General features: G+C 44.1%; 2 protein-coding genes and 2 pseudogenes across 5 annotated transcripts in view; 2 read left to right on the top strand and 2 right to left on the bottom strand.

The window, feature by feature from the left end:
- TRIML1 (tripartite motif family like 1) overlaps nt 1–5,805 on the bottom strand; it is a 10,387-nt gene extending 4,582 nt beyond the window's left edge. Inside the window, exons 1-5 of one of the 2 annotated variants that reach the window (XM_019025128.3) lie at nt 5,768–5,805; nt 4,591–4,701; nt 2,901–3,183; nt 2,245–2,340; nt 401–631 (exon numbers count right to left, since the gene is read on the bottom strand). In XM_019025128.3, the coding sequence (XP_018880673.2) occupies nt 401–631; nt 2,245–2,340; nt 2,901–3,017 (444 nt within the window). In that variant the 5' untranslated portion in view covers nt 3,018–3,183; nt 4,591–4,701; nt 5,768–5,805. Of the gene's footprint in view, nt 1–400; nt 632–2,244; nt 2,341–2,900; nt 3,427–4,590; nt 4,702–5,767 lie in introns of those variants that run through there. The other variant, XM_004040736.5, reaches the window with a different exon arrangement.
- A 15,634-nt stretch (nt 5,806–21,439) lies between these two features.
- On the top strand, nt 21,440–21,539 carry LOC115934406 (uncharacterized; annotated as a pseudogene).
- Nucleotides 21,540–33,814: 12,275 nt separating this feature from the next.
- On the top strand, nt 33,815–52,088 carry TRIML2 (tripartite motif family like 2). 3 transcript variants are annotated; one of them, XM_055384457.2, is made up of 9 exons: nt 33,815–34,224; nt 37,891–38,285; nt 38,533–38,628; nt 42,218–42,412; nt 44,292–44,432; nt 45,186–45,260; nt 46,119–46,141; nt 46,304–46,404; nt 51,413–52,088. In XM_055384457.2, exons 2-9 carry the CDS (start codon nt 38,100–38,102, stop codon nt 51,979–51,981), a joined length of 1,386 nt encoding a protein of 461 aa, XP_055240432.2. In that variant the 5' UTR covers nt 33,815–34,224; nt 37,891–38,099; the 3' UTR covers nt 51,982–52,088. The 3 variants fall into 3 exon arrangements, with proteins under 3 accessions (XP_055240432.2, XP_018880650.3, XP_018880649.3); XM_019025105.4 differs by lacking the exon at nt 45,186–45,260 and having other exon boundaries at nt 33,820–34,224; nt 37,894–38,285; XM_019025104.4 differs by lacking the exon at nt 45,186–45,260 and having other exon boundaries at nt 33,820–34,224.
- Nucleotides 36,501–37,120, bottom strand: LOC134758384 (ubiquitin-like FUBI-ribosomal protein eS30 fusion protein; annotated as a pseudogene).
- Nucleotides 52,089–71,346: the final 19,258 nt, after the last annotated feature.

The raw sequence follows: 71,346 nt of genomic DNA, 5'->3' as shown, positions 1-71,346 counted from the left end.
TAGATGACAGTCATCTAGACCTAGAGTTCATATCATAATGGTACTTATCTTCATCAGGTCTTTGTGAAGATTAAATTTAATGTGCCCAGCACATAGTAAATACACATTAATAAACTAGAAAAAAAAATTAACAAAGCTGAGGTTGCAGAGAGGCAGGTACAGAAGACATTGAAGCCACTCTCAGGCTTGTTTGGGATAGTTATTCCTCTGGATGTTTTTTTTTTCTCTCTCTCTCTTCTGTAAGGCTTTATTGACATATAGAATGTCAATTCTTTAGGAAAACTACTTTTGGACCAGAACTTAGTTTTTAAGATGAATAAAGAAAACATTGTTTCCTATGGCTTGAAGTACTATGAGTTACTATAATTTTTCCCATTACTCTCATGAATGTTATTCTCACCTCAAGAGATTCGAAAGCCGAGCTTTGACTTGAGGACTCAATCTGTGCAATCATTTTGCTTAGGCTTCTGATTTGCTGGGTCAGTTTGATCTCATTGTTCCGCAGCTTCCTCATGTTCTCTCTCTCTTCCTGTTCTAGTAGCTGGAGTTGCAGCTGCTCCTCTTCCTTCAGGAACTGGTGCATTTTCATGTATTCTGACACAACAACCTGCTTACAAGTCTTTGTTTCCTCCTGCCAAAACACACACACACACACGAGATAAAGTTAGTAAGAGAAATGCCCTTGTCTGTAGATTTTTAATCCTTACAAGTCCTGGAGTTTCTTTTTTTTTTTTTTTTTTTTTTTTTTGAGATGGAGTCTCACTCTGTCGCCAGGCTGGAGTGCAGTGGCGCAATCTCGGCTCACTGCAACCTCTGCCTCCTGGGTTCAAATGATTCTCCTGCCTCAGCCTCCTGAGTAGCTGGGACTATAGTCTAGGCGTGTGCCACCACGCCCAGCTAATTTTTGTATTTTTAGTATAGATGTGGTTTCACCATGTTGGTCAGGATTGTCTCAAGTCTCTTGACCAGGTGACCCACCCTCCTCAGCCTCCCAAAGTGCTGGGATTACAGGTGTGAGCCACCATGCCTGGCCAAGTCCTAGAGTTTCATGGCAACAATTCCTGAAATCCAACATATAACACATTTAATCTGTTGATGCGCTGGGTGTAGAGGTTGATGTTTTCGAGGTATGTGCGCTATAGATACAATAGTAAACAAAACCAAAATCTCCATTCCCAGGAGGCGGTCGTTCTAGTGGAGAAAACCAAAAATGAGTAAGAAATATGACAGGTAGTGATCAGGACTATGATACAAATAAAACAAAATTAAGAAAAATTATGAAAAATGTGTGTTCATTTATTCAACAAATATTTATTCAATGAAAGTAGGTGTCAGATAACCAAAAAGGAACAGAAATATACATGGCAAATACGCTCACTTAAGAATTCAAAGTGTATGGCCAAGCACGGTGGCTCACACCTACAATCCCAGCACTTTGGGAGACCGAGACAGGTGGATTACCTGAGGTCGGGAGTTCGAGATCAGCCTGGCTAACACGGTAAAACCCCATCTCCACAAATATACAAAATTAGCTGGGCATGGTGGCACACATCTGTAATCCCAGCTACTCGGAAGGCTGAGGCAGGAGAATCACTTGAACCCGGGAGGTGGAGGTTGCAGTGAGCCAGGATCACGCCACTGCACTCCAGCCTGGGCGACAGAGGGAGACTCCATCTCCAAAAAAAAAAAGAAAAAAAAACACAATTCAAAGTCTATTGGGAGAATCAGATACATGGTTTTAAAAAATATATGATTTGATATTTAGTCCTTTGCTTTGACTGCTAGAGAGCTCAAATCCAAGTCCATGACTAACCTTGAGGACTTGTCAGGTATAATTTAAACCACTATTTTGCTTTTATATCTCTGTCTCTTTATTTCTTTTTAATTTGCATTTTCCCCTCCATGTTTTTGAGATATTTCTTTTTAAAATCGCTTTCCGTCTCATGTTACATGTCTATAAGTATCACTTGTGTTTTAAATAATTCTACCAGAGCCGTCATAGAGGAAGCCACAGCGTTGTCTAGTTGCGCAAAGGAGGCTCCTAGAGGGGGCGAATTGCAGCTGAGCCTTGAGACTCCCAACGAGGACGCTCAGAAGAAGGCAGCCCAATGCAAGGAAACTGCATATTTTAGAGGTGAGACTGGAAAAATTTGTCTTTTTTTTTTTCCTGTTATTTCACTAAATTTCCCTTTAGTCCCCCTTGTGGGGTCATATACAAGCAGCAAAAGTCAGACAGACACCGACCTGGCACAGTTTCACTCTCTCCTTCTCATGGGTTAGTACAGCCTGAGCTTCCTTTCTCCTTACACGCAAAAGATTCAGGATTTCCTGGAGTTTCTCCTGCAATAGAAACAAACCCTTTCTGGCAAATGAGCAGAGTCCCAGGTCATGAAGGGGCTTTGAAGACCAGTAACTGCACAGTCCTAGGCCTCTAAAACAAAGGGCAGGCTGGGTGCGGTGCCTCACGCCTGTAATCCCAGCACTTTGGGAGGCCGAGGCAGGCGCATCGCCTGAGGTCAGGAGTTCAAGGCCAGCCTGGCCAACATGGTGAAACCCCATCTCTATTAAAAATACAAAAAATTAGCCGGGCGTGGTGGTGGGTGCCTGTAGTCCCAGCTACTTGGGAGGCTGAGGCAGGAGAATGGCATGAACCCGGGAGGCCAAGGCTGCAGTGAGCTGAGATCGCACCGCTACACTCCAGCCTGGGCAACAGAGCAAAACTCTGTCTCAAAAAAAAAAAGGGAAAAAAAAGGGTGTAAGCTGGACCCACGCCGTTTTGTGATGTGGTGCTCAGATGGGCCCTCGTGACTGTCCCCCACAGAGGACGTTAGGAAACGTCAGGAAAGCTAACGGAGTTAGCTGCGATGAGTCGTGGGGTTCATGCTGAGCAGCTGTCTTACTCTGTGATGCTCCTCAGCCTCGCTGGAGAGATGCACTCTGTTTACACCATGGCTCTGGGCTACGAAGGCGCTTCCACCCTGCTCGTCATCGGAGAGCGCCTTGGCAGTGGCGGGCATCCTCCCGTAGCTGCCCTGCTCATCCTCGCTCTGCAGCACCTGGGACCGGAGCTGCCTGGCGATGCTGGCCAGCCTCCCCAGACGCTCGTTTGGCTGGAAATGCGGGCCCTCCAAGGTCCTCCAGCACTCAGGACAAGATAAACGTGTGTTATGTTCCTCCCAGCTCCTGAGGAGACACACCAGACAAAAGCTGTGCCCACACTCGGTGGTCACTGGGCTGCTGAAATAGTCCAAGCAGATGAAACAGGTGAGTTCCTCCCTGAGGTTCTCCATCAGATCTACTGTAGACATTTTCTGGAGGCTGGATATGGGGCCAGGTTACACCTCTGTTCTGGGATTAGCAAAGCCCTCACTGCCGTCCTACAGTTTTGAGTAACACGCGGGTGACCTATTGCTAAGTTGTTATGACAAGAAACCCTTATCTCTTCTGTGCCTGATTTCACCAGCTGACATACACTGTCCAACACAAAGCCAATTATGACTTAATGTGGAACTCCTGTACACTGGGCTCCTCACCAACCCCAAACTTTGAGACTTATCTCTGTGAAAAGCACACATGCTAGAGGCTGAGGATTCTGGCTTCTAACAGGATTACCATTTTGAGAATTGGTTATTGTACATAAACAGCACTGTGGAACCATGTGAACATGTGGGTTTTAGGCTGGAAGCTTGGGTGATTTGGTGTAAACCAGTAAAGAGATTTGAGTTTTGATGATCTCTAATGATATCTGAATTGGAAATTTGGTCCAAATCTTTTGGGAACTCCACTAATAAAACCTAGTTGAGAACTGAGAGAAGAAAACTGTAATACATAGTCCTTTCCTCATTAGCCCCTTTTGTTCTGCTTGACCAAAGCCTAAGCTTTTGTTCCTTTATTGGGTACTGTGTACTTTTATTTAATTTTATTCATCCCAACAAAATGAGAGCTCTTCCACTGAAGTATTCCTTGGTGTTAGACGCATGATGGATTGCCAGAGCTCTTTATTGTTCTTCCCTGCACACCCTAGTACTCACCCATCTGCCATCTTGGAAAGCATCTAAAATGACATTCTAATTGGAAGTTGCCTCAAGAGGCTATCCCACTATGGAGCGGATGGAAAGAATTATATTTTAGTATAAATGTAATTTTGCTCACTTATTTTCACCCATTGAAAATTTCCAAACTAGGCCCCTTCAAATCCCTGATTCTCTATCAGCTCTTACTGGACAGAAATGAAGTGTGCAGACATTTTTTCGGACATATGAAAAAGTAAATGCCTAGTGTGGAGACTGTGCACAGTGAACTCCGAGACTGGTAACAAATGCCACAAATTCACTGTGTCCCCTGCTCGGGAGTCAGCTCCTGTCCTGGCCTGCCTTCTGCTCACTGCATGCCAGGAAGTTGCACCTCAAAAGCTCTTCCTCAAAGGCCAGCGAGTTTGACCTTCCCACGCACTCATCACGCCATATTTCTGTCTCCGTCCCCTCACTCTCCAGCTTGGCAGCCTTCCACGGGTCGGGTCCATTACTCAGGCTGTTCCATTCATTGGTTTCTGACTTTCAAGGCTCCAACTGCTACTTCTTTCCCACTTACCTCCAACAGGATGTTGGATGTTTTCTTATCTCGAACTTTGGGAAAAAGAAGTTTTCTGGCTGAGAATGTTTTTTCCTCCACCTTCCTTTCTCCTAGTCAAAACTCACCTTTCTGAAATCATTAATTCAAAATGTTTTAATCCTATACATCACTTGTAAAGCATACGTGAATTACTAGGATGAGAATTTAAGCTACGAAAAAATAACAGAGCAAAGAGTTATACTACTGTAAAGAGGAAGAGAGGTGGCATCAGGGTGGCATCATGAAACCTCTACCAAGATAGCCTCCAGGATACTAACTTGTCACAGCTTCAGAATATTGCTATGAGTTAGTCTTAAGTAAGAGTCTTAAAATAAATAAATAAATAAATAAATAAATAAGGTTGGCCGGGCATGGTTGCTCACATCTGTAATCCCAGCAGTTTGGGAGGCCGAGGTGGGTGGATCACTTGAGGTCAGGAGTTTAAGACCAGCCTGGCCAACATGGTGAAACTCCGTCTCTACTAAAAATATGAAAATTAGGCCGGGCGCCGTGGCTCATGCCTGTAATCCCAGCACTTTGGGAGGCTGAGGCAGGCAGATCACTTGAGGTCAGGAGTTCGAGACCAGCCTGGCCAACATGGAGAAACTCTGTCTCTACTAAAAATATGAAAATTAGGCCGGGTGCAGTGGCTCATGCCTGTAATCCCAGCACTTTGGGAGGTTGAGGCAGGCAGATCACTTGAGGTCGAGAGTTCGAGACCAGCCTGGCCAACATGGAGAAACTCCGTCTCTACTAAAAATACAAAATTAGCCGGGCATGGTGGTACATGCCTGTAATCCCAGCTAGTCAGGAGGCTGAGACAGAAGAATTGCTTGAACCCAGGAGGTGGAGGTTGCGGTGAGGCGAGATCACGCCATTGCACTCCAGCCTGGGCAACAAAAGCGAAACTCTGTCTCAAAAAAAAAAAAAAAAAAGTAAAATTAGCTGGGCGTGGTGTTGCACACCTGTAATCCCAGCTACTTGGGAGGCTGAGGCAGGAGAATCACTTGAACCCAAGAGGTGGAGGTTGCAGTGAGCCAAGATCCCGCCACTGCACTCCAGCTTGGGAGACAGAGAAAGATTCCATCTCAAAAAAAAAAAAAAAAGACTACAATAACACTAACTGCCACCACTAGAAAAAGAATTTATGAACTACCATCTCCATTCAGTGTGTTATTTCAACACAACCCCAGGAGGAGTCTTTAACATTTACCAAAATCATTAGAATAAGCCTCACAATACAGTTATAGCACATCACAGAGCCAGTATTCCAATTTGGAATAGAGAGGCTGGCATAGTCTCTGTTCAAGTCACACTGATCTGCTGTATCCCGTTTCCCTCTTCCAGATAATTTTTTTTATTTTATAGGCATCGTAACACAATAACCACGTGTTATTCATTGATGACTACAAGAATTCTTTGCACATGGCTCGATTTTTCTGTTAATGAGTTATAAATGAATACAGGAACTATATTATTATGGAATCATAGTCTTATATTTAGCTGGAAGTCAAGAGATCATACAGTCCAACTACCTTCTACAGATGCTGAGGAAAACTGAGGCTTGAATAAATTAAATTCGTCTCCTGATACTCACTTACTACATACGCCAGATTAGGACTAGGAAACTGGAGCGCCAACCTCCCAGTCTTTCTCTTTTGTCAACACACTATACTGCATCTCACTTGTTGACTTGTGAGTGGGTGAAAATTTCCAGTTATCTCAATAAAATGAACATTGCAGGCCAGGCGCGGTGGCTCACACCTGTAATCCCAGCATTTTGGGAGGCCGAGGCAGGTGGATCACGAGGTCCGGAGATCGAGACCATCCTGGCTAACACGGTGAAACCCCATCTCTACTAAAAAAATACAAAAAATTAGCCGAATGTGGTGGTGGGAACCTGTAGTCCCAGCTACTAGGGAGACTGAGGCAGGAGAATGGCGTGAACCCGGGAGGCGGAGCTTGCAGAGAGCCGAGATCGCTCCACTGCACTCCAGCCTGGGAGACAGAGCAAGACTCCATCTCAAAAAAAAAAAAAAGAATATTGTCCAATTGCTGTGAGAAGGAAGTCAGACAGCTGTCATTATGGAGTGATGGTGTGACAGGCATCTGAAATCAGTGACCACATTCACTCTTGGGAAGGCAGACTTCCTTACCATCTTTCTCAACATTTTGCTTGGGCTTAATTCATAGATGAAATGCATTCATAGAATAGACCAGCCTTCCCAAAATATATGACCCAATCACACTACCAGACACGGCTTCTGAGATCAACAACTCAAGTAGCTTCTTCTCTGGCCTTTCTCTCCTGAGAGGGTGATGCTAGGAGTACTCCAAGAGGGTCACTGTGACAACTGTCACCCAGATGCCATCAGGGTTGGCACATGCAGAAAAAAAGGAACTTTATAGATACAGTAAGGGCTTATTTGTTGATGAGGCAGTGGACTAGTTGGGAGCTTATTTGAAAAATACATTGCTTGAAAGCCTAGCTTTAAAAATAAAGTTAGCCAGGCCCAGTGGCTTACCCCAGTAATCCCAGCACTTTGGGAGGTCAAGGTAGGTGGATCACCTGAGGTCAGGAGTTCAAGACCAGCCTGGCCAATATGGTGAAACCCTGTCTCTACAAAAATACAAAAATTAGCCGGGCGTGATGGCGGGTGCCTGTAATCCCAGCTACTCGGCGCTGAGGCATGAGAATCACTTGAACCCAGGAGACGAAGCCAGCAGTGAGACACGATCACCAGTGCACTCCAGCCTGGGCACAGAGCGAGATTGAAAAAATACAATTGACCCTTGAGCAATGCAGGGGTTACAGGTGCTGACCCCTTGCACAGTCAAAAATACACTTTAACTTTCCCAGAACATTAACTACTAATAGTCTACTGTTGACCAAGCCTTATCAATAACAGAAACAGTCAATTAATATATTTTTGTGTTACATGTATTATTTTATTCTTATCAAATAAGCTAGAGAAAAGAAAATGTTATTACGAGAAAATCTATTCACTAAGTGAAAGCGGATCCTCATAAAGGTCTTCACCCTTGTCGTTACCACTTTGAGTAGGCTGAGGAGGAGGAGGTGGGGGCGGGAGGGCTGGTCTCGCTGTCTCACGGGTGGCAGAGGCCAGACAGGTAGAGGAAGTGGAAGGCTGAGCAGGAGAGGCAGGCATTCTTGGTGTCACTTTTATTGAGAAAAATCCGTGTATAAGTGTCCATGTTGAGGAGTTCAAACCCAGGTTGTTCAAGGGTCCTCTGTATATCTGTCATTTCATGCCAGTCTGGAAAAGATAGGTTACTCAACACACAGTTTAGGGAAAGTCGGAGAGTCATCTGGAAAAATAAATTCAGTTGATCTCTACCCAGCAACTTATACCAAAGTATATTCCAGGTAGATAAATACAGGATATATGTGTGTGTGCGTGGGCAGGGGGGAGTGTGTCTGTTTTTTCCCAAGTATGAATTTCTACTCATATTTTTCCTTTTTTATTGCTTTTTTCACCTTATTTATATATTTCTAGGAAAGAGAATTTGCAACAGGTGTCAAACATATACTCTGAAATTATGGAGCAGTCTTACATGAATGTATGCTTAAAATAATAGCTTTTATTATTATTATTTTTATTTATTTTTTTTTGAGACGGAATCTTGCTCTGTCGCCCAGGCTGGAGTGCAGTGGCGTGATCTCAGCTCAGTGCAACCTCCGGCTCCCAGGCTCAAGCGATTATCATGTCTCAGCCTCCCGAGTAACTGGGGATTACAGGTGTGCACCACCATGCCTGGCTAATTTTTGTATTTTTAGCAGAGATCGAGTTTCACCACGTTGGCCAGGCTGGTCTCAAACTCCTGACCTCAAGTGATCCGCCTGTCATGGCCTCGCAAAGCGCTGAAACTATAGGCATGAGCCATCACACCAGGCCAAAATAATAGCCCTTCATCTTACTACATAGACATTTTTTAAAAAGCAGATCTATTTACATACATTAACGTGATATGACATCCATTATATGACATTAAGGGGAAATAAATTTTTGCCCTCAAAAATAGTTTGTCTAAATAATAAAAATTATATTCCACTATTTGTGTATTTTTCCTAAAAATAAGAGGTCGTGCTATAGATGTTGACGTATGTATTTGTGTAGATGAAAGCACAGAAGAAGTATGGAATTTCATGACTGTGACACTAAAAGCACAGTCAAAAAAAGCAACAACAGACAAAGGGAACTACATCAAGCCAAAAAGCTCCTGCACAGCAGAGGAAACGATCGGCAGCGTGAAGAGGCATATTCCGCGGAACTAAAGAAAATGCAGTGGCCCCTCGGCGTCTGCAGGAGACTCATTCCAGGACCTCCTGCAGATACCAAAATTCAGGGATACTCCAGTCCCGGAAAGAAAATGACATAATATTTGCATTAACCCTGCACATCCTCCTGTATACTTTAAATCATCTCTAGATTACATGTAATACCTAATCCAATGTAAATGCTATGTAAATCGATGTTATACTGTGTTGTTTAGAGAATGACCCAAAAAAGCCTACATTCGCAGACTTTCACATTTATTATTTATTTTTAAGTATTAAAGTATTTTTAATGCTCTTGCTTTTTTCCCCCACACTCTGCATGTGGCATCCAAATAGTTAACATTCTAAGTACAAAAAAACTTCAAAAATGGAAAACTTAGAGGTTTTGGCAGACTGTTCAGAACCTGACGAAGTGGGAGTCGGGCTGGAGGTGAGGGTGAGCAGAGAGCCAATCACAAGAGGCTTCTGTATTATGCCAAGTTTTGAAATTCATTCTGTAATCGATGGGAATTGCTAGAGATTTTAGGCACAGGAGTGATAAAATTATAAAATATTATATAACATTTTCAGAAGATCAAAGAACCACACATGTGAAAGAAATACAAATAACATGAACACCCCAGCTTTTTGTTTATAAATGAGAAATTAGGAAAAAATAAAGGAAAATCTCTACCATCATGGAATTTATATTTTAGTAATGAGAGGCATAAGATCAAAAACATATATATTATGTAGTTATAAGTGCTAGAAAGAACCATTTTTAAACAAGGTAAGGAACATAATTTTTTTTTTTTTTTTTTTTTTTTGAGACAGGGTCTCAGTTTGTCACCCAGGCTGGAATGCAGTGGTGCAATCATAGCTCATTGTAGCTTCAAGCCCCCAGGGCTGCAGTGATCCTCCCACCTCAGCCTTTTGAGTTGCTAGGACAACAAGTGCACACCACCATGCCTGTATAATTTTTATTTATTTATTTTATTTGTAGAGATATGTTCTTCATATGTTGCCCAGGCTGACCTCAGGCTCCTGGCCTGAAGCCATCCTCCCACCTCCGCCTCCCAAAGTGCTAGGATTACAGGCGTGACCCACCATGACTGGCCCCATAATGAGTTTTTTAAAAAATATTTTTGATCCACGGTTGATTGAATCAACAGATGCAGATCCCATAGATTTGGAGAGCTGACTCTGTTTGCAAATCACATGTCAGATAAGGGGTTAATTCCCAAGATATATAAAGAACTTCTACAACTGAATAGCAAAAAAACTAATAGCCAGATAACAATATGGACCAAAGGGTTAGATATTTCTCCAAAGAAGACATAGAAAGGCTAACAGGTATATGAAAAGATGCTCAGTATCACTAATCATCAGGGAAATGCAAATCTACAATCACAAAGAGAGCACCTCTCACCTGTTACATGGCTATTATCAAAAAACAAAAAACAAACAAACAAAAAACAGACAACAAAAGTTGGGGAGGATGTGAAGAAATTGGAACCCCGTTGGTGGAAATCCAAAATAGGGGTAATTGCTATGAGATGAAGGACCAGGCATGGTGACTCATGCCATAATCCCAGCACTTTGGAAGGTCAAGGTAGGAGGATTACTTGAGGGCAGGAATTCAGCCTGGGCAACATAGCCAGACCCTTCTCTACAAAAAAATTTCTTTTTAAATTGGCCAGGCGTAGTGGTCCATGCTTGTGGTCCTTAGTCCAGCTGAGGTGGGAGGATCATTTGAGCCCAAGATTTCAAGGCTGCAGTGAGCTGTGATGGTACCACTGCAATCCAGCCTGGGCAACAGAGTAAGACCCCGTCTCAAAACAATTAAAAAAATAGCAGAGATGAGGAAACAATTAAATCCATCGAGGAATGAATGGATAAAGAAAATGAGATCTATACATACCAATACATATATTGAATACACTATATTGAATATACTCTATTGAATATACTATACATGTTCAAGTCAGTCTTGAAAAGGAAGGCCTGTCATATGATACAGCATGGATGGACCTTGAGGACATTATACTAAATGAAATAAGTCAAGCACAGAGAACAAATACCACATGATTCCCCTTCTACAAGTTACCTGACATAGTCAAACTCAGAAGCAGAAAGTAGAAGGGTGGTTGCCAGGGACTAGGGGGAGGGAAAAAATGAGAAGGTGCTAAACTGAGTTGGGGAGGCCAGGCACGGTGGCTCATACCTATAATCCTAGAACTTTGGGAGGCCAAGGTGGGCGGATCACTTGGGGGATCACTTGAAGTCAGGAGTTCGAAACCAGCCTGGCCAACATGGAGAAACCCCGCCTCTACCAAAAATATTTTTTAAATTAGCCAGGCGTGGTGGTGAGCATCTGTAATCCCAGCTACTTGGGAGTCTGAGGCAGGAGAATCGCTTGAACCCAGGAGGCGGAATCATGCCATTACACTCCAGCCTGGGCGACAGAGTGAGACTCCATCTCAAAAAATATAAAAAAATTAAAATTAAAAAATAAAACGAAGAGTGGGGGAACAGTTTGAAACCGGGGGTTTGAGACCAGCCTGGGCAACATAGAGAAACCCTGTCTCTAAATATAAATATATATATATATATATATATTTAGCTAGGAGTGGTGATGTGTGCCTATAGTCCCAGCTACTTGGGAGGCTGAGGTATGAGGATCTCTTGAGCTCAGGAATTCAAGGCTGCAGTGAGCTATGATTGTCACTTCATTCCACCCTGGGTGACAGAGCAAGACCCTGTCTCCAAATACACACACACACAGACACACACACACACATATACCTTCTAAATAATTTGTCAGCAGTTTTTTCAGTAAAGAAATATTGGAGAATAGAGTAGGAGCTAAGAAATGTGAGGTGTGACTTGGAGTAAGCCAATTAATGAAGCAATTTTCCTCAGCTTTAAGGATAAAATTGTCTCTGAAGATTGGTTTCAGCTGTGATATAATAAAATTTTTTAATAGTTTGCAATTTCAATGGCAGCTTTTATTTATTTAACGAATAGATATTGCGCCTCTATTATATAGAGAGCAATGAGCTCAGTGCTGAAAGTGACTAAAAATTATTTCTCTTCTTTGGGAGCAGAAGATATATGTGCAAAAGAAGAAGAAAAATCTACGAAATGAAAAGACGTGTGCCCTGAGAGTGGTGGAATTTAAATTAATTAACTGCTTTGGCATTTTAGTGGCGGGAACATGACATTCTTGCTGGAACAATTAGAAAAAACTTCTGGGAGAAATGGTATTCGATCTGGACCTTTACGGGCTAACACGTATTTCAACTGAAGAGATAAGCTACTATTTAGGAGTGAGAAAACTCACTGAATATTTCAGAAATAAAATGCGTAATCTGATTGACGGTGAGTCAAAATATTACAAACAAACAAAAATCACGACACTCTTGTTATCTCGGAAATATTTAAAGACACAATTCAGCTTGACAATATTCGCCTTTAACATTACACAGCAAGACATGGGGCCATATCTGTGGGGAAGGGTCCGGGCACTGTAACTGCACAGGTTTCCTGGTGTGTGGAACGCAGCCACTCTCAACCAGTTGCCCAGCTTGGCCACTGGGAGGTGCTCTCTAGAGCTTCCATCTACGTAGCTTCCCTGAGGATTTAGGGGGAGGTGCTTTGTTTGTTTCTGGAGAATAAAGGCTATATTGTTTATCCCCTTGCTTTAATAAACGTTAAATGCAGAAAATTTCCTTGTTTCAGGCTTTCTGCTGGGTGCTTTATGTACTTGTCTCTTAAAGAGATTTTAAAAAATGGGGGAGAAGTCAAAAAGAAATTGTGTAAGTTGGGGAGCCTGGGCAGGAAACTTTGAAAAGCAGTTCAAACAAATAAGACAAATAAGAATTTAAACACTTGGTTGACATTTAGGAGTTATAGTCTAAGGCCAGGCACGGTGGCTCACGCCTGTAATCCCAACACTTTGGGAGGCTAAGGTGGATGGATCACCTGAGGTCAGGAGTTCAAGACCAGCCTGGCCAACATGGTGAAACCCCATCTCTACTAAAAATAGAAAAATTAGCCAGGCATGGTGGCAGGCATCTGTAATCCCAGCTACTTGGGAGACTGAGGCAGGAGAATCACTTGAGCCCAGGAGGCAGAAGTTGCAGTGAGCCGAGATCATGCCATTCCACTCCAGCCTGGGCGACAAGAGTGAGACACCATCTCAAAAAAAAAAGGAGTTATAGTCTAACTTCTTCCCTCATTCTAATGCAGATTCTGGGGTTTGAGATTATTAGAGATAAATAATTTGAATTACTACCATGTGTATAGGATGTAATATTGGTAAAGAATAATGGCAGATTAATTTAGAAAAACCCTTGAGATCAAAGGTCACTTGTTCTGTGCTTGCTTCTATCACTTAATTCTGCAGGAATTATTAAAAACCTTTTAAGTTCTAGGTGGTGTAATACACCCAGTATATTAGGAAATAAATAATCATCCCACATTAAACTAGTATTTTATAGGGAAACAGATGCTTAAGTATATACACATTGTTTCCTCATCTGTTTTTGTTTGTTTGTTTGTTTGTTTGTTTGTTTGTTTGTTTGTTTTTGTAGAGACAGAGTCTTGCTATGTTGCCCAGGCTGGCCTTGAACTGCTGGGCTCAAGTGGTCCTCCTGCCTCAGCTTCCCAAGTAGCTGGGACTATAAGTGCACACCACTTCCTTAATGAGAAAGTCCACTTTTTGCTTTTCTTAGGGAAATCTTTCTTTTTTTTTTTTTTGAGGCAATCTCTCTCTGTCTCCCAGGCTGGAGTGCAGTGGCGCGATCTCAGCTCACTGCAACTTCCTCTTCCCAGATTCAAGCAATTCCCTGCCTCAGCCTCCCGAGTAGCTGGGATGACAGGTGCCCACCACCATGCCCGGCTAATTTTTGTATTTTCAGTAGAGACGGGGTTTCACCATCTTGGCCAGGCTGGTCTTGAACTCCTGACCTTGTGATTCACCTGTCTTGGCCTCCCAAAGCGCTGGGATTACAAGTGTGAGCCACCGCGCCCGGCCCAGAAATCTTAACATTTATCCATAAGACTCTACCTCTCACCCCCCTGCAAAAAATAGGATCTTTAACGGAAAGAAACGAGACTAGTTGTTCTAATGGCACCCACTTCTTGCCAGACACCATTCTGAACACTTTCAACACATGACCCTGTGAGGTGGACATGAGTTCCTGCCCCATTTACAGATGAGAAAACAAACTCTAGTTATGTGACTTCTCTTAGATTCACAGAGGTGGCCTTTTTTTTTTTTTTTTTTTTTGATATGGGGTCTCCCTTTGTTGCCCAGGCTAGAGTGCAGTGGCTCGACCTCTGCTCACTGTAACCTCTGCCTCCCAGGTTCCAGCGATTCTCCTGCCTCAGCCTCCTGAGTAGCTGGGATTACAGGTGCCCACCACCACGCCTGGCTGATTTTTTTTGTTTTTAATAGAGACGGAGTTTCTCCATGTTGGTCAGGCTGGTCTCGAACTCCTGACCTTGTGATCCACCCACCTTAGCCTCCCAAAGTGCTGGGATTACAGGCATGAGCCACTGCGCCCGGCCCAGAGGTGGCCTTATTTCAGAGTCCAGGCTATCAACCACAGAGCCATGCTGCCATTTCCACAGAACTGAATGAGCCACAAATGCAGAACGCAAGGAGTTTGGCTGGCAACCAGACTCCTTGAGTTTTGTGACCAAAAGGAGGCTTGCTGGGCAAGGATCCTGTCAAGTCCGTCCCTGGCAGTGGATGGGCTGAGGTTCCCCTGGCCCCTGAACTATCCAATAATAATTGGTGCCAGATGCTGCCTGGGGACACTCCTCCCATGCTCATTGATTACTTGTAGCCGCAGTTGGTAAGGCCAGAGAAGAGAGCGCTTACTTCTAGGTAAGTTTATGACAGGGCTTTCAAAAGGAGCCAGCAAGGCCAGGCACGGTGGCTCACGCCTGTAATCTGGGCATTTTGGGAGGTCGAGGCAGGCAGACCACCTGAGGTCAGGTGTTCGAGACCAGCCTGATCAACATGCATAAACCCAGTCTTCACTAAAAAATACAAAAAGTAGCTGGGTGTGGTGGCACATGCCTGTAATCCCAGCTACTCGGGAGGCTGTGGCAGGAGAATCACTTGAACCCGGGAGGCAGAGGTTGCAGTGAGCTGAGATCGCGCCACTGCACTCCAGCCTGGGCAGCGGAGCGAGACTCCGTCTAAAAAAAACAAAAAAAGAATCAGAATTGTTGTCACTTTTCAGGTGATTCTAACATGCAATGAAGTTAAGAAGTTAAGAGTCACGACTTTCACAAATAAAACCACCTCACAAAGACTGGGTTCCCAGGCAGCTGGAGGCTGGCACCCGGGGCATGCTTTTATTCTGCCTCTTAGCAAAACTGTGCCTCCCTCCCCTCATTCCGAATGAGAGTTCCCAGATGAGTGTGGGTAGACAGTAACATTCTGAGGGAGATCTAGGGTGGAGGGAGGAAAGTCCCAGACAACTTCTATACAGGCTAAGAATGGCAAGTGTGACTCAGTCAGAGTGTGACTCAGAAGATGAAGGCATGTGATCGTGAGCTGACATTAAGGACAAATTCCTGCTGCTGCAAAAAATCAGGTCAAGATGGGAGGTTTTTATTGATTTTTCTCTCCTTAATCCTTCTCTTCCTCCCTGAAAAGTATGAAGGCTAGCTTGGATCTCCCAGATTTCAAGAAAGAGCTGACTTGTTCTATCCATTCGCATCATTTGATCAAACCACTTGTAATTGCAGGTGCACGCAGGCCTTGCTGTGAGTGCCTCTAGGGAGATGGAAAGGAACATCTGGTTATGGCTCCAAGGCTTGCTGTGCAGTAGGGGATGATGGCTGAGATGGCAAAGCATCTGAGATGTCATGTAATGGATTTCAAGAATAGCATATGTGAGATGCACCCAAAAAGCCTGAAGGCTTGTGTTGACAGATTCGATGCTCCTGTGTGAGACTCGTGTTCTGTCTCAGCAACACAAGTCTCTCTCAAAATTCATCACTGGGAAGGCAAAAGTCATCTTCAAGGTAAGATTGTCTACTCTGAAAATTTCAGGCTGGGAGCGGTGGCTTACGCCCATGGTCCCAGCACTTTGGGAGGCCGAGGTGGGCAGATCACCTGAAGTTGGGAGTTCGAGACCAGCCTGACCAACATGGAGAAACCCCGTCTCTACTAAAAATACAAAATTAGCCTGGCGTGGTGGCACATGCCTGTAATCCCAGCTACTCGGGAGGCTGAGGCAGGAGAATCGCTTGAATCCGGTAGGCAGAGGTTGCAGTGAGCTGAGATTGTGCCACTGCACTCCAGCCTGGGCAACAAGAATGAAACTCTGTCTCAAAAAAAAAGAAAAAAGAAAAAAAGAACATTTCAGGGGTTCATTGTTAATCATTCTTTCCGTCTTTGAAGACGTGGGTTCTTCAAAACAATTCCTACTAGCTCATTCATTTTCTATCCCTGACCTGTCAACAACGGAGACTCAGGAGCCCCAAAAGCCCCCTTTTGACTGACAGTAATGCTAATTTCCACATTCTAATTCATGCCTAAATTTATGCTTACTTTTGACTTTATAGCTCTAGCATAGCAACCTCCAAGAGAGGATAATCGTTATCCTTTTCAGAATGAGGCCCAAGAAATCCTGAATTCTCTACGCAAGGCAATGGTCTCACAAGCGGACAACTGCCTCGGCAGAGAAAAATGAACAGGTGAGTATGCTTGGGGCTCTTCCGAATAAGGATGGCCGCTTGATTAAGGAGGAGTCTTCAGTGAGTCCAGGGTCACAGGCTACAGCTTCTCCTCACCACAGTGTAAACACCAATTTGGCCAAATGTGAGCACCCAAACTATATAAAGGCCAGAAAATATAGCGAGTTCTTGCCTCAAGGAAACTATCCTCATGGAAGAGTTAGAAAAGTCACTGGACGGTCATGATCTAGAAACTATGGTAAAATGGCTGTAGTGGATACACAAAGCACCAAAGCCAGAAACAGTTTCAAAGAAATAGTTAAGGATTCTACTCAAGCGTCACTTCTTCCATCCTAATAGGGTTTGAAGGAACAAGAAGGCTCAGAGGGCACCATTATTACGTAGAAAGGACTGGAAGGAGGAGTAAGTCAAGCTCCTCTTCAGCAAAAGTTATTTGGGAGAAAATAGGCAGGGCCTTACACATCTAAAAAAAGTGTACTTAATTCCAAAGTAAATATATATCCACCAAAGTGGTAAACAAGAGATTGGCAGAGAAAGATTATTTTTTATTTATTTATTTATTTATTTTGACTGGCTTCAGGTTGGGATCAAAATAGTTTACACTGTCACAGAACTTGATATTTGGTTGCAGTTCTCAGCTGAAAGCTGGGCTGGGGTAGTGGCAGTGGGATAGAGATAAGTGGACTTTAATGTTGTATAAAGTCTTAAACATGCAGGGCACGGTGGCTGACGCCTGAAATCCCAGCACTTTGGGAGGCTGAGGCAGGCGAATCACAAGGTCAGGAGATCAAGACCATCCTGGACAATATGTTGAAACCCTGTCTCTACTAAAAATACAAAAATGAGCCAGGCGTGGTGGCACACACCTGTAGTCCCAGCTACTCGGGAGGCTGAGGCAGGAGAATCACTTGAACCCAGGAGGCAGAGGTTGCAGTGAGCCGAGATCATGCCATTGCACTCCAGCGTGGGCGACAGAGCGAGACTCCATCTCAAAAAAAAAAAAAAAAAAAAAAAAAGTCTTAGATAGCTGAAACTTAGTAATTAACTATAGAAATATGAAGTAGATAGTCTTTCCTAGATAATACTGGTATTCCTGAAAAACTGAGTGGATGTGGTTGCCTTTGACACGGGGAGAGAATGGTGTATATGTATGTACATGTTTCATTTTGGACACCTTGACTTTGAGGTGTCCTGCACAATATCTGGATAGAGAGCTCCAGTGATCAATATGTGCATCCTTATGAGCCTGAAGACGAACAGAGGGACCTAAACTAGAGATGAAGTTCTGTCATACAGAAGGTAGCTGAAGACTAGATCACAGGTAACTGTCCAGAAAGAATATGTAGAATGGGGAGTCTCCACTGTCATGACTATAGAAGGCAGGTGAAACTCAAAGTTCAAATATATCTTAAACATCCTTGGGAATTGTCCTACGAGGATTGGAAATCAACTGTAGGGCTAAAAATAACATGTTTCTATAATGCAAAGTAAAGGACTTGTTTTAGTATGACAAGAAAATCATGTTGATTCAAACATGACCTTTCCCTGGCACACTGAAGTTTGGTTGTAAGTAAGAGCAGTCGAAGGCAGAGAACACTAACGCAGCCAAGTGCAGCAAGCCCTCAGTGGGGTGATCTCTCTGCTATGATGAGATCACGATGGCCATCCACACCACACTCTTCTTGTCTCAGTTTGACCAGATACTCTGTCATAGAGATGCTGATTTTGCTGTTCCTATGTGCCTCTTGTCCTGGCCACCCTAACTCGGCAGCCTCAACCCTTTCCCAAATTTCTTATCAAATAACTTTCACTTCCTAAAAAAGCAGATTCAATAGTTACCCTGTATTTTTGTTTTTGTCGTTGTTAGAAGGTTATGTGTCTTCGACTCTACATGTGGCCTTTTTCTAAGGGCTGTTAACATTTTGTAAACATCTGGTTTGAGTTGTGTAGGGATTGAGTGTTCCACTCTAACTCTTATGGAAGCACTATTATTTTAATACATTATCTGGCAGAGTGGGGTGTCTTTTTGTTTGTTTGTTAGGAAAATACATTGCACGTAGCAGAAATGCCTATATATGGAAAAATGCAGTATTTCATCCAGATCAAACTCTAGATTTAAATGAAAAAGGCATTTGAGTGTATTAAGAGCCAAGAAAATGCAAAATCTATCAAGTGATGTGTGTATGTTACTGAGAGGGGTGTTTTGAGCTTCATGAATAGAAAGCTTGCAAGGTTATGAGGTCACTGATGTACGGTAAGAATTCAGTGGGCCTACCAGGGCCTCTGACCAAATCCCAGTCAGCATCCTCACAAACGTATCTGGTCATTATGTCACTTCAAGCAGGCTGCAAAAGAAATACCAAAAAATCACATAGGAAGGGAAGCATCAGCATCATGCGGTGGGAGGTCAGTTCCTTGGTGGGTGCTGAGGAGAAGCACCCTGGGTATCTGCTGCCTTAGAGTTCACGCCCAGCTGAAATGTCCAAACCAATGACAGTGATTCCCTAGAAGGCTAGTGCCTTTTAACTGAAAGAAGTACCATAACCAGAGTCTTCATACTTTTGGATATGTGAAACTCTATTTAGTTTTGCTTGTGATATTTAGGAGAACTCAGCTATGGAAATAACCAAGTAACTCCAATGTAAAACATACAATTGAGTCATTGATTTAGATTTGTGATTCTAAGTTGAGGTTTAAATATATACAAAGCATTGTGATGTTTCAGAATATCAGGTTCACTATTTTTATAAGTTTGATTTATCATATAAGAATTTTGGGCCGGGTGCGGTGGCTCACGTCTGTAATCCCAGCACTTTGGGAGGCTGAGGCGGGTGGGTCACCCGAGGTCAGGAGTTTGAGACCAGCCTGGCCAACATGGTGAAACCCTGTGTCTACTAAAAATACATAAATTAGCTCGGCATGGTGGTGGGTGCCTGTAATCCCAGCTCCTCAGGAGGCTGAAGCAGGAGAATCGCTTGAACCCAGGAGGCAGAGGTTGCAGTGAGCTGAGATCATGTCACTGCACTCCAGCCTGGGCAACAAGAGCGAAACTCCATCTCAAATTAAAAAAAAAAAAAAGAATTTCTTGCTGAGGAAGGATATTTTTCAAGTCAGACAATTAAACTATTTAAAAATATTGACTACGTTAATTGATAACTATATCCTCACTATATAAAATGGTCTAGCTTTGTAAACGAGACCAAGCATAAGGATCTTTGAGTGGTAAAATTTACTAGAATTATGTAACAACTCTAAACAAGCTTAAAAGTTTAAGAAAACCTATTTTGGGGTTTGGCTTTATAAATACAAACCTTCCAGATAGTCTACATATAAAAATACTGCCCTTGTGGCTCCCCTAACCTTTATATAAATTCACCTATGATATAAGATCTGCTATGGAGCCATGGGAACCTCCATGTAAAATGCTAACCTTTGCAAAACCCTCAAGATTTTGAAAGGACCAGACCAAAGGCACTTCCAGATGATAAGAAGAAACAAAGAAAAAAATTAAAAGAAAGGAAAAAGAAAAAAAAAGAAGAAACAAAAAATTTATTTGTTTTGTACTCGGTAATAGTTTTCCTTTTAAACCACCAATCATTTTGAAGAAGAAAGCAAGCTTTCGTTCATCTATTTGCCCAACGATGATTACTTTTAGAAGTGAGCTGCAAGGATTAATGGAAGATACCACAGGGTAAAGGGCATCTACCCCACTTATTGCCTTCTCAGCTTGAGCTTCCTCCGGGAAGCATTTCCAAGTCTCCTTGGATAGTTAAGTTCCCCCTCTGATACAAGAGCTCATAGTTCTTCCTATCTCTCCTTCAACGCCTTAGTGTTGCCACTTGTCTCTTGCCTTAGACTACAACTCCCTTATGTCAGTGCTTTTCATACTACTGACCACGACCCACTGGAAGAAACACAGTTTTACACCACGTGGGACATGCAGCTAATGAAACACTTTTATCTTTGCTGCAGAAAAAGTGCCCTGAATCGTTTTTTTTTGAGGTGGAATCTCACTCTGTTGCCTTGGCTGAGTGCAGTGGTGCAATCTCAGCTCACTGCAACCTCCACCTGCCACTCCAAGGATTCTCCTGCTTCAGCCTCCTGAGTAGCTGGGATTACGGGGCGTGCCACCATGCCCGACTAATTTTTTAATATTTTTAGTAGAGACAGGATTTCACCATGTTGGCCAGGCTGGTTTCGAACTCCTGACCTCAAATGACCCGCCCGCCTCAGCATCCCAAAGTGCTGAGATTACAGGTGTAAGCCACCACTCCCGGCCCAAATATCTTATTTTTTTTTTTAGTACTGGTCATGATTAATTCAACTGACATAGCAACCTGCAGTCTAGAATAACTGACCCAAGAGGAGGGGACCGTGTGTGTGTGTGTGTGTTTGTGGGTATTTTATTTTTCTCCACACATTGCATTCTAACAGTTCTGTGCATATATATGGAGACTAGCAACAAACAGATGCTGGATAAACAAAGGGCTGGATGAGAATTTCAACTACGTGTGTGTGTGCTGTGTGTCGGATTTCCTTTGAAGAAGGATTTATCTCCTTAAAGTGGAAAGCCACAGGTAACAATCTGTGACTACCTGTTGTTAGCCTCTGTAAGACTGAGAGCGGGTATGCCACTAACTTCGTGGAACGAACTTCAACCACGTGGATTACACAGTTAACTACCAGTAGTCAAACGTGAAACCTCTCATGAATGAGCAGGAAGTGGAGAAAAACAAAGAAAATGCAAGAATCTGTCAATACCTGCAGGAGGCTTCTCTATAGAAGATGCTTATGCAGAATCTGGTCAGAAAAAAACGGAAACCATGATCGCTTCAGCAGCACATAAACTAAAATTGGAACTATACGGAGATTAGCAAGGCCCCTGCGCGAGGATGACACCCAAATTCGTGAAGCATTCCACATTTTCTTAAAATAAGAAAATTCTTAAAATAAAATGTAAAACTACTGAAACTGGTAGCAATTTGTGCTCATTTCACTGAATATGTGAAGACATTTAGTTCATCGTCTTGTATGAACAGGTATAGAGACAAGTAGGGTGAATTTTTGGAAAATAAATACTTCGTATCTCCTAAAGAACTTTGGTCCAGGGAGAGGGTTTCATCCTTGTAGGGGAAGGGTAAAATTTATCACTTTCTCATGAAAAAATCCTCACCGAGTATATTTTCTTTCTAGGTTAAATTCTGTGTCAAAGCTATTCTAGGTTTGTGTTGAGGCTATCATTTTGGTCTAATAAAATAATTTTGTGTTAGAACAGAATTCTTGATTTGTTTTCTTTTTTTTTTAGATACAGTCTCACTCTGTCGCCCAGGATGGAGTGCAGTGGCGCTCTTTTGGCTCACCGCAACCTCCACCTCCCAGGTTCAAGCAATTCTCCTGCCTCAGTCTCCCGAATAGCTGAGATTACAGGCATGCGCCACCATGCCCAGCTAATTTTTGTATTTTTAGTAGAGACAGGGTTTCACCATGTTGACCAGGCTGGTCTCGAACTCCTGACCTCAGGTGATCCACCCACCTCAGCCTCCCAAAGTGCTGGGATTACAGGTGTGAGCCACCACACCCGGCTTGATTTGTTTCCTGAACCCAACATAAGATGTAGGCGTTGCTTGAAGAATCCACTTCTAATCCTCTTTCTTTATCCCCTTAGTCACTGAGCAGTTCAGTGGAGTGTCTGCGTCAGTTGTCTGTTGCATTGTAACAGGTGACCACAAACTTAGCATCTGAAAACAACACCATGTATGAGCTCACAGTTCTGCAGGCCAGAAATCCCGCATCCCATGACTGGGTTCTCTGCTTAGGGTCTCAGAGGTTGGACAGCATGTATTCTCTCAAGTTTGGGGTCTTCTTCCAAGTTCATTTGCATCGTTGACAGAACTCAGTTCCTTAAAGTTATAGGAGTGGATGAAGACCCCATTTTCTTGCTGACTGTCAATGAGAGTTGCTGTCAGAGGCCACTGTCCGCCACTGTCAGATCCCCGCCGTGTGTCTCTCCAGAATCCTTCTCCCAAGCCACCAATCCCTCACATTGTGTCTTCCTCACCACAAAAACCCAGTCTTTGTTGGGGGCTCACATGAGTAGGTCAGGCCTATCCGGGGCAGTCTCCCTACCTTAAGGCCAATTGATTTGGCCTTAATTACATCTGCAAAATCCCTCACATCAGCAACCAGATTTTTTTTTTTTTTTTTTTTTTTTTTTGAGAGATAGTCTCACTCTGTCACTCTGTTGCCCAGGCTGGAGTGCAGTGGTGTGATTTCGGCTCACTGCAAACTCCACCTCCTTCCAGGTTCAAGCGATTCTCCTGCCTCAGCCTCCTGAGTACCTGGGATTATAGGTGCGCGCCACCATGCCTGGCTAATTTTTGGAGGTTAGTAGAGACGGGGTTTCACCATGTTGGCCAGGGTGGTCTTCATCTCTTGACCTTGTGATCCGCCCGCTTCGGCCTCCCAAAGTGCTGGGATTACAGACATGAGCCACCGCTCCTGGCCAGCACCCAGATTAGTGTGTGTTTGGAAAACTGGGAGAAAGTGTGTGTGTACTAGTGGGTGAGAATCCTGTGGGCATTCTCATACTTCTGCGCACCACAGTGCCTCTTCTCTATCTGCCTGTGTCTAAGGGACGGCCTACTTACTGCAGGCATCCAGTGAGGGAAGGGAGTAAGGAAAACAAATTTTTTTCTTAGCATTACCTAAACAGAGTAACTCCATCTTTGTTCACAGGCACCATTCCAAGATGAAGAATGTCCCCAAGGTGGTTTTGAGAAGGCCTGAGCATGCAGCAAGATGGTTAAGAATGGATGAGAGAATTTTCAGGCGAAGTCAGCAGTGGCGCAGGCGAGCTGGCCTGGATTCACGGCTGTTCTATCACTGTACTGCACCTCCAAGCTTGGAGCAGTCAAGAGAAAAGACCAAGGCTTACCCATACAGGATTAAAATCCAATGAAACTGTCCATGGCACACAGGACTTAGATAGAAATAGCAGTTTCCTTCTATCCTCTCTCTTTTCAGGAACTATCAGTGTCAAGAAAATGCTTTTGGTTCGCAGGTTTTATGTTGCAGCTCTTCATTATTAAAGCCACATAGCCTAGAAGGCAGAGACAGTCTGAGTCCTCCTCCACGATTAACACTGCTTTTTCCATAGCTTTATCTCCTGTTGCTCAGCCACCTCCCCTTGCCATCACTGCCAAAAAACTCAGAATGATCCCATGAGTTATCCCAAACTCAAATAAATCCCATGCTCAGCTGTCCATGTTAGATCTTCCAGACCTTAACTTTAGGACAGTCAATGTATCCAATGTACTAGCTTCAGCTATGTGTGACAGTAAAAAGCAAAGTAACGGTGGCTTAAAGAGGGTGGAAGTTTATTTTCCTCATTTAATACCCGGTAGGCAGAATGAATTCAGGGACCTCGACTCTCGTTTCTTTGACACATACAGCCTCCATCCTACAGGATATCTGATGACCCAGTTTCTATCATTATGTTTACATTGAAGCCAGGCTCAAGAGGAGAAGGGTACACCCTCTCTCTTTAAGACTCTACAGAGTGACCAGGCGTGGTGGCTCACGCCTGTAGTAATCCCAGCACTCTGGGAGGCTAAGGCGGGCGGATCCCTGAGGTCAGGAATTTGAGACCAGCCTGCCCAACATGGTGAAACCCTGTCTCTACTAAAAATACAAAAAATTAGCCGGGCATGGTGGCAGGTGCCTTTAGCCCAGCTACTTGGGAGGCTGAGGCAGGAGAACCGCTTGAACCCGGGAGGTGGAGGTTGCAGTCAGCCAAGATCATGCCACTGCACTCCAGCCTGGGTGACAGAGCGAGACTCTGTCTTAAAAAAAAGAAAAAAGAAAAAAAGGACTCTACAAAGTGGCACGAAAACTTTGTGGTAGAACCTGTTGGCGAGAACGTAATGACATGTCTATACATTGCTGTGGTGGGGGCTATGCTTTTTTCCCCCGCGTTGTGACTATTGATTTTAGGTGTCAACTTGGCTGAATTAAGGAATGCCTAGAAACCTGGGAAAGCATTATTTGGGGTGTGTCTGTGAAAGTGTTTCTGGAAAAGATGAGGGTGAGAGTCACACTGGAGGGGATGGGGAAGATCCACCCTCAATCGGGTGGGCACTCCGAGCAAAAACAGAGCAAAGGCGAATCTGTGTGTCCATCTTCTGTGGTGGGATGCAGGCCCTCTTCCTCTCCTGTCCTTGTTCACCAGAACTCGGGGTTCCCAGGCCTTTGGGCCCCAGGACTTACACCAGCAGCTCCCGGGGTTTGCAGGGCTTCAGCCCTGGCCACGAGCCCCACCATCGGCCTCCCTGGCTCTAAGGCCTTCACACGTGGCTGGTCTCCAGCTGGAGACACACCCTCCAGCTGACACACCAGGGTGTGTCGCATCCTGGGACTTATCAGCCTCCTAATAGCATAAGCCAGTGCCCCTAATACACCTCCTCTCATGCATCTCTCTACCTATCCTACCGATTGTGTCTTTCTGGAGAACTCTAATCCCAGTGCCTAAACCCTGGATAGGAACAGAGCCCTTCCCTCACGGAGTCCTCAGATTTGCAGCGTGTGGTTAATCGAGGTGACCGTCTTGACAGGCTGATTCTCCTGCCATCGTGAGAACTCAGAACTTGACCTCTGGAGTCATTACTGGGGGTGCGTGTGGGAGAGAAGTGTGGCTGAGCAGTAGGAGTCCGGCAGCTATCCCGGAAGACAAAGGCATCTCCTTCTCCAGTGTGGATTTGTATTTGCCGAGGTGCTTGGCAGACACCACTGTATTTTCTGTAACCACATTCTTTACTATTAGTTCCTCAAACAAAGCTTGTTACAGACAAGGAAGAGCTCTTCCTAGGTATTTGGGGGCTGTTTTCGTTTATGATGCTACTGGAGACTGCCTCCTACTCTGTTTGCCAATTGTGCCATTAGGACTCTGCATCCTGTCTTCTTTTTTTTCATTCCCACAATATGCGTGGGGATTCTGTACCATTAATTGTCTGCCCAGTCCACAAATCTTTAAAAAGAAAACTATTTTTAACCCTCTGAGAAAAAAAAAAAAATCCTGGATTAGGAGTCAGGGACTTTTGCACTAAGAAGATAGAATAATAGATAAAATGTAGGCCTGGCTCCTGCCTCCATTGTTTCTAATTACAATCATAATGCGCACTGAAATAGTTACAGGCTAAAGAAGAAGTTATTTGGCAGTAATGATACCACTTACTTTCTTTCAAGATTGTAATCACCGTAACATTTAACCAGTCCCTACATTCTACCTACTACTGATGAAAAAGCATTGACAAAGCTAGCTCTATGTTCTAACAGGGCCAGTGCCGTGGCTCACGCCTGTAATCCCAGTACTTTGGCGGGAGGGATTACTTGAGGCCAGGAGTTCAAAGCCAGCACTGCGTTCTAACAGGGCCAGTGCCGTGGCTCATGCCTGTGATCCCAGTACTTTGGCGGGGAGGATTACTTGAGGCCAGGAGTTTGCGACCAGCCTGAGAAACAAAGCCAGACTCTGTCTCTACAAAAAACTTTGTGAAAAAACAGCCAGGTGCAATGGCGTGTGTCTCTACTTAGGAGGCTGCGGTGAGAGGATTGCTTGAACCCAGGATGTCGAAGCCGCAGTCAGCCGTGATGGTGCCACTGCTCTCCAGCCTCAGCAACAGAGGGAAAAACATTAATTTTAAGTATTAGATATATTGACTTGGTAATGATCAGAGATCAAGACCAAGCATTTAAGTTAGCATCTACACTAGTGGAAATGATATAAATATTAAGATTTAATAATGTGGGCCGGGCGCGGTGGTTCACACCTATAATCCCAACACCTTAGGAGGCCGAGGTGGGCGGATCATGAGGTCATGAGATCGAGACCAGCCTGGCCAACATGGTGAAACCCCGTCTCTACTAAAAATACAAAAAATTAGCCGGGCGTGGTGGTGGGCGCCTGTAGTCCCAGCTACTCAGGAGGCTGAGGCAGAAGAATCGCTTGAACCTGGGAGGCAGAGGTTGCAGTGAGCCGAGGGCACGCCATTGCACTCCAGCTTGGGGGACAAGAGCAAGACTTCATTTCAAAAGAAAAAACGATTTAATAATGTGAAAGAAACATATTTTATTCACATGCACACACACGAACTGTGATTACTACATACAGCCCATGGATGTTTCTGTCAGATTTATCCTTCCTCTACCTGCAAGAGGAAGGCTCATCTAAAATCATTTGCAGACAAATTTTTTTGAGAATATAATACTAAGAGAATTATTAAGTTTTTAAAGAAACAAAACCTGAGAAAGCACACTAGGCCTAGGTAGATGTATCCCGTGTAAACTTCCGAATCTTAGAAAACAGTCTTTTGCATTAGCTAGTTTAGTCTTACGATGTTTACTAAAATATTTGTGTTTATAACTTTTCCCAAAGAGTTATATCCATAAGATCTTTTTACTTTACTACATGATCTCCACTACTTTTCTATAACTTCATGTTTGTATCCATTTTCTTTTTTTCTTTTCTTCTCTTTTTTTTTTTTCTTTTTTTTTTTGAGATAGAGTTTTGTCTTGTTGCCCAGGCTGGAGTGCAATGGCACGATCTCAGCTCACCGCAACCTCCACCTCCCAGGTTGAAGCGATTCTCCTGTCTCAGCCTCCCGAGTAGCTGGGATTACAGGCATGCACCACCAAGCCCAGCAAATTTTGTACTTTTAGTAGAGCCAGGATTTCTCCATATTGGTCAGGCTGGTCTTGAACTCCCTGCCTCAGGTGATCCGCCCTCCTCAGCCTCCCAAAATGCTGGGATTTCAGGCGTGAGCCACCGTGCCCGGCTGTTTCCATTTTCTTTTTTTTAAAAATTTATTAATTAATTTATTTTTGAGATGGAGTCTCACTGTGTCGCCCAGGCTGGAGTGGAGTGGAGCGATCTCAGCTCACTGCAACCTCTGCCTCCCGGGTTCAAGTGATTCTCCTGCCTCAGTCTGCCCACCACCACGCCCAGCTAATTTTTTGTATTTTTAGTAGAGACAGGGTTTCACTATGTTGGCCAGGCTGGTCTCGAACTCCTGAGCTCAGGCAATCCGCCCGCCTCGGCCTCCCAAAGTGCTGGGATTACAGGCATGAGCCACCGCGCCTGGCCTCCATTTTCTTTATAAAAGGTACTTTATGACTAAGAAGCAATCCATAGTTTATATCCTACCTGGTTAAATTTAAGTGTTCATTACTCAGGGTGGCCCTGATGTTTTCTATCTCTGTGCTGCTTCCACCCTAGCAAACCACGCCCTTTTTCTACTTAACATTCACTTTAACCACTTTAACAAGAGAAGCAAAAAAGCAGTGTCTCTCCAGGACTGCACTGACAATACTGATCAACGGATCCATGCTAAGCCGTCGCAGCAAGGAAATGTAGTGTAAAGTTTAGTAAAGGGACTGAGTATGCTGAGGAAATACTCTTGTTTACATCACTACTAGGGCTACTATTGAAGGTGGATTTGGAGAAGGATTTCCTGCATTATATTTTGAGAGAAGATGGATAGTACTGATTTATTGATTTATTTTGTCTCTCAGCCATCTTTCTTCATTCATTCCAATCAGACTATGAAACTATGTTCACAGTAGTACAACACTACTGTGTACTAAATTGAGTAGGTTGAATAAATTAACTCAACTGCATTAAGTTCTGCAAGACTAACACCGGGTTTTGTAAAAATATTTTGACGATATAAAATTTTCTTTTCTTTGCTTTTCTTTTTTTTTGGAGGCAGAATCTTGTTCTATCCCCTAGGCTGGAGTGCAGTGGCTCGATCTTGGGTCACTGCAACCTCTGCCTCCCGGGTTCACGCCATTCTCCTGCCTCAGCCTCCTGAGTAGCTGGGACTACAGGTGCCTGCCACCACACTCGGCTAATTTTTTGTATTTTTAGTAGAGACAGGCTTTCACCATGTTGGCCAGGCTGGTCTTGATCTCCTGACCTCAGGCGATCTGCCCACCTTGGCCTCCCAAAGTGCTGGAATTACAGGTATGAGCCACCATCCCTGGCCAGATTTTCTGTTTGAACGAATATTGCCGGCATAATAACTTCTGGTCAAGTTTATTTATAAAGCTGCTTTTTTCTCTGAGATCCAATCCCTTACAACATTTGATGCCAGTCTTTTTAAACAGGTCCAGGTCCTGAAGGGTATCCAGATTATCACATAACTTTAAAGTGTGGAGCAGGCTTTTTGACTCCTTCTTTCAGGAGGGTGTAAAGATGCATATCCTCCAATGATAGTGAGCAGCATGTAGATTTTAGTATCTTGTTACATTTTTATTACTTATTTATTTTAGGGACAGGGTATCACTGTGTCACCCAGGCTGGAGTGCAGGGGCACAATCATAGCTCACTGCAGCCTCGACCTCTCTGGCTTGAGATCCTCCCGCCTTAGCCGCCCAAGTAGCTGGAACTACAGGTGGGCGCCACCATGCCCAGCGATTTTAATATCTTGACAATGAGGCTTTATTGTTGAAATTGACTATAATGGAACAGAAAAAAATTCTTCCTAAAAATTTATACCAGTCGCCAGGCACAGTGGCTCACACCTGTAATCCCAGCACCTTGGGAGGACAAGGTGGGTGGATAATGAGGTCAGGAGATCGAGACAATCCTGGCCAATATGGTGAAACCCTGTCTCTATTAAAAATACAAAAATTAGCTGGGCATGGTGGCGCACACCTGTAGTCTCAGCTACTCGGGAGGCTGAGGTGGGAGAATCACTTGAACCCAGGAGGCGGAGGTTGCAGTGAGCTGAGATCGTGCCACTGCACTCCAACCTGAGTGACAGAGCAAGACTCAGTATCAAAAAAAAAAAAAATTATACCAGTGGCCTAAAAGTTTTCAGATAAACATTACATTAATAAAAGCTGAATATATGCCTTGATATCAATTACGCAGTTACTACATTACTAATATATGTATTATTAAACAAAAGAAACTGAAAAGGGCATCAAAGATCTCTTTATTTCCCATATGCCAATAATTCATCTCTACCACCTCCATCACCACCCTGGCTGCACTCTCCCTTATGTAGAGGGCCGTGCTCTTGACTTTGCTGAAAAGAATGACTCTGGGTGAGGAGAGGAAGCATACTCATTCAGAGAGCAATTTCTGTTCTCGTTACCACCCTCCTTGCTCCTACGTGTGTTTCATCGAACCTCTCCTAATGCTCAGAGACTTGTGAAAGATGGTGACGGTGACTCATGGTGCAAGTGATGCTCAGCGTTCAGTGGCTTGCTGCAGGTCATGGCAAGTGTGTGGCCAAGCTGGGATCAGAGCCCACATCAGTCTAACTTCATCCATGAGACATGATGCTTTCCTCAGCCTGTGAACTTTGGCAAAAATCCGAAGTTTATTTGCTCAGGATTCACTGATTTCAGCTAAAGCCAGCCCGTTCCTTTTGCTGAGGGTATTCTGTCTGGTGAAAACCGATAGGGCTTGTCCCGGTGTTGTAATAGGTGAGGTTAAAGTGACCTCTTAATTCTGCTGGAATTGTTAGGAGGATTATCTTCCTTACAAAAGAGTGCAAGCAAACTGAACATGTTGGGTTCAGATAAGCATGCACTGACTTACAACAACAAATGGGTAACTGTGCTATCATGAGGTCGACCATAATGTTTGATTCTTTTTTTTTTTTTTTTTGAAACAGTCTTGCTCTGTCGCCCAGGCTGGAGTGCAGTGGCTGTGATCTCGGCTCACTGTAACCTCTGCCTACCGGGTTCAAACGATTCTCCTGCCTCAGCCTCCCAAGTAGCTGGGATTACGGGCGCCCGCCACCATGCCCAGCTAATTTTTATATTTTTAGTAGAGACAAGGTTTCACCATGTTGGCCAGGATGGTCTTGATCTCTTGACCTTGTGATCCAACTGCCTCGGCCTCCCAAAGTGCTGGGATTACAGGCATGAGCCACAGCGCCCGGCCCCCATAATGTTTGACTCTTAATTTTTTTTTTTGAGACAGAGCTTTGCTCTTGTTGCCCAGGCTGGAGTGCAGTGGCGCGATCTCGGCTCACTGCAACCTCCACCTCCTGGGTTCAAGTGATTCTCCTGCCTCAGCCTCCTGAGTAGCTGGGCATGCGCCCACGCCCGGCTAATTTTGTATTTTTAGTAGAGACGGGGTTTCTCCATGTTGATCAGGCTGGTCTCGAACTCCGGACCTCAGGTGATCCGCCTGCCTCGGCCTCTCAAAGTGCTGGGATTACAGGCGTGAGCCACTGCGCCTGGCCTGATTCTTAAGTTTTAATGCTTTCTTAAGCAAGGAAGAAGCAGTTGAACATGACTTCTGGACCTCTTAGAGCTGTGGGAAGTAAGCCAGTGAGAGCCAAGCCCCTGCTTCTAATGGAGCAGCCTTGGAGAAAAGGAGCCAGAGAGAAGCCACACCTTCCAGATGAGTGATAACACTGGGACCACAACCAGCGCACCCCTGCCTCCAGCTGTTCTTTTCTGGAATGGGAGGAGGTGGTAGTCTCCTGCCGCAGATTTGGTCCAAAGTAACAAATACAGCCTTGTTTGGCACCAGCCATACTCATCCCACCCAGAAGCCGAGAGTATGCCAGCCTGGGGCGAGTGGTGAAGGTGATGTGGCTAACAAAGGGGACAGGACTGTTTTTGTCTTGTCCTGGTTTTTTGAGACCGAGTCTTGCTCTGTTGCCCAGGCTGGAGTGCAGTGGCACGATCTTGGCTCACTACAACTTCCGCCTCCTGGGTTCAAGCAATTTCCGGCTAATTTTTGTATTTTTAGTAGAGACGAGGTTTCCCATGTTGGCCAGGATGGTCATGATCTCTTGACCTTGTGATCCAACTGCCTCGGCCTCCCAAAGTGCTGGGATTACAGGCATGAGCCACAGCGCCCGGCCCCCAAAATGTTTGACTCTTAATTTTTTTTTTTTTTTGAGACAGAGCTTTGCTCTTGTTGCCCAGGCTGGAGTGCAGTGGCGCGATCTCGGCTCACTGCAACCTCCACCTCCTGGGTTCAAGTGATTCTCCTGCCTCAGCCTCCTGAGTAGCTGGGCATGTGCCCACGCCTGGCTAATTTTGTATTTTTAGTAGAGATGGGGTTTCTCCATGTTGATCAGGCTGGTCTTGAACTCCGGACCTCAGGTGATCCGCCTGCCTCGGTCACCCAAAGTGCTAGGGATACAGGCATGAGCCAGAGTGCCCGGCTGGGATACGACTGTTATAAGTTCATGAAATGACTCATGAGAACAATGACTTACTCATTCAAAATTGTATTTGTTCTTTGACAGTGAAAAAAAACTACATTTCTTCAGGATTTTTATTTTAATGAAAAGTTTTCCTATGAAAAATCTAACTACCTTAAAATGATCTGTGTTCCTTGTAATGTGATTACTCTAGCCCTATGAAAGCATCTCGTGATAAATTGTCATACAAATTTGAGGCATCTTTTTTGTAAATTGTCAAGCCATTTGATTAATATTTAATAAGGACAAATAATTATAATAAGGAAATATCATGAAATTTGGCACCAGATTCAAATTCCATATCTTCAATTTTCTGCACCCAGTGCTCTTGGTCAATTACTTAATCCCGTGACTTAATCTCTACGTCATCTACTTCATCAGCTGCAGATGTACCTCACGGGGTTGGAGCATGCAACAGGTGGGGCATGTAACAGTAAATAAGGGTTTAGCACACTTTTTTGTAATGTTTTTAGAATTATCTTAAAATATTGACTCTTCTAGAATTAATAATTTAATTATTAATAAATAAATATTTATTTAATAGTAAAACAGGCTTTAATAAGTATTTATTTAAGTATTTAATACTCTAAAACAGGCTTTAAGAGACTTCAAAAGCTGACAATATGCTTGATGTTTATTTTCCATTTGATTCAAAGATTACAAAGTTTTCTTGTCAAGATGAGTAAGCTCAAGAGTTACGAAAGCTCAAGGGATGGTGAGAATAAATGACAGAGTATCTGACAACAAGTATGTGTGAGGATCTTCACAGACGTTGGCTGTACCCAGGCTTAGAAGAGAAAGGAAGATTGGATTAGAAAAATAAGAGAAGTGAAGGAGGACGGACTGGCTGAGGAGGGGGCGGGCACAGGAATAAATGTGGTCTATTTGAAGAAAGTGGGGAATTGGGTTTTGGAAAAGAGGGTGGGTGTAGGTAATCATCTGAGATAAGAGAAAGGGTGTATGGCCGGGCGCGGTGGCCAGAACTTTGGAGGCCAAGGAGGGTGGGTCACCTGAGGTCAGGAGTTTGAGACCAGCCTGGCCAACATGGTGAAACCCCATCTCCACTAAAAATACAAAAATTAGCTGGGTGTGGTGGGCGCCCATAATCCCAGCTACTCGGGAGGCTGAGGTGGGAAAATTGCTTGAACCTGGGAGGCGGAGGCTGCAGTGAGCCAAGATCGCTCCACCGCACTCCAGCCTAGGCAGCAGAGTGAGACTCTCATCTAAAAAAAAAAAAAAAAGGAAAAAGAAAAAGAGAAACGGTGTATTGAGATTCCATAAGGTAGAACCAGGTTCTGAAAGATCAGATAAGCAAAGGAGAAGAATTCTCATTATCCTGTCAGCAGCATAAAGAAAAAAACTCCCTGGTTTGATTAGCAGGGCATTGATTGACTGATGCAATAAAAACCGTCGGGGACAAAACTATAAAACTTAGAAAGCTGTGAAGAGTCCCCTCACTGAAGCCAGATATCAAATACGAATTATCTGGGATTGTTCCCTGACCTCCCAGCTGTGACAGATTCCATAGGCAGTTATCCCTACTCTTGGTTTTTCTTTCCCCAGATACTGGAATGAACACTTCTCCAGCAAACATTCTAGAAACTAACAAGTCAGGCATTATTTTCTACTAAGGAACAAACACAGTCTTGAGTGTTAGCTCGAAGGCTTCTTTCCTGTGAAATTGTCAATATACACTAGATTCATTAAGAAAGAAAACCCCAAACCTTAAGGAGCTAGAGGTGTTAGGCACTGTACATGGCATTGGAGATAAAACAAGATATTTATCCAACCAAGGTCAGGGCTATTAAGCATTTTCTGGGAGTCCATTAAAAATGTAAATTACGGACCCCACCGTAGATTTCTGGAATCAGAGACCCTGTGAAGAGGCTTGCGTTTTAATAAACTCAGGTGGTTCTAATGAGATTAGTTGTGTGAATATGATAAGAAACTTCACAGACGCCTTCCTGATGGTGTGAGGGCGGGGCTGAGGGAGGAATTGAACAGATAAAATCTCTTCAGTCTCCACTGTTCCAGCTTTTTCCCTAAAGGAAACACCTTGGTTCAGTGTGGTGACTCATTCCTGTAATCCCAGTACTTTGGGAGGCTGAAGCAGGCAGATCGCTTGAGCCCAGGAGTTCAAGACCAGCCTGGAAAACATACTGAAACCCCGTCTCTACAAAAAATACAAAAATTAGCCGGGTGTGGTCGTGCAGCACCTGTAATCCCAGCTACTCAGGAGGTCAAGGTGGGAGAATCACTTGAGCCTGGGAGCTCGAGGCTGTAGTGAGCCGAGATCGCGCCACTGCATTCCAGCCTGGGTGACAGAGCAAGACCCTGTCTCAAAAAAAAAAAAAAAAGGAAATACCCAGGATTGCTACAAAGAAAGTAAGTGAGATTTTCTCTATAGATCATTTTCTTAATAATTGTTTCTTTAGATTTCTAAACTTGATCTTAGAATCTATGTGTGCGTGTGTGTGTGTATCTGTGTGTTATCAGGAAAAAGCCTGAAGAAAAATATTAGGAGAAACAAAATAAGGGTAGACAACATGCTGGGGACTTAATTCGTCAATTTTCCTTTGCTGTTTCTGTAAAAATATTTAGTCTCTGTCCCTCTCTCGTTACACCTTCAATTTTTACTGGTTTAACATAAAATGTCTTTTACAATATTTATTGTGCATCGAGTATGTCAGATGTAGACACAGGGCATCTCAAGGACTTAGTTTCTTATGGATGGAGAGTGACCCACAAGTAAACTTGTTCATAGAAAGATAAAATCATTTCGCTACTAAGAAAATAAAATAAGGAGATGAGTAGTGGGAAGGTATTTCAAATTGAGTAGTGATGGAAAGGTCTCTCTTGGGAAGACATTTGAGCTGAGAACTGAAGAGAAGAAAGAAGAGGCAGCCGGAATTGCAAAAATATGAGAGAAGAGCTCTGTTGGCCACGGAAGGGGGAAGGGCTGTGATGAATTAGAGGCAGCTAGATTGACAGTGATGGGGGAAAGCTATAGAGAGATCAGAAGAAGGCAGGAGGCCAGACTGTATAGGACCGGGTTATTACCCACTTGGATCTTAACTCTAAATGCCATAGAAAGTGACCGGAAACCTGCTCACTTGGTTTTGGTTTTAAAATAGTATTCTGGTGGTTGAGCAGAGAGGAGTTGGCGAGGAGGGCAGGACAGAATATAAATCTGGAAAACAATAGTTGAATTGGTGAAAGGAAGGCTTAAACTGTGGCTCTAAAGGAATGAGTTTGGGGGAAGACAGCCACTGGGTTGAGATCCTGAGCGGCTTTAGATATGTTAATTTTGGGTGCTCCTTAGACATTCTATTGCAAAAATGTTGGGAATTGGGCAGGAGATTGAAATCGGAGAGTGGAACTTAAATCTTCAAAAACGAGTAACATTACCTAGGGAGAGACCAGGACTGGGAGACCAGAACTCAACCTTGAAGCACCCCAAGATTGACAGGTTCAGAGGATGTGGGACCAGAAAAGGCCACGGAGAACAAGACCAGTCAAGTTAGAGGAATGTCAGCTGCAGAGAGATGAGAGAAGAAAACATTCTAGGAAGAAGGGCGTGGTCAGCTATGTTAACTGCTGCTGAGAGCTCAGGGAAAAATTTGAGTTGGTGAATTTCTTTGTTTTGGTGACTCAGTGGAGTCATCTCCGACATGTTCAGGGACCTAAGACACGGAAAACCAGCAGGGATTTCAAAGACCTAAGCAGAAGAAAGGATGAGAGCATCAAAGACAAGGAAGGAGGGAGGGAGTATTTGCAACTCATACAATTTACAGGAACTTGGACCTATAACTGTCTCTTAAAATTGACCCTCCCTCCAAAAAGGCCAAACCTGGTGGAATAAACAGAGAGGCTTGAACATAGAGTTCGCAGCAAAAGAAATGAAAATGGTTTTTCAGCGTATGAAAATAAAAGGCTTAGACATATTAATAATAGAACAGATGGAAGTTGAAAATATATGAATACACTATTTCTCACCCAGCCAGTGGGCAATGACCCAAAAGTTTAACATCTTTTTAATTTGTTGCTTGGAGTGCAAATTTGTACAACTTTTGTGCTTGGGAAACTGACAAAACATATCAAAATTATGGATGCATTCATTCACAGTCCTATTTGTGGGGAATATGCCTTTTCAGGCCAAGATTCTCAACTTTTTGGAATCAGTACTCCTTTGCACTCATTATTGACGAAGATCCCAATAAGCTTTTGTTTATGAGCGTTAATATCTATGTTTACTGTATTAGAAATTTAAAATTGCATTTTATAGTTATTCATTTAAAATAATAAAAACAAGCCAGGCACGGTGGGTCACACCTGTAATCCCAGCACTTTGTGAGGCTGAGGCGGGCGGATAACCTGAGGTCAGGAGTTCGAGATCAGTGTGGCCAACACCGTGAAACCCCGTCTCTACTAAAAATACAAAAAATTAGCTGGGTGTGGTTTCACGCGCCTGTAGTCCCAGCTACTCGGGAGGCTGAGGCAGGAGAGTCGGTTGAACCCGGGAGGTGGAGGTTGCAGTGAGCTGAGATCGTGCCACTGCACTCCAGCCTGGGCGTCAGAGATTCTGTCTCAAAAATAAATAAATAAATAAGTTAATAAAATAATAAAAACAAAAACATTTTTCTGAAAAAAAAATTTTCGAGCTAAGTGGCTTTTTTAATAGAGAAAGCCAGAATTACAAAGGACTTAAAAAGGACATTGGGGCCCTTCTTCTTGCCAAAGATGGGCACAGCGTCGACAAAGCGCCGGTGGTACTGCATCCGCGGCTCAGCCCGGCCTGTCTTCTCGCTTGGCCACCTTAGTAAGAGTCTGACCTGTCACTTTCCCAGCGCGGGCCGGGGAACCACGGACTTGGCCTCCCGGGCAGTCGGGGCCTCCCACTTCGCCCTGGTCCAGGGTGGCCTCGCCCTGCAGGGGCGCGCCTGCCAGGAGCACGATAGATCTTCCGGGGCGAGGCCCTCCAGTGGCGCTGCCTGAGCCGCGACCTGGGAGACCGTCTCCTGGCCGGTCACCTGGAGGGCGTGTAGCTCCGGGGCGCGGACCAAGAACTGCATGTTGGTGACTGAACCGCGGTTCCGGCTGCCGCCACCGCGAAGATGGAGTCAAAGAGGAAGGAGCGAGGGCGCTCACGGCCAGACCGCGGGCAGCGCGTCACGTCACTCCTGAAATTTTATTTCGGAAACAATTATTGAGAAGAGTGGCTTTGGCTTCACTGTTTTGCAAATCTCTTTAACTGATGGCTTCTTAGAAGAGCCGTTTTCGGCCGGGCGCGGTGGCTCACGCCTGTAATCCCAGCACTTTGGGAGGCCGAGGCGGGCGAATCACGAGGTCAGCACATCGAGACAACCCTGGCTAACACGGTGAAACCCCGTCTCTACTAAAAATACAAAAAATTAGCCGGGCGTGGTGGCGGGCGCCTGTAGTCCCAGCTACTCGGGAGGCTGAGGCAGGAGAATGGCGGGAACCCGGGAGGCGGAGCTTGCAGTGAGCCGAGATCGCACCCCCGCACTCCAGCCTGGGCGACAGAGCGAGACTCCGTCTCAAAAAATAAAAGAGGAGCTGTTTTCCCTTATTTGCTTCCCCATTCCTTCTGTTGCATGTGTTTTGAGCCGCCAGTGGTGGCTCGCGCCTGCAGTCCCAGCTACTCCGGAAGCTGAGGTGGGAGGATCGCTGGAGCCTGGGAGTTCCAGAGGCTGCAGTGAGCCGTGGTCACGCCACTGTACTCCAGACTGGGCAACAGAGCAAGACCCTGTCTCTCAAAGGGAAAGTATTTTAATAACTTTTTCAGATACTTGTGGTTTTTTTCTGTAATTCTATCAACGAACCTCTTTCCTACTCTGTCACCTCACTCTAGTCCTGAAGTTCCTTCAGTAATTAGCGCGATGCCTTTTGAGCACTGTTTTCCCCTGAATGACTCATAAGTGAGTACTGTTCCTTGTAATTAATTTTCAGCCTATTGCTCAAGATTGTAAGAAGACCTGAGGGAAACCCGCTGGTCTTAGAACACTCGCCTAACTCTGTCTTTTCCCCAAGCAGGCAGCTGCCAGAAATTTGTTGGATTTGAGGAGTCCGCTCTGTCTGCGTGGACTTACTTCCTTGGATCTTCGTGGACCCTGAAGTTGCCAAGTGTGTGTGCCTGCTCCAGAAAACAAAGGAAGCCACCATTTTTTCTCATTCACAGTGCAGGGAGATACCTCAGTAGAAGCATACAGTCCAGTCTTCAACTAGGGACCCCTACCAGGATGTCCAAAAGGCTCAGCCCTGAGTTACAGCACATCACAGAAGATGCCTATTGTGAAACACACCTGGAACCAACACGGCTGTTCTGTGATGCTGACCAAATCACACTCTGCAGCAAATGCTTCCAGTCCCAGGAGCACAAACATCACATGGTGTGTGGGATACAAGAGGCTGCTGAGAATTACAGGGTAAGAGTCACTCACGCAAATCCCAAAACACTCTGGCCAACTCCTATATGGATGAAATGGACAGACATTCTGGTCCTCCAAAACCATTACCTTAGTTGATGTTTATTACAGAATATTAGATAAGTTCGTTGAACCTTCAACCTAAAGGCTAAGAAAATATATACTCAGAGTTGTTGGCTGTTTAAGGTCAGGAATCCAACTGTTCTAAAGCAATGATCTCACCTGGAATTCTGTGCTTTCTCTATAGAAGTTATTCCAGGAAATATTGAACACATCGAGGGAGAAACTTGAAGCAGCTAAAAGCGTATTGACTGATGAGCAAGAAAGAATGGCGATGATTCAGGTCAGTGAGTGCTTATCTTGATTCTTGGGGGAAAATTACCAGTAATGTTGTTAGAAAATAGTGTATCATAAACAAAGTCAAAAGACAAATCACAAAGCAGGAAAAATGTGAAATCTATAGGAAGGAAAAGTGCTAATATCTTAATGTATAAAAAGCTCTTTAAAGTCAGTAAGAAGCTGGGTGTGGTGGCTCACGCCTGTAATCCCAGCACTTTGGGAAGCTGAGGAGGGCGGATCACTTGAGGTCAGGAGTTTGAGACCACCCTGGCCAACACGGTGAAACCCCATCTCTACTAAAAATACAAAAATTAGCTGGGTGTGGTTGCACGAGCCTGTAATCCCAGCTACTCGGGAGGCTGAGGCAGGAGAATCGCTTGAACTGGGAGGCAGAGGTTGCAGTGAGCCGAGATCACACTGCTGGACTCCAGCCTAGGCCACAGAGCAAGACTCCATCTCAAAAAAAATAAAAATAAAAAAAGTCAGTAAGGAAAAGACTAGAAATTTAATTTTAAAAAACGATCAAATAAGAGTTTGCAGAAAAGAAACTAAATATATTTTAAATACATTGAAAGAATTTGAACTTTGTTCGTGGTAAGAGAAATACAAATTATATGGTGAGTAAAATGGCATTTGCAATGCTATTTGCAATGATCAAAAAGATTAACGACACCGTTTATAACAATGACATAGGAGAATGAGCATCTCTTGTACTTCTGGTTGCCACATAAATTCTAAAACCCTTTAAAGAGCAATTTGAGAATAGCTATTCAGATTTGAGGGTTCACCACCTGTTAGGCATATTTCACTTCTAATTTCAGCCTGTATCTTCATACTTAATCCTATTCTGTGCAAGGTATCCCCGATTCTGGGTCTTTTCTCTCCCCCTCAATTTTTAAAGGAAATAAATGCCTACTTAGGGAAGATAGTGGAGGAGAATTGCCTGGCTAGGTAAGGATTTTTCAATTGATCCCCCTTCTTTTTCAGTTCCAAGTACCATGTGTTCAGCAAATACTGAGATCCCACTGTTTGCCAGGGACTATGCAAGGTGCTAGGGGCTCACCAATGGAAAACAAAAAAAAAACCAGTTCTGCTTTCGTGGAACTTGCATTCTAGTGGATATAAACAAAATAAGTTTAATGTATAGTATGTTACCTGGGAAGTGTTTAAAAAAAAGTTTTTTAAGTGAGAAAGGAAGCAATGGAGTGAGCTTTTAAATAAAGTGATCAGAACCTTGTTATTCAGAAGGTGGCACTGAAGGAGGTGGGGGATTGGGCCATGCAGTTTTCTTGGGGAGGAATATTCTAGGCAGAGGAAAGGCCTGGAGGCTGCCGTGTATCTGGCTGGAGCTGTGTAAGGAAACGGGGGCTGTAGGTGATGAGATCAGAAGAAGGCGGTCAGTCATTTAGGGTGGCAGCCTTCAGTGAAATACAAGGTTCAAAACCACTGGAAGGTTTCGAACAGAAGGCTGACATGATTTAACTTCCATTTTCATAGAAACATGCTAGCTGCCAAATGAAAATAGACATTAAGATAGTAAAAGCAGGCTGGTCGTGGTGGCTCACGCCTGTAATCCCAGCACTTTGGGAGGCTGAGGCGGGCGGATCACGAGGTCAGGAGATCGAGACCATCCTGGCTAACACGGTGAAACCCCGTCTCTACTAAAAAATCGGGTGCGGTGGCAGGCACCTGTAGTCCCAGCTACTCAGGCGGCTGAGGCAGGAGAATGGCATGAACCCTGGAGGCGGAGCTTGCAGTGAGCCGAGATCGCGCCACTGCACTCCAGCCTGGGCGACAGAGCGAGACTCCGTCTCAAAAAAAAAAAAAAAAAAAACCAAGATAGTAAAAGCAGAGGTGGAGAGACGTGCAAAGGGACTTGCAATAATTAGGGAGAGATGATGGTGAGCTGGGGGACAGGTAGAGCAGTGGTGAGAAGTGGTCAGGTTCTTGATAAATCTTGATTTCATTGAATCTTTTTTTTTTTTTGAGATGGAGTTTTGTTCTTGTTGCCCAGGCTAGAGTTCAGTGACGCGATCTCGGCTCACTGCAACCTCCGCCTCCCGGGTTCAAGCAATTCTCCTGCCTTAGTCTCCCAGGTAGCTGACATTACAGGGGCCCGTCATCATGCCTGGCTAATTTTTTTATTTTTAGTAGAGACGGGGTTTCACCATGTTGGTCAGGCTGGTCTCGAACTGCTGACCTCATGATCCACCTGCCTTGGCCTCCCAAAGTGCTGGGATTACAGACGTGAGCCCGGACAATTTCACTGAATCTTAAATAGCTTAATAGAGATGCTATTTAAGCATCTCTAAGATGACTACTTTCAAATATATATCCCTAGCTCAGATTTCCAAATGGTAGTAGGCTTCGTGTCCAATTTCATACTTACTATCTTTACTTGGATGTCTAATTGACTAATCAAATTCATCACATCCCGAACTAACACACACTCCTCACTTCTGGAATCCAGCCTTTCCATAGATTCTCTCTATATATTTTGGTAATTCCATTCTTCCAGTTGCTTAGTCTAAAATTTTCGGTGTCTTTCATTCATGACTCCTTTTTTCCCCACAACTCTTACCCAAGCATCAGCAAATCCCATTGGCCCTTTTCCAATGTCCTGGTCTCCTCCTCTGTGTTGACAGAGGCTGTAGCTTCCTTAGTTTTTCCTTATTGATGAACATTTCTTTTTTTTTTTTTTTTTTTTTTTTTTTAAGACGGAGTCTCGCACTGTCGCCCAGGCTGGAGTGCAGTGGCGCCATCTCGGCTCACTGCAAGCTCCGCCTCCCGGGTTCACGCCATTCTCCTGCCTCAGCCTCCCGAGTAGCTGGGACTACAGGCGCCCGCCACCACGCCCGGCTAATTTTTTGTATTTTTAGTAGAGACGGGGTTTCACCGTGTTAGCCAGGATTGGTCTCGATCTCCTGACCTCATGATCCGCCTGCCTCGGCCTCCCAAAGTGCTGGGATTACAGGCGTGAGCCACTGCGCCCAGCCAATTCATTGATGAACATTTCTTCATCTGCATTTTATGTTCTAAAATTGTGTTGATGTCTTGGCTGATGTTGACTCAAATTCTATTTCTCCTTTGGGTTTATTCCTTTTCTTCTGTACTTTACATTTCCTCGTCTTTTTTTGTTTGTTTGTTTTTTTGAGACAGAGTCTAGCTCTGTTGCCAGGCTGGAGTGCAGTGGCGTAATCTCTGCTCACTGCAACCTCCACCTCCCAGGTTCAAGCGATTCTCCTGCCTTAGCCTCCCGAGTAGCTGGGATTATGGGTGCCCGCCACCACGCCCAGCTAATTTTTGTATTTTTAGTAGAGATGGGGTTTCACCATGCTGGCCAGTATGGTCTCGATCTCTGACCTCGTGATCCGCCCACTTTGGCCTCCCAAAGTGCTGGGATTGCAGGCGTGAGCCACTGCGCCCAGCCTTCCTTGTCTTTATATTGGGGTTAGAGATGGAAAGAATACATTGTGGTCAGTGTAAGATATATATATCTATCTATAGATATAGATATCTATCTATTATGACGTGTGTGTGTGTTGTTAGTCTATCATGTTTAACCTGAAGTCTATCATGTCTATATGAGGAAGGAAGAGGAACAAAATTTTAAAAAGATGATTGAGTCTGAGTATAGGATGAGACTCCGGTTGTTGAATGAAGAGTGTGAGCAGAATCTCCAGAGACAGCAGGAATGCATATCTGACTTGAACTTGAGAGAAACCCTTCTGAATCAAGTGATCAAGCTTGCCACCGAGCTAGAGGAGATGTTCCAGGAAATGCTACAGGTGAGATGTTGAAAACAACATTCTCATATTTGAGAAATGAGAAAAAGAAGAGCTAAACATTATGTCAATTCCAAAATAACATAGCCAGTGACAACCACACATGTATTAAATGAATTATATACCTACCTGGCAACTCCATTTCTATGAATTTATCTTGACATGCATATAAAAAGACATAAATAAAGCACAATATACCTATAAATGTATTTGTACACATATTACTGTATTATGCTTCAAATATACTTACACACATAGAAAAAGACACCTGGGTAAGGCAACACTGAAACTGAGTTTCAGTTTAGAGCCATGGTTTAGAATTCACCTTTCTTTTTTTTGAGACGGAGTGTGGCTCTGTCTCCAGGCTGGAGTGCGGTGGCGCGATCTCAGCTCACTGCAAGCTTCGCCTCCCGGGTTCACGCCATTCTCCTGCCTCAGCCTCCCAGTAGCTGGGATTACAGGTGCCCGCCACTACGCCCAGCTAATTTTTTGTATATTTAGTAGAGACGGGGTTTCACCGTGTTAGCCAGGATGGTCTCGATCTCCTGACCTCATGATCCACCCGCCTCAGCCTCCCAAAGTGCTGGGATTACAGGCGTGAGCCACCGCGCCCGGCCTAGAATTCACCTTTGAAGCCGGATGAATGGAGTTCCTATCTGAGCCAGCTGTTTACTGGCTCCTGGGTGGCCTACGACCTGCTGCTTAACCTTTGACTTGGTTCCTTTAGCTGTAAACTGGATGTAACAATGACCCCTAATTTATGAAATTATTGTGAGATTTGAGTGAGATAATCTGCTAAAGCTTATTAAATCGTGTCTTGTTCATGTTAAGCAGTTGATGAGCAGCAGATGTTACAATTATAACATTCATAGCAAGAGGTTAGAAACACCCTGTATTTGTCAGTAGAAGACTCACAAAATGTGCTCCATACATACATGGAAGAATACTCTTCAGCATGTTAAGATGATGTCATGGCTCTGTGTATATGAATAAGGAATGTTCTCCAAGAATAAAGTAAGTTGTCAGATTAGTAATCAAATATAATAAACTATCACTTATGTTTATGTTTTTTCCCCCTAAATAACATACTCATGTTGCGTATGGAACTACCTATGTAAAGTATACTTGGAAGGATAAAAAGAAAATTGATATCAGTAACATAATTATTTATTTCTTATTAGTTAATCTATATACCTTAATTTTAATTGATTTCAAGTTAATGAAAAAATAGGGAACCTTCTGAACAAACAGCCACAGAAAAAACATGAAATGTTTTAGGTGCATATTAATGTGAGTAAGGGCTGTGGGCACACACATCTGTATCGGCTTAAACATACATAATAGGGGGCAAAGAATCAACTGTCTCTTGAGAGGAATCCTGCTTCAGCAGAAGAATATCATGGCCTTGCCTAATTATGTCTGTTCCTGGGGTAGCAGGCAGAAAAGCAGGGTTTTTTTTTTTTGGTTTTGGTTTTGGTTTTGGTTTTTTTTTTTGAGATGGAGCCTTGCTCTGTCGTTCAGGCTGGAGTGCAGTGGCACGATCTTGGCTCACTGCAACGTCTGCCTCCCAGGTTCAAGTGATTCTCCTGCCTCAGCCTCCTGAGTAGCTGGGATTACAGGCACCCACCACCATGCCTGGCTAATTTTTGTACTTTTAGTGGAGACCGGGTTTCACCATGTTGGCCAGGCTGGTCTCAAACCCTGACCTCATGATCCGCCGGCCTTGGCCACCCAAAGTGCTGGGATTACAGGCGTGAGCCACTGCGCCCAACCGAAAAGCAGGTTTTTAAAAACATGGTTGAATTAATCTATAGGAGAAGTTACCGAACTCTTGTTCCTGAACTTGAGGTTGTTGAATAGTAACGAAGAGATGCTTCTGCAGAGACTGGGCCGTGTGGGGAGAGAGAACATGGAGAAACTGAAGGAGAGTGAAGCCAGGGCTTCTGAACAGGTCCACAGCCTCCGAAAGCTCATCGTGGAGCTTGAGAAAAAGTGTGGGGAAGGAGCCTTAGCATTGCTCAAGGTAAGATGCTGGGAAAAAGAAAATAAAATTCATTCCAGTATTTGAGAAATGAGAAGTGGACAGTACTCATTAGGGGTTGCTGCCAGAACACAATATCCAATGATCTTCAACCACAAAAGAAGGCTACATGACTTTCTTTCAGCTGCCAAAAGCTTTAGGAATGGTCATAGCTTTGTGGGATAGTGTGGAGCTGCTTCATGAGATGAATTCTCACCTTAAAATTATCAGCAGTAAGTTAGGGTTGAGATGTGACACAGTGTGGTTAATACCTCCATGCAATGAAATATTCTGTAATCATAAAGAATAAAACAGCTCTATAGGCACTAACATAGTATTTCAAGCACTCATTAAGTGAAAAAGATGCAGACTTCTTTTTGTTTGATCTTTGGATAATAAGTATATATACACACACATATACATGTGTGGTTGCTAACATTCACAGACTTTCTGGCAAAAAATTAATAAATATATAGTCATCTGTGATAATCTTGAAACAAGGGTGAGATTATCTGCTATGGTCTGAATGTTTGTGTCCCTCCAAAATATATATGTTGAAATCCTCTCCCCCAAGGCGATGATATTGGGAGGTGGGGCCTTTGGGTAGTGAGTGGGGCCTGGGGGCAGAGCCCCTGTGAATGGGATTAGGGCTCTTACAAAAGAGGCCGAGGAAGACCTCACCCCATCAGCTTGTGAGGCTGGAGATGGAGGCTACCTAGGAGGGATGGAGCCCTCACCGGACACTGAATCTGCCAGTGCCTTGATCTTGAAATTCGGCCTCCAGAACTGCGAGAAATGAATTTCTGCTGTGCAGAAGCTACTCAGTCTATGGTAAGTATTGCATATTTTGAATTTTGTATAGTAACATACGTTGCCTTTCAGAAAGTGGGTTACCTTTTTTTTTTTTTTTTCCCCGAGACGGAGTCTCGCTCTATCTCCCAGGCTGGAGCAGTGGCGCAATTTCGGCTCACTGTAACCTCCGCCTCCCCGGTTCAAGCGATTCTCCTGCCTCAGCCTCCCGAGTAGTTGGGATTATAGACGCCCACCACCATGTCCAGCTAATTTTTGTATTTTTAGTAGAAATGGGATTTCACCATGTTGGTCACTCTGGTCTTAAACTCCTGACCTCAGGTTATACGCCCACCTTGGCCTCCCAAAGTGCTGGGATTACAGGCATGAGCCACCGCGCCTGGCCTTACTATCTTTTTAAGACTGTCCATGTCCCTCTCCTGGGCTTATAATTGCAAGTGAATGCACTCTTCTGGAAAGCGTCTGCAGGTAAATCCTTAGGAAGCAGCTCAGTTCTTGAGCGTGCAGGCAGGTGTGGCTCTGCCTGGCTCCCACTGCCCTCCCAGCCAGTGGCCCCTTCACCTGCTGAACTCTGGCCACCCCCTGCATGGAAAGCAGATAGATGCTCCCGTCTGAAGACTGAGAAATGATGGCTCCGAGTAAGATGGCTGGGGTGAGGGATAGAAAACCTTTCCCTTGGGACTACGACAAAATGATTTCATGCATTTTTCTGACTTTTTCTATTTCCATGTTAGAATTTGTTCATCTGATAACTAGCATTATGAGGCTGAAGAAATAACATGGAAATTGAGTTCATTGTAAGAGGATATTTTCCTGGGCACAGATTGCAAAAACAGCTCAAAAACCCAGTAGTAACCTGGTCTCTTTTCTTTCCCTTAGAATGCAAAATACTCTTTAGAAAGGTGAGTTTTCATTTTGGATACAATTGGGTGAGAATCAGAGTCCAGTAAGATGTTGATTGAGATAGGGAGATTGCATTTGCTGGTAGGATGTAATGGGATCCATCCAGTAGACTAAGGGGCCTGTGGTCTGTGCAGATGACTGAGGCTGTCCTTTCTCTTCAGGAGCAAGTCACTGCTGCTTGAGCATCTGGAGCCCGCTCGTATCACAGACCTGAGTTTATGCCACATAAGAGGACTCAGCAGCATGTTCAGAGTACTCCAGAGTAAGTTGACACATGTGAATACTCACAGGGCACTGTTCTGCATTTGAGAATCAGGTGACCATCCTGCCATAAATGAAAACAAATTCCAGTAGTTTAAAAATTTTAGGCCGGCACAGTGGGTCACTCCTGTAATCCCAGCACTTTGGGAGGCCAAGGCGGGCAGTTTGCTTAAGGCCAGGAGTTCGAGACCAGCCTAACCAACATGGTGAAATCCCATCTCTACAAAAAATACGAAAATTAGCCAGTTGTGGTGGCGCGTGCCTGTAGTCCCTGCTACTTGAGTGGCTGAGGTGGGAGAATTGCTTGAACCCAGGAGGTGGAGATTGCAGTGAGCTGAGATCACACCACTGCACCCCAGCCTGGGCAACAGAATGAGACTCTGTCTTAAAATAAATAAATAAATAAATAAATAAGTAAATAAATAAATAAATAAATAAATAAATAAAAATTTTAGGAGACTGGAGAGCTTAATATGTTATACATATTAGATAAGGATCAAAAAAATAACTGTATGAGCTCATATGAAAGCTCTTCCCATGCAAAATCTTTTTTTTTTTTTTTTTTTTGAGACAGAGTTTTACTTTGCCTGGGCTGGAGTGCAGTGGTGCGATCTTGGCTCACTGCAACCTCCCCCTCCTGGGTTCAAGTGATTCTCCTGCCTCGGCCTCCCAAGTAGCTGGGATTACAGGCATGCACCACCACACCTGGCTAACTTTTTGTATTTATAGTAGAAACGAGGTCTTACCATGTTGGTCAGGATGGTCTTGAACTCCTGATCTCAGGTGATCCGCGCGCCTTGGGCTCCCAAAGTGCTGGGATTACAGGCGTGAGCCACCACGCCTGGCTGCAGATTCTTTACCAGTTCCCCAGCCATGAAACATGATTGCAGGCAGATTCCACTGCTTAAAAATTTAAAACTTCTGGGCAAGAAATTCAGCATGTATAACAAAGGGTTTATATCTCCTGTCCTTATAGCTTTGCCTTTCCCAGAGTGTCCTATCGATGGAATCCTACAGTGTGTGGCCTTTCGAGGCTGACAGCATACTGCAGTTGACATATAGAACGTCCAGGCTGCTTCATGTATCAGTTGTTTGTTCCTTTTTATTGTTGATAATATTCCATTGTATAAATATACCATAATTTACTTATCCTTTTGCAATTCTATGGACATGGGTTGTTTCCAGCTCTGTGCTGTAAATATTAGCAGCAGATTTTTGTGTGGGCACAGCTTCATAGTTCTTGATTGACTGTCTAAGGGTGGGATTGCCAAACTTGTTTTCCAAACTGCCTGTGCCATTTTGCCTTCCCACCAATAACGTGCGAAAGATTCAGTTGCTCTGTATTCTCACCAGGGTTTGGTATTGTCAGTTTGTTTTACTACATCCGACCCGATAGATGGGTAGTGGTATCTCATTTTAATTTGCATTTCCAGAATGACTAATGATGCTGAGCATAATTTTCACGTGTTTGTTTTCCCTCTATCTCAGCTCTGGTGAAATACATGTACAAACCCCTTGTCTAAATTGGGTTGTATGTTTCTTGAGTTTTATAATTTCTGTATATGTTCTGTTTAGCATTCATTTATCAGATACATTTTGCAAATATTTCCTCCCAGCATGGTTTATATTCTCATTTTCCTAATACTGTCTTTTGAAGTGTAGAGGTTTTGCATTTTGATGAAGTTCAATTTATCAAGTTTTTTCTTTTAAGACTTCTGCTTTTTGTGTCTTATTTAAGAAATTTTGCCAAAGCCAACAAAGATTTCCTTCCAAAAGTTTTCTGGTTTTCGGTTTTACATTGTGGCCTATGAACCACAGAGAGTTAATGTCTGTATACAGTTCACAGAATGGTGCAAACCCTCTCCTCCCCCCACCTTCTATTTTTATTTTTTGACTCACATGTATCCATTTGTTCCAGTTTCATTTGTTGAAAACACTACCTTTGTCCATTCAATTTACTTGGCCCCTTTGTTGAAAATCAACTGGTATATGTGATCACGTCTATTTGTGACTCTAATAGGTCTATTGATGGTTGACTCTCCCTTTGCCAATAGCACATTGGCTTAATTGATAACTCTGTAGGAAGTCTTGAAAGCAGGTACTGTGCATTCTCCAAATTTATTCTTTTTCGGAATAGTTTTGGCTACCGTAGGTTGTTTGCTTTTCCACATAAATTTTGAAATCAGCTTGTTGGCTTCTTCAAAATGGACCGCTGGGATTTTTATTCATATCCCATTGAATCCGTTGATCAATTTGGGGAGAATTGACATCTTGACAACATTTAGTGCTTTCAGTCCAGGAATACAAAATATCTCCATTCATTTAGGTCTTCGATTTCTCTCATCAGTGTTTTGTCACTTTCAGCATAAAATGTTATATGTATTTGGAGATGTATCCCTAAGTATTTTATGTTTTTTACAGCCACTGTAAAAGGTATTTTAAAATATCAATTTCTAATTGACATTTCATTCATTTCTAGTTCATTACAAGTATATAGAAATGGAATTGTTTTATATATATTGACATTTGTACCCTATAACTATGCAAAACTCACTCATTAGACAGTGGATTTCTATAAATAGATCCTTCGGGATTTTCTACAAAGTCATGCAGTATATGAGTATAGATAGCTTTATTTCTGCCTTTCCAGTCTGTAAGCCTTTTCTGAATTTTTCTTGCCTTATTATACTGGCTCAGACCTGCAGTGTCTTGAATAGAAGTGGTGAGAGTGGACACTTGCTTATTCTCGATCTTAGGAAGAAAGAAAACATTAAGTCTTTTCACTCTAAATTCTGATACAGCTATAGGGCTTTTTGTTGTTGTTTGTGTTTTTTGTTTTTGTTTTTGTTTTTGTTTTGAGATGCTGTCTGGCTCTGTCACCCAGGCTGGAGTGCAATGGCGAAACCTCAGCTCACTGCAACCTCCTCCTCCCAGATTCAAACGATTCTCCTGCCTCAACCTCCCGAGTAGCTGGGACTACTGAGTGCCACCACACTCAGCTAATTTTTGTATTTTTAGTAGATACGGGGTTTCACTCTGTTGGTCAGGCTGGTCTCGAACTCCCAACCTCGTGATCTGCCTGCCTCGGGTTCCCAAAGTGCTGGGATTAAAGGCGTGAGCCACCGCACCTGGCCCTAGCTATAGTTTTTTTTAATGGCTGCCTTTCATCAAATTGAGGATGTCCCCCTTTATTTCTGGTTTACTAAGAATTTTTATGAATCAGTGTTGAATTTATCAAGTTCTTTTTCTCTTGAGATATTCCTGTTGTTTCTTCTTCAACCTTTTTTGTTTTTGTTTTTGAGATGAGCCTCGCTCTGTTGCTCAGGCTGGAGTGCAGTGGCATGATCTCGGCTCACTGCAACCTCTGCCTCCCAGATGCAAGCGATGCTCCTGCCTCACCCTCCTGAGTAGCTGGGATTACAGGCCGCCACCAGGCCTGGCTGATTTTTGTAATTTTAGTAGAGATGGGGTTTCACCGGGCTGGTCTCGAAGTCCTGGCCTCAAGTGATCCGTCCTCCTCGGCCTCCTAAAGTGCTGGGATTACAAGCGTGAGCCACGGTGCCCAGCCACAGCTGTGCGTTTTTCCAGAGATAATTTGCATGTGTTTCTGCCAGTCTCCTGGAAATACTGAGAGTCTCAGACAATTTTTTTAAAGTTCAAGACGTGTAGCTGTTGAGACCACCCTAATAATGTGAATTGGGCTTCAAATTCAGAGATTTAAGTTCATTAAATTTACTTCAGTCAAATAATAGAAATTAAGCTGGATTCCACGTTACAGAAAGTAGGAAATAAAGGCCTTCCAGGTTTATGGCTTAGACAACTGAAGCAGTGAGGGAGCTGTGAACTGAGAAGTAGAGACTGCAGAGGGCTGGTGTTGAAGTTCCATTTTGGGTGTATTATGTTTGAAATTCCTGTGTTTTTTCCAACTGGTATTTAGCTGCTTATGGAGTGAGTCACAAACACAGAGAAGTGTTTAAAACTGAAGCTACGCACAGTTACCTGGGGGCAGTGAAGGAGAATATACTGCTTGAAAGAAGAAGTCCCAGGACCAAGCCCTGAAAGATCACAATAGTTAGAGGCTGGGCAGAAAGAGATGAGAGGAACAGTCAGAGACAGGAAGAAGATGTATTCATGCAGGTGTGAGGAACTCATTGAGCCTGCGTGTTCTCAGCAGGAGTTTCTGGAGGGTCCACACAGGTGTTCCATCCTCCGCTGATAAATTCTCTGATGTACTGCCTGATGTCCAGGGCCTGTTGTCAGCAATTTCCAGGCCTCTATGTCACCCTGTGGGGATATTTAAGATGTGTAGAGTACGGCATTGGGAGGGCCACGAATGAGTTGCTGCTGGCCGACTCCTGCGGCCGCTCCAGGCTTGGAGATCTAGAAGACCAGGGTTGGGCCCCAAGTGATATCTGGGTGGAACTTGGCACCAGGACAGTTTGACAGCCTCTGGGGTGAAGGTGTTTTTTGTTTGTTTGTGTGTTTGTTTTGAGATGGAGTCTTGCTTTGTCGCCCAGGCTGGAGTGCAGTGGTGTGATCTCGGCTCACTGCAATCTCCGCCTCCTGAGTTCAAGCAATTTTCTGCCTCAGCCTCATGAGTAGCTGGGATTACAGGCGCCTGCCACCACACTCGGCTAATTTTTGTATTTTTTTAGTAGAGACAGGGTTTCACCATCTTGACCAGGCTGGTCTTGAACTCCTGACCTCGTGAGCCACCGCACCACATTGGGTGAAGGTGTTTCTAAACCTTCCTTAGCTCATTCGTCTTTGTTTTATTCTTCCTGCTCAGGTAGACTGTGTCCCTTTCCATATCTTATGGACTTTTTCCTCCATGAGGTCCATATTGAAGTTCAGCAGTTCCTTTTCCTGGACCCTCCCAAATTGCCTCTCCCGTATCTGGGCCTGGGACTTGTGCCCACTCAGTGGGAAGCCCAGGCGTGTTAGAAATCATGTCTCTGGCATTGGCATTGGTGAACTCCTAGGTTAATGAGGGTTTTCTCTCCTGGTAGGACATTTAACATTGGATCCTGAAACAGCTCATCCCTGCCTGGCACTATCTGAGGACCTGAGAACTATGAGATTGAGACATGGGCAGCAGGATGGGGCTGGCAACCCAGAAAGATTGGATTTCAGTGCCATGGTGCTGGCTGCGGAGAGCTTCACCTCAGGGAGGCACTACTGGGAGGTGGACGTGGGAAAGGCAACCAGGTGGCAAGTGGGCGTATACCACGGCTCTGCAGACGTGAAGGGCAGCACGGCCAGAGCTTCCGGAGAGAAAGTCTTGCTCACGGGGTCGGTGATGGGGACCGAGTGGACCCTCTGGGTCTTCCCCCCTCTGAAAAGGCTCTTCCTGGAAAAGAAGTTGGACACAGTTGGGGTTTTCCTTGACTGCGAACACGGGCAGATATCATTCTACAATGTGACCGAGACGTCCCTCATTTACAATTTCTCCCATTGCGCCTTCCAAGGAGCTCTCAGGCCTGTGTTCTCCCTCTGTATCCCAAATGGAGACACAAGTCCAGACTCCCTCACCATCTTACAACATGGTCCTTCTTGCGATGCTACTGTCAGCCCTTAGTCTTCTGTGTGTAAAATCCAAGACCATGAGACACCAGAAAGTTGGAGAACAAGACTTTGAAAGAATTTGTGTAAACTAACCCAATAAAAAGCGTTCCAGGAGTTGGAGCCCGATATCCAGAGCCTTTGCATCTGTGTAACTGTCAACACCTGTGTGTAGTGGCAGAGGTTGCACTTAACCTGAATCATGAATGATAATAACGGGGAGATCCTATGCTAATGAGAAAAAATGCATATGCATCGTAAGGTTGGGGAATTAGAGAAGAAATATAGTCTGGGGTCCTTAGAACTAGGTTGGGAACTCAATGTATTTCTGAAAACATTTGCAGAACCAGGTGTAATCAGGAATGAAAGAGGGACTTCAGATGTGAGCATGCCAGCATGTGGAACAGAGACATCCCATTACTGACAGTGAGTATCAGGACTTCCTAAAGTGTTTTATTCCAAATACAGAATAATAATTTATATAGATATTTTATGTGGATAAGAAGGAGGAGTTGTGGAAAATGTGAATATTTTTAAATTTTCTTTTCTTTTTCTTTTTTTTGAGACGAAATTTCGCTCTTGTCACCCAGGCTGGAGTACAGTGGCTCGATCTCGGCTCATCACAACCTCCCCGGGTTCAAGCAGTTCTCCTGCCTCAGCCTCCCGAGTAGCTGGGATTACAGGTGCTCACCACCACGCCCAGCTAAGTTTTGTATTTGTAGTAGAGGCGGGGTTTCACCATGTTGGCCAGGATGGTCTCGAGCTCCTGACCTCAAGAGATCCACCAGCCTCGGCCTCCAACAGTGCTGGAATTACAGGTGTGAGCCACCACACCCAGCCTACCTCTCTTTCTGATAGGAACAATTTGATTTATTAGAAGAAGCCCGATAGGTAATGGTTTGAATCAGGTAAGTAATACCGATGATGCCTGGTGTTCGCCCTCTTCTTTCTCTGTTTGGTGGTCTACTGGCAAATGCCTTCTCTTACATCCTTGCTCAGGGATGGTTGTATAATGCTGAGAAAATAAGTATCTACATAGGGACTTTTATGTTTAAGTTCTATCATGCTTTATCTCCTTTAATGTTTTTAACAGCCTATGAGTGTGCATTAATCTTTTTACTCATATGTGGAAACTGATGCTCAGAGAGCTGACTTGTTTTTTCTAAAGTGACATTGCTGTTACATGTCTAGTGACAAGGAGAAGGAATTAAATTGAGACCGTCATCAGATGAAAAAGCAAGCTCCGCCTTGACGCCTGTTGCACAGGGATCTGTTGTAATGAGCATGACTAGGTGGAACGGTGGTCCAGTTTTACTCAAATGTTCTCAAAATGCAAGTCAGTTCCCACAGAAAATAGAAGCAGCATATCATTTACACAGCCCTCTGTAGGTGGGCTCTGGCTCGTGGAGGCCAAGTTCTTTAGGATGGGCAGAGGAGGAAGGAACGAAAGGCAAATGTCAGAAAATTGCCTCTGTTGACTCATGGGAGTCAAGGAAGATGTAGGATCTTACTTATCTATCTTTTGGGGAGACATTTTTGACCATTTCGAATTCTCAAAATGTGCTTTTAAAAGATGTGAATAAGGCCGGGTGCGGTGGCTCAATCCTGTAATCCCTGCATTTTGGGAGGCCGAGGCATTCGGATCATGAGGTCAGGAGGTCGAGACCATCCTGGCTAACATGGTGAAACCCCATCTCTAATAAAAATACAAAAACTTAGCCGGGCATGGTGGCGGGCGCCTGTAGTCCTAGCTACAGGCTAGGCAGGAGAATGGCGTGAACCCAAGAGGTGGAGCTTGCAGTGAGCCAAGATCGCACCCCTGCACTCCAGCCTGGGCAACAGAGCGAGACTCTGTCTCAAAAAAAAAAAAAAGAAAAAGATGTGAATAAGTATATTCTGGTAAAGATATACACTTGGAAAAGTCACAATACATCTTGTTGCTGAATCACATGGAGAATTGGGGGAAATGGCTCTACCAGAAAAGTCAGGGTCAGGTCAGATAAGTGAGCTGGAAGTAAGAAAATTATTTGAAACACTGAGATGAGGAATTCAGAGCAGACCGAGCGCGATGCCTCACGCCTGTAATCCCAGCACTTTGGGAGGCTGAGGCCGGCAGATCACGAGGTCAGGAGATCGAGACCATCGTGGCCAACATGGTGAAACCCTGTCTCTACTAAAATACAAAAAGTTAGCCAGGGGTGGTGGTGCACCCCTGTAGTCCCAGCTACTTGGGAGGCTGAGGCAGGGGAATCGCTTGAACCCAGGAGGTGGAGGTTGCAGTGAGCTGAGATTGCACCACTGCACTGCACCCCAGCCTGGCAACAGAGCAAGATTCTGTCTCAAAAAAATAAAAATAAAAAAAAGAATTCAGAGCAATGGCTCTCAAACCCTCACCTAATTTTTTAAGAAAATATAATGATGACTCATAAAGGGAAATGTGAGATGATTTAGCAATAAATGTTTAATTAATGTTCAAAACCCAGTAGTAGACATCTCCATGTCTAGCTACTGTAAATTTCAAGCTAAAATAAATACTTTGGATCAAACATTGCTATACAACCCACAACATAAAAATAAAATTGTTTATAATAAGCTAGACCATGTCTGGAGCAATTTTTTAGTTGTCACCAGAAGAGCCGTGCCACCGGAATCTGGTGAATAGAGGCCAGTGATGCTGCAGTATATCCTACGATGGACAGCACAGCCTGACGCACAAAGAATTATTCAGCTCAAAACATAGTAGTGCTGAGGCTGACAAACCCTGACCTAGACCAACAATAATAGCAAAAAACGAGGGTAGCAAACTGAAAAATCAGAGAATGTTGTTAAACCATTATCAGCATTCTTTCTCCAAAGTGCAGGAATTCCTAATGTACCCATGTAGTGAGGGCTTTCCAAGTTTTATCTATCTATTTATTTATTTATTTACTTATTTATTTTTCTGTTGCCCAGGCTGGAGTGCAATGGCATGATCTTGGCTCACTGCAACCTCCGACTCCAGAGTTCAAAGGATTCTCCTGCCTCAGCCTCCCAAGTAGCTGGGATTACAGGTGCCCACCAACACAGCTGGCTAATTTTTGTATTCTTATAGAGATGGGATTTCACCATATTCGTCAGGCTGCAGGTTATTTGTTAACAGCTAATTATCTTCGAATATTGAATTTACGACAAAGAGGAAATTAATATGTTGAACTTACCTTGTGAATATCATAATAATAACTAAGTTATTAGTTAAATATTTTGGTCATAATTCTATACATTTTCATCCGTTTTTTTTCTTTTGAGATGGAGTCTCACTCTGTTGCCCAGGCTGGAGTGCAGGGGCACGATCTCAGCTCACTGCAACCTCTGCCTCCTGGGTTCAAGCGATTCTCCTGCCTTCGCCTCCTGAGTAGCTGGGATTACAGGCATGTGCCACCGTGCCCGGCTAATTTTTTGTATTTTCAATAGAGATGGGGTTTCACCATGTTAGCCAGGATAGTCACCATCTCCTGACCACCCACCTTGGCCTCCCAAAGTGCTGGGATTACAGGCGCGAGCCACTTCACCCAGCCTTTAATCCATATTTTTTAAAAATGCATTCATAATGTCCAAAAACTCCAATTCCAACTAGTTCCACATCCTGCAAGACCCCCTTTGAACCTTCCAACCCAGACCCTGTGTCTTTCCCCTCTTTCTCCATCTGACACACTGATAAGATTGTCAGGGTTGTGTGCTTATGACAGAGAGCCTGACTCTGTCAAAGCTCTAAAGCTTTGTTCGATCAACAGGATTTTCGGACGATCAATCTTTCAAGGAGCCCAGCAGTCAACATTTCTCATCTTTTGAGCAACAAATTGCAAATTCACCTTCACCTATTCTTTCTCCTTTCTTCTCTCTTGCAATAAACCAATTTTTTCCTACCTTGTATTTCCTCCAAATTCCTGAGGGCTTTTAGGAAATCCTCACCTGGAGATCAGGGCTTGGCAAACTTTTTCTGTAAAAAACGAGGTAATTAATATCTTAGACTTTATTGGTCGTACTGTCCCTCTTGAAACTAACTCTGCTGCTCTAGTGCATACACAGCCAGGACAGTGCTTAAATTAATGCATGTGGCTCTACTCTTCCAATAAAACTTTATAAAAACAGGGGCCACAGTTTGCCTACCCCTGCTATAGAGGATTCGTTTTCTCTTTTCAATATTGACACTATTCCTCAATCAGGACTTTCTAAAATTAACTTTTAAAAAGCTAATGTAGGCCAGACGTGGTGGTTCCTTCTGTAATACGAACACTTCAGCAGGCCCAGGCAGTATGACACCTTGAGGCCAAGGCTTTGCGACCAGCCTGGGCAACACAGGGAGACATTGTCTCTACAAAAGATAAATTAGCTGGGCATGGTGGCTTGCACCTGTGGTCCCAGCTACAGGGAAGAGTGAGGTGGGAGGATCACTTGATCCCAGAAGTTCGAGGCTACAGTGAGCTATGATTGCACCATTGCACTCCAGCCTGGGCGACAGAGCGAGATGTTGTCTCCAAAAAAAAAAAAAATGACTATATCTCCTTTTTTTTTTTTTTTTTTTTTTTTGAGACGGAGTCTCGCTCTGTCATCCAGGCTGGAGTGCAGTGGCATGATCTCGGCTCACTGCAACCTCCTTCTCCTGGGTTCAAGCAATTCTGCCTCAGCCTCCTGAGTAGCTAGGTTTACAGCCATGTGCCACCACGCCCGGCTAGTTTTTTTATTTTTAGTACAGATGGGGTTTCACCATATAGGCCAGGCTGGTCTCGCACTCCTGACCTCGTGATCCGCCCGCCTCGGCCTCCCAAATGCGCTCTGGTGTGTGTGTTGGTTTATGCTATCCATTCCTGTGTTCGGTCCAATTTGCTTTCTTTCTCTTTCTGCCTACAGGTCTTAATCGCTTCCATATTGCTAAATCCAACTGATTTTATTTTATTTATTTATTTATTTTTGAGGTGGAGTTTCGTTCTTGTTTCCCAGGCTGGAGTGCAATGATGCGATCTCGGCTCACCACAATCTCTGCCTCTCGCATTCAAGTGATTCTCCTGCCTCAGCCTCCCAGGAAGCTGGGATTACAGGCATGTGCCACCATGCCCAGCTAATTTTGTATTTTTAGTAGAGATGGGGTTTCTCCATGTTGGTCAGGCTGGTCTCAAACTCCTGACCTCAGGTGATCCACCTGCCTCGGCCTCCAGAAGTGCTGGGATTACAGGCATGAGCCACCACACCCGGCCACTTCCATTTCATATTACTCAAGCTCTCAGAAGTAGTCAATGCTATTAATCTCTTTATCCTTAATAAATTCTTCCTTGACCTATAGGATGTGCACTGTCCTCATTTTCCTACCATTGTGCCAAATGCATCTTTCCTTTTAAACTTGTAGTAAATACTTCATGTTCCTTCCTAGGATCTCACTTCTCATTCACTTTTCTAAGTGAACCTCATGTCCACAGCCAAAACTATCAACTCCTCAGGAGTGACCCCTACATGTATACAGTTAAGTGTTGCATAATAGTGTTTTGGTCAATGATAGATCATATATATGATGGTGGTCCCACAAGATTACAATACTGTATTTTTACCTTTTCTATGTTTAGATACATAAAACCATTGTGTTACAGTATGCAGTCCAGTAACCTGCTGTACAGGTTTGTAGCCTGGGGGGCAACAGGTTACACCACACAGCCTAGGGGGCAACAGGCTACACCACACAGCCTAGGGGGGCAACAGGCTACACCATATAGCCTAGGGGGCAACAGGCTACACCATATAGCCTAGGGGGGCAACAGGCTACACCACACAGCCTAGGGGGCAACAGGCTACACCACACAGCCTAGGGGGGACAACAGGCTACACCACACAGCTTAGGGGGGACAACAGGCTACACCACGTAGCCTAGGGGACAACAGGCTACACCACACAGCCTAGGGGGGCAACAGGCTACACCACACAGCCTAGGGGGGCAACAGGCTACACCACGCAGCCTAGGGGGGCAACAGGCTACACCATATAGCCTAGGGGGCAACAGGCTACACCATATAGCCTAGGGGGGCAACAGGCTACACCACACAGCCTAGGGGGCAACAGGCTACACCACATAGCCTAGGGGGGACAACAGGCTACACCACATAGCCTAGGGGGGACAACAGGCTACACCACGTAGCCTAGGGGACAACAGGCTACACCACACAGCCTAGGGGGGCAACAGGCTACACCACACAGCCTAGGGGGGGCAACAGGCTACACCACACAGCCTAGGGGGGACAACAGGCTACACCACACAGCCTAAGGGGGACAACAGGCTACACCACATAGCCTAGGGGACAACAGGCTACACCACACAGCCTAGGGGGGCAACAGGCTACACCACACAGCCTAGGGGGGACAACAGGCTACACCACACAGCCTAGGGGGGACAACAGGCTACACCACACAGCCTAGGGGGGACAACAGGCTACACCACACAGCCTAGGGGGGACAACAGGCTACACCACATAGCCTAGGGGGGGCAATAGGCTACACCACATAGCCTAGGGGGGGCAATAGGCTACACCATATAGCCTAGGGGGGCAACAGGCTACACCATATAGCCTAGGGGGGCAACAGGCTACACTATACCATATGGCCTAGGGGGGCAACAGGCTACACTATACCATATAGCCTAGGGGTGTAGCAGGCAGTGCCATTCAGGTGTGTGTAAGTACACTGACATTTGCACAAGGACAAATCGCCTAAGGATGCATTTCTCAGGAACCGGGGGGGCACACACACGACTGTACTTCTAACCCATGAGTTCGATTGGTAAAAATCGGTTCATGAGAGGTGAAAAAAGTCTTATATATTACTGTGGCTAGGGCCCTCCAAAAAAGCCCAGTCCATAAACATATGCAGTATATATGTGGTAGTAAAATTTCATGAGGGAGGAAGTGATTAAGGAAAAAAGTCCAAAACATCTGTAGAAGGATCTGGTAGAAAAAGATCATCTCAAAGGTTTTCATTTTAAAGCCCTGTGGGGTTTTAACCAGTTTTGTATCTAATGTAACAAAAATGTTGAGAGACATTGCTCTACCCCTAAGTGTTTTTTTTTTTAAGACAAGAGTCTTGTTCTGTCACCAGGCTGGAGTGCAACGGCGCAATCTCGGCTCACTGCAACCTCCGCCTCCTGGGTTTAAGTGATTCTCCTGCCTCAGCCTCCCGAGTTGCTGGGACTACTGGCGCCCGCCACCACGCCCGGCTAGTTTCTTGTATTTTTTAGTAGAGACGCTGTTTCACCGTAGTGGTCAGGCTGGTCTCAAACTCCTGACCTCATGATCCGCCCACCTCAGCCTCTCATAATGCTTGGATTACAGGCGTGAGCCACCACGCCCGGCCCAAGTGTTTCTTTTTTTTTTTTTTTTTTTTTTTTTTGAGACAGAGTCTCGCTCTGTCCGCAGGCTGGCGTGCAGTGGGACGATCTCGGCTCACTGCAAGCTCCGCCTCCCGGGTTTACGCCATTCTCCTGCCTCAGCCTCCCGAGTAGCTGGGACTACAGGCGCCCGCCACCACGCCTGGCTAATTTCCTTTATTTTTAGTAGAGACGGGGTTTCACCATCTTGGCCAGGTTGGTCTCGAACTCCTGACCTCGTGATCCACCTGCCTTGGCCTCCCACAGTGCTGGGATTACAGGTGTGAGCCACCGCACCCAGCCGACCTGAGAGGTTTTTATAAATCCTAATATCTAAACCATATCTCCACAAGAATTATATCAGAATCTTTGGGGTTGAAAACTAGGCATCATTTTTTTTCAAAGCTCCTTAGTTGATTACAATATCCAACCAAGACAAACAGCAAAGTTGGCAGAAGCAAGAAATAGAAAACAACAGGCAGTTTGTTCAGTGGCTCTGGTGTAGTGTACGGTTTACTGTTTAAATGTAAAAATGTGTTGATGCTGCTAGGGATTAGTTATAATGAAACAGCTGTATTAGGAAGATTGTTAATTGGGCAAAGTACAATTGGAAGTAGCTTTAAGAAGTGCTAAGTGGGCTGGGCGCAGTGGCTCACGCCTGTAATCCCAGCACTTTGGGAGGTCAAGGCAGGCAGATCACAAGGTCAGGAATTTAAGACCAGCCTGACCAATATGGTGAAACCACGTCTCTATTTAAAAAATACAAAAATTAACTGGGCATCATGGTTCACGCCTGTAGTCCCAGCTACTCGGGAGGCTGAGGCAGGAGAATCGCTTGAACCCGGAAGGCAGAGGTTGCAGTGAGCTAAGATCACGCTATTGTACTCCAGCCTGGGCTACAGAGCAAGACTCCATCTCAAAAAAAAAAAAAAAAAAAAAAAGTGGTAAGTGGCCAGGCATGGTGACTCACATCTGTAATCTCAGCATTTTGGGAGGCCAAGGCAGGAGGATCGCCTGAGTCCAGGAGTTCCAGACCAGCCTGGGCAACAAGGCGAGATCTTGTCTCTACAAAAAATACAGAAGTTAGCCTGGCATGGTGGCCCACACCTGTAGTCCCAGATACTCAGGAGGCTGCGGTGGGAGGATCACTTGAACCTGGGAGATCGATGCTGCAGTGAGCCAAGAGCAAGTCACTGCACTCCAGCCTGGGTGACAGAGCAAAACCCTGTCTCAAAAAAAAAAAAAAAGAAAGTGTAAGACTTGGATATTTGAGCTAAGTAGACCTAGGAAGCCTTTGGCCAGTGGGGCCTCCAGTGCTATGGAACGCCTGGGATTACCTCACTACACTGAAAAGATGTCTCTGTATTTGTATATGGTAAATGTACCTTGGACAACAAATGTATCAATAAAGTAGAATATCTAGTTTTGTTCTGTAGTTATAACTTGGAAAAAGTGCTCTTACATGTGCAGGGATGTCAAGCTGTGAGCTTTTTTATAGCCAAACGACGAATACATTTCTGGGTTAAGGATTAGCGGGAGAGGCTCAGGAAATCTCACAGCTCATAGGAATCTAGACCAGCTCCTTCTGTCTTCAATGGAAAGGCAGGGCAGTCAGCTTGAAATAGTCTGTGTAGGGCTGAAAGAAGGAGAGAGGTAAGTGACCTCACTGCAGTTAATTTTTTGATCTTGCACAAAGCAGGAAAAGGAATTACAGGAGAGAGAGGAGATAAGAATTCACAGGGAATAAGGAAGGAATTTGAAGCTTTGATTTTTCGGATTTTCTGACTGGAATGTGATAAATATTATCAATGGTACATGGAAGTTAACACGTAGGTGGGTAACGGCAAAACATGGGTAAATTTGCATTTCAGTTATGCCTCGACAAATTGGAACATATATAAGAGAATGAGACTTTTAACCTGGAAAAAATCAAGTATGAGATTGGAAATTTAACCTCACATGAGAAGAAGGAAGTCTCTGTAATGGTAGATGGATGTGGTAGAATGATAAATAGAAAGGATGTAAATGTAAATATTTCTTCTCCTTTCAAAATAGCAATTTCAGTTTGTCGTATGTTTGCTACCTGCCAGGGAAGGTTCAGAATGCTTTCTATGACCTCATCTACCCTAAGTGGCAGATACTTTTTTTTTTTTAACTGAGTCAGAAATAGAGCCAATACATTCAAAATCTCCAGAGAGTGATATTCAGACTCTTGAAAGCTGGGCTGTTTATTCTTTCCAACCACACAAATTGTATCTCTTTAAAAGTATTTGCAGACAGATAACAGGCTCACTGGAGGGGAGAGTTGGGGAAGTCGAGGCCTGGCAAAGATGTAGAAGTGAGGTTAACATTACTCAAAGGAAGCTGTTGATGGAAACTTAAAATTATTTTCAAAAAGTGTATTTATGTAAAATAAAATTTTTAATTAAAAAACAGGTTAAAACCAAGCTGGGCGCAGTGGCTCATGCCTGTAATCCCAGCATTTTGGGAGGCCGAGGCAGGTGGATCACGAGGTCAGGAGTTCAAGACCAGCCTGACCAATATGGTGAAACCCCCGTCTCTACTAAAAATACAAACATTGGCCGGGCGCGGTGGCTCACGCCTGTAATCCCAACACTTTGGGAGGCCAAGGCAGGCAGATCACGAGGTCAGGAGATTGAGACCATCCTGGCTAACATGGTGAAACCCCGTCTCTACTAAAAATAGAAAAAATTAGCCAGGCGTGGTGGCAGGCACCTGTAGTCCCAGCTACTCTGGAGGCTGAGGCAGGAGAATCGCTTGAACCCAAGAGGCGGAGGTTGCAGTGAGCCGAGATCACGCCACTGCACTCTAGCCTGGGCGACAGAACGAGACTGTCTCAAAAAAAAAAAAAAAAAAAGATTAAAACTATGTGAATAAGCTTTTTCCCCTCCCTAACCGTTTTAGTGAGCTTTGTGTTTATCCCAGCACTCTCTGGTCAGCTAGATTACCCTGTTTTGTGTGTCTTATTTCAGATAGGAGAACTATGTGGTCATTCCAGATACTCAGAGATACAAGAGAACTTTGTATTTGAAAAAGAGGGTGGAAGTAAAAGCTCCTGTTGCAGTCTTCTTAATGGTTATCATTGTTCTTTGGCCTGTGGAATTTCTGAAGCTAAAAGCTGTTCCTACATTGGATGTTAACATTCAGAGCTTCAGATAGGAGTGAGCTATAGTCCAGGAACTGTCCATGTCAATTTCCCCTGAGAATGTGCTGTCCCTGTCTTCATTGTGGAGTTAGATTGCTTGTATGGAGGGAAAAGGAGAAATAGAATTCGTTTCCTGGGTCTACAGTGATGTAGGGAACATGCTTCACCCCTTTAGCCCGAAGTCTCTTCCCAAATACTTATAAAAAAGACGTGTGAATGTTCATCAAGAATGTCTTCCCCACCCTGCCTGTGTTTTTATTGATTTCTTGGGGTAATTTAATTTGCTTTATGGGTAGAGCTGAATTAATGTGGAGTCGCAGTCAATGACAAATTGCTTGATAAAAATGAAAACCTATTTCCTCAATTTAGTTCTCTTCATCCTTCTGAATTACTACATTAGCTTCCCTTCTTGCCTGCAATTATAAACACAGCCAGGCTTTAATAAAGGGCCTCCTAAGCCCGCCTCAGCATCCTTTCTTCCTCACTTCTTTGCCACGTTTCTCCATAGCTTCAGTCAGAGCCAACTAGATTCCCAAATGTGCCACCCTCGCAGGCACCCCGTGCATTCTAAAAGCTTCAGGGGCTCATTCTGACAGCACAGACTTTGGAGCCATCCTTTATTTTGCTGCCATTCTGTGTTCAATCTATCAGCAACGACCGTCGGCTCTACCATCCATATATGTCCCTCAGCAAACACTTGCCATCCTCCCTTTGACCACACTAGTTGAGGCTGTGATCTTTCATCCGGACCGCAGTGCAAGGCTCCAGCTGGCTGCCACCACACAGGCCTTTCTTGATCTGTCCTCCACAAAGAGCGCCCTCCCTGAACATTCTCTCCAATCCCCACTCATTCTCTTACCTCTTACCCTACATTATTTTCTTTGTAGCATTAAGCATGACCTGATTTAACATTATGTATTTAACTTCCTGTCTGGAATGGAAACCCCGTGATGGCAAAGGCGTTAAATGAATGAACAAGAAACCCAGAAAGTGTTTATTAAACAATCCCTGTATGTCGGGTATTTGCCTTACCTGAAGGAACAAAACAAAGATCTCAGCATTAATGAACAGATGAGGAAGCTTGATTTTGAAGTTTTACAGGACAATTTTATCTAAAAAACTCTCTACAAATTAGCTTTTGTTTGTTTTTGTTTTTTGTTTTGTCGAACTGATAGCTACTTAATCAAGCAGCTTCTCTAGTATGCCTATAATATTTCATCATGACCCAGCAACCATTAAGTTTTGCCAAGGATGTCTCCTGAGTACAGGAAAGAAAAGAGGTGAAGGAATTAGCAAAGTGATGGTGAATGGGAAAATTCCCAGGACGACAGCATCGGCTGGCCCTAATTAGAACAAAAGGTGGAAGATTCACAGAAGGATAACTTGAAGGAGAAAATAAATAGAACTGATTATTTCCTAGCCATTTGGCTATGTCAAGAAAAGCTTTATAGCTCCATAGGGCAGTATAAGGGATGAATCTGTGTTTGGTACACTAGGAAAAAAAAACTAAATATATAGAAAGAGAACTGTTAACTCCATAAAAAACAAAGTTGTTGATGGTTTAATAAAATGTTGCTTTGACTATATTGGAATGAGGTGGCAGGGAAGTTATCTGTAGCAAGTAAAAGGTAAAAGATAATCCTTCTTTCTTTCTCTTTTTTTTTTTTTCTTTTCTTTCGACAGGGTCTCACCCTGTTACCCAGGCTGGAGTGCAGTGGCACAGTCATTCTGCAGCCTTGAATTCCTGGACTCAAGGGATTCTTCTACCACAGCTTCCCAAGTAGCTGGGACTACAGGCATGCACCGCCACGCCCAGCTAATTGTTTACCTTTTTGTAGAGATGGTGTCTTGCTCTGTTGCCCAGGCTGGTCTCAAACTTCTGGACTCAAGCAGTCCTCCACCTTGGCTTCCCAAAGTGCTGGGATTACAGGTGTGAATCACTGCAACTGGCCAATCTTTCCAATTTCTACTTCTGTTTCCAATTTAGATTTCTATTTCCAATTTCTATTTCTAAGGAAATAGAAATAGAATGCCTCATTCTGTTTCTTATAGAATATACATGATATTCCTTAAATGAAAGATGAGGGAATATCGTGCATATTCTGTAAGAAAGAACTGAGAGTTGGACATGACTGTATCTAGATAGCAGGAATGGAGGAGAAGAGAGGATTTTTTTTTTTAAATTATAAACCTTCGAGCACTTTTTGACCTTTGGTACTAAAATATGTGTATTATTTTGATGAATTAAATTCAAAACAATGGATAATGGATAAATGATGAATTGTGTTTCTATTAAAAGCGAAGAAAATTTTAGTGTCAGAGGTTACTAGGAATGTCAGATTATTTCGATGACAATTATAATATAAGGGATTTTTTTTTTTTTTTTGAGACAGAGTTTTGCTGGCTCTTGTCACCCAGGCTGGAGTGCAGTGGTGTGATCTCGGCTCACTGCAACCTCTACCTCCCAGGTTCAAGCAATTCTCCTGCCTCAGCCTCCCGAGTAGCTGGGACTACAGGTGTCTGCCACCACATCCAGCTAATTTTTGTATTTTTAGTGGAGACGGGGTTTCACCTTGTTGGCCAGGCTGGTCTCAAACTCCTGACCTCAGGTGAACTGCCCATCTCGGCCACCCAAAGTGCTGAGATTATAGGCGTGAGCCACCGCAACCAGCCAATATAAGGGATTTTTTAAAAGGTATATTGACTAAGGTGTTATGAAGATTTTTGGCTCTCAGGAGAAAATCTATATACTAACAGAGAAAGGCCCCCAAAAAAAGTAATATAATAAGGAAAACCTTACTAATTGAACAAGGAAAATAAGGAGATGCTAGCCAATAAGAGACAAGTCATTGAAGACCTGGGAAATTAACAGACAAGCTTGAATTCTGGGCAAATAAAGTGAAAATTTGGTGAAAATAAATCAATAGATTATTGCAATTGCTCCAAGTTTGCAGAAGTTGGCATACTTACGATAAACTTAATAAAGTGAAAATAGTCTAATATGGAAAATTATTCTTGTAATAACAAAACTTAAAAAAAAGAGAAAGAAAGAATGACATGGAGCTATTCCAACTGGCCATGGTCCAGAGGCCGGTAATCAGCCACTGGTTATTTAGTGAGTGCTCTTGTCCTCCAGCAATACTCAAATGTTTCCCTAAACTTGTGTCTAACTAAACATTTGGCTTCCTAGGCTAATGGTTTCCTGGATTAATAGCTGTACAAAATTGTGAGCAATTGTTTGAATTGTGAATGGATGGAAATTGTTTTGAATACTTAAAATTAATGGACTACAGTCATATGCTGCCTAATGATGGCTCCAGTCAACTGCGGACATATAGGGCGGTGGTCTCATAAGATTATAATACTGGATTTTTACTGTGCTTCTTCCAGGTTTAGAAACTCAAATATTTACATTGTGTTACAACTGCCTACATATGTAAAATAAAATTTTCAGCCTACATTTTCAGTACAGTCATATGCTGGACAGGTTTGTACCTAGGAGCAATAGGCTGTACCAAATAATCTAGGTGTGTTAGGAGGCTACACCATGTTTGTGTAAGTACACTCTATGATGTTCACACAATGTACAATTGCCTAATGATGCATTTCTCAGCATATGTCCCCATTATAAAACAATGCATGGCTGTAAACTGATTATTAATACTTTTAAAATACATTGATTTATCCTCTGGGGACACAAGATCTACCAGACACCCAGAATCAGAAGATTGAGAGCATTAACTGTGAGGGAAGACTATGCTTTTTACCCCAGGGTAAAGGTGTGTTCCGCTGACACTTCCTATACCAAAGCCTGTGGAATTTCTATGAGTGGAAATATTACAAACAAAACTGTGTGTGTGAGTATTTTTGAATAGTAAGTTAGGCACTATAAAATGTCGATGGCTCAGTTTGAAATGAAACCTTTGGGATCCATCGTGACACTGATTTGCACATTTTCAGTAGCATCTGGAATGGAAGATGCACCAAGCCCTCTGCTCTTGCTCTGTGTGACCCTCGTCCTCCAGCGAAGTTTCTCTACTATTTATAAAAACAAATTGGGAATGTCATCTGGCCTTGTCAAGTGTATACAACACCATTGACATAAGTAATTCCATCTTAACAAAAGACTCCATCTTCTATTTCACAAAGCGCTTTGCCAACAGGGACCAAATGTTTCACCTGATCAACAAAGAGTGCATCCAGCCAGATAAGGGCATCACCAGGCACACTCCTCCACAATCAGTCCTCACCAGAGGACTCTGGGGCTATCAAACAGCAGGACTTCACCAGCTCGAAACAGCCATCTTAACAGACCCCAGCTTGCTGTCACTGGTAATTGGCTCCCAGAATCTACCACCAAAGGCTCTGCCCACATCAAAGACTCTTCCTTGCAAGACTGATGGGCCACCTGGGCCAGACCAGGAGATTCTTTGGGACTGGTTCATTAACCCTCTTTCCTATCCCCTTTTTCTTGGTGTTAAATGCTACTTTGTTTGTTGTGGAATTTTGTTTTCTTTTGTTTTTTTGAGACGGAGTCTCACTCTGTCGCCCAGGCTGGAGTGCAGTGGCACGATCTTGGCTCACTGCAAGCTTCGCCTCCCAGGTTCACGCCATTCTCCTGCCTCAGCCTCCCGAGTAGCCGAGACTACAGGTGCCCGCCACCACGCCCTGCTAATTTTTTGTATTTTTAGTTGAGACGGGGTTTCACGGTGTTAGCCAGGATGGTCTCGATCTCCTGACCTCGTGATCCCCCCTTTCGGCCTCCCAAAGTGCTGGGATTACAGGCGTGAGACACCGCACCCGGCCAACATTGATATATTAATTAGGTATACTATGATGTATGGTTTGCAATATCAACTGACATGTGGAGTGGCTTGAGCCTGTGTGCCCGCAGCTCTGACCACCGAGTGACCAGGAAGTACTAAGGAGCACTGCCTCCCTGGGAACTCCATGGAGCTGGTGGCTTTTATGATTTAAATAGCATCAATACAAGTCTGACGTGGAAAGACAGCATGTACGGGCCTGGTTATCTCTGACCTTGAGCCACTCATGATACCAAGGGTTTGTCTGGGCTTCTGTGTCGAGTGTGCCTGCCTGCTCTTCCCACCAGTCTGCAGCTCCCTGGGGATGTTCCCCCTCTGCTACAACAGCATTGAGCAGGTAATCCCAGCTACTCGGGAGGCTGAGGCAGGAGAGTTGCTTGAACTCGGGAGGCGGAGGTTGCGGTGAGCCGAGATCGCGCCACTGCACTCCAGCCTGGTGACAGAGCGAGACTCTGTCTCAAAAAAAATAATAATAATAAAATAAAAAATAAATAAACTTTGCAGAAGATATTTGTTTCATTTTCAACAGCAGGTTGACGATGTTCTAAATAATAGTAAGGAATTCGAGGCCTAGAGACGGATTGATAATCCCTCAGTGAAAGGTATATATCTGATTTCATCTTTTTCTCTGATGCATAGGTTTACACAAAAAATTCCTAGCCATAAGATACATCTCCTGTACTTGGTCACATCATATAAAAGAATGATCTTCTACCATTGGAATATGTGTTCCTAGATACCAGAGTCCCAATTCAGAACATATTGGTGAATCAACGAAAAGATACCTCCTCAGCTTACTGTAACCATACAATTCTGTCCCAGGCCCTCTCTGGTAGACTAGAATGGATATACAGGTCTCCAGTGAATTGCTTTCCTCCTGAGGGTCGGGGAGGAGTTAGAACAGTTCTTTTAGTTCACAACTGAACCCTGGCTGCTCTGTAACGCTGCCATCTGAGAATACTGTGAGGACTGAGGACTACACAGAGTTATCTGATTTTTGTCAAATCAAAACAAGAGCCTGAATGTGTATGTGTGTCTGAGAATAGCAAGAAAGTGATAAGCCCAATTTTGCAAAACATGGACATATGTAGAGATGGTCATTAGAATTCTTTTTCAACTTTACCGAGATTTGGCTTTTTTCAAAATAAAAAGCTGAGGTTAAAAAAAGAAAAGGTCATGGCCAGACATGGTAGCTCACACCTATAATCTCAGCACTTTGGGAGACCGAGGTGGGCAGATCACCTGAGGTTGAGTTCAAGACTAGCCGGGCTAACATAGCAAAACCCCGACTCTACTAAAAATACAAAATTAGCCGGGCATGGTGTCACATGCCTGTAATCCCAGCTACTGAGGAGGCTGAGGCAGGAGAATCGCTTGCAGTAGGGGGGGCAGAGGTTGCAGTGAGCGGAGATCGGGCCATTGCACTCCAGCCTGGGCAACAAGAGCAAAACTCGGTCTCAAAAAAAAAGAAAAAAGAAAGAAAAGGTCTTTGTTGAATGACCTGGAAGAGCAACTGAATGTTTTTCCTATACAGGAGGAAGGAACTAATGTCATTTTTCTTCAAATATTGTAAGGACAACTCTCTATTATAGCTTATGAAACACACTAATGTATTACAAATCTGTGAACTTTCATTATAAAAATGGAGAAATATGAACTGCCCCTCTGAGTTTCATTACCCCAATACAAGTATAATTAATTTGATAGAGAATATTTTTTGCAATTCCCTTTCCTCTGTTAAGGTTTTAATTTGTGTGACTGAAATCATTCTACGTGTAATCACAAGATTCAGTTAATTTGGTATGATCATTAAATTACAAGTCTATGTGGAAACTTGTTTTTAAAACTTATTTCTTCTTTCTTTTTTTTATTTTATTTTTTTATTGATCATTCTTGGGTGTTTCTCGCAGAGGGGGATTTGGCAGGGTCATAGGACAGTAGTGGAGGGAAGGTCAGCAGACAAACAAGTGAACAAAGGTCTCTGGTTTTCCTAGGCAGAGTGATTGTGTCCCTGGGTACTTGAGATTAGGGAGTGGTGATGACTCTTAACGAGCCTGCTGCCTTCAAGCATCTGTTTAACAAAGCACATCTTGCACTGCCCTTAATCCATTTAACCCTGAGTGGACACAGCACATGTTTCAGAGAGCACAGGGTTGGGGGTAAGGTCATAGATCAACAGGATCCCAAGGCAGAAGAATTTTTCTTAGTACAGAACAAAATGATAAGTTTCCCATATCTACTTCTTTCTACACAGACACAGCAACCTTCCGATTTCTCAATCTTTTCCCCACCTTGCCCCCTTTTCTATCCCACAAAACCGCCATTGTCGTCATGGCCCGTTCTCAATGAGCTGTTGGGTACACCTCCTAGACGGGGTGGTGGCCGGGCAGAGGGGCTCCTCACTTCCCAGTGGGGGCGGCCGGGCAGAGGCGCCCCTCACCTCCCGGACGGGGCGGCTGGCCGGGCGGGGGGTCTGACCCCCCACCTCCCTCCCAGACGGGGCGGCTGCCGGGCGGGGGGCTGACCCCCCACCTCCCTCCCAGACGGGGCGGCTGCCGGGCGGAGACGCTCCTCACTTCCCAGACGGGGCGGTTGCCAGGCGGAGGGTCTCCTCACTTCTCAGACGGGGCGGCCGGGCAGAGACGCTCTTCACCTCCCAGACGGGTTCGAGGCCGGGCAGAGGCGCTCCTCACTTCTTAAGTGCAGTGGTGCCGGGCGCGGTCCAAAGTGTTATTTCATAGCCTGTCGGACCTGGGGATCAGAGCCTTTTCTCTGGTTAGCAAAACCTCCCTTACTAGGACAAAATGTGAAGGTGGAGCAGTGTGTCACCATGGATGCTCATGATCCATCCAAAGCGGAGTACCTTCATAGAGGTACTTTCATGGAGTACCTTCCTATCTAAAACTTATTTCTTGAATAGATAATACACTTTCCATATCTATTTCTCCATCAGATATCCCTCTACAGAGAGTCTGAATGTATATATTTCTTTTTAATAAACCAATTATGTCATACTTTTCTATATATTTTTCCCCAAATAATATATTATGAAATTTTTTTTTTTTTTTTTTGAGAAAAAGTCTCATTTTTCACCCAGGTTGGAGTGCAGTGGCGCGATCTTGGCTCACACAATCTCCGTCTGGTGGGTTCAAGCAATTTTCCTGCCTCAGCCTCCTGGGTAGCTGGAATTACAGGCATGCGCCACCACGCCTGGCTAATTTTGTATTTTTAGTAGAGTCGGAGTTTCGCCTTGTTAGCCAGGCTGAAATCCCAGCCTCAGGAGATCTGCCTGCCTCAGCCTCCCAAAGCAGGGAGATTACAGGCGTGAGCCACCACCTCCGGCCGATCTCATGAAATTCTATCTAAAGACTTTGTGTGTGTGTGTGTGTGTGTGTGTGTGTGTGTGTGTGTGTGTGTGGCTACAGCTGCATGTGTATTCAAAAGCACAGTAGTGTGTTTTATATATTAGGCTCCCTGTCAATAATTTGTTTTCAAATTTTCACTAAAACACATGATGTTACAATAAATAGCTTTGTATAATGTAATTTCATATAATACATGTGCAGTTATATATGTGGAGTGAATTTCCTGGAGGTAGAAATACTGGATCAAAAAATATGTGCATTGGAATTTTTATAGATGTCATAGTTCTCCAGAGAAATGCTCACATACATTTTTACTTGCAAGTCTCTCTTCCCCTTTACTCCAGCCCGTGGTGTAATCAAAACTTTAATGCATGTGATTTTTTTTTTACTCTACATACAGAATATATGCATGTGTATTAGTGTGTGTAAATGTATGTGTATATACACACATATACATGTTCACACAAAGAGACTTAAGAATAATAAAACACCTCTGTACCCGTCACCTAGTTTATACAACAAAGAATAGGATATTAACTAGTACCTTAGAAACTTTCTGTGGACTTCTCCCTGATTGCTTTTCTCTCCCTTCCTCCCTGAAATAACTACTATTCTGTATTTATATATCTTTTTTTTTTTTTTTTTT

Source organism: Gorilla gorilla, chromosome 3 (genome assembly GCF_029281585.2).
Source record: "Gorilla gorilla gorilla isolate KB3781 chromosome 3, NHGRI_mGorGor1-v2.1_pri, whole genome shotgun sequence".
Lineage (NCBI taxonomy): Eukaryota > Metazoa > Chordata > Mammalia > Primates > Hominidae > Gorilla > Gorilla gorilla.
Note: the sequence above shows the minus strand (reverse complement) of the source record. Positions and strands in the feature narration are given on the sequence as shown.

Coding starts and splice junctions, on each gene's coding strand:
- TRIML2 (XM_055384457.2), top strand. CDS start 38,100: ATGTCCAAAAGGCTCAGCCCTGAGTTACAGCACATCACAGAAGATGCC. Junction 46,142..46,303: donor GCAAAATACTCTTTAGAAAG/GTGAGTTTTCAT, acceptor CTTTCTCTTCAG/GAGCAAGTCACTGCTGCTTG. Junction 46,405..51,412: donor CATGTTCAGAGTACTCCAGA/GTAAGTTGACAC, acceptor CTCTCCTGGTAG/GACATTTAACATTGGATCCT.